We start from the raw sequence: 69,358 nt of genomic DNA on the forward strand, positions 1-69,358 counted from the left end.
TGGCAGAACTCCTCCTTGCTTGGGGAAGGTCAGTTTTTGTCCTATTCAGAACATCACTCATATTATCTACTTAACCCAAAGCCTACCCATTTAAATGTTCATATCATCCAAAAACACCTTCACAGACTCATTTAGAATAACTCTTGACCAGTTATCTAGGCAACATGGCCCATCCACATGGAAACATAAAATTAACCATCTCTCTTTCTTTCCTAATTATGTATATTTCCTTAACATCACCACCCTCCTCCGTATGTGTCATACTTATTCTACCCTCTCTTCATCCCCCAGTAACAACACTTTTCCCCTGCCAATGTTGTTGTTGTTCAGTTGATAAGTTGGGCCCAATTCTTTGTGACCCCATGGACTGCAGCATGTCAGACTTCTCTGTCCTTCTCTATCTCCTGGAGTTTGCTCAAATTCATGTCCATTGAGTCAGTGATGCCCTCCGATCATGTCATCGTACTTTATCCCCTTCTCCTTTGCCTTCAATCTTTCCCGGCATCAAGGTCTTTTCCAATGAGTCAGCTCTTGGCATCAGGTGGCCAAAGTACTGGAGCTCCAGCTTCAGCATCAGTTCTTCCATTGAATATTCAGGGTTGATTTTCTTTAGGATTGACTAGTTCAATCTCCTTACTGTCCAAGGGGCTCTCAAGGGTCTTCTTCAGCACCACAATTTCAATTCAGCCCCAAGTATCAATTCTTGGGCGTTCAGCCTTCTTTATGGTCCAATTCTCACATCCATACATGACTACTGGAAAGTCCTCCCAGTTGCCACCTCCTTAGTCTAATGATTCTAAACGGTGTTAAAGCAGAAGAGAAGGGAGCTGATTCAAATGTATTCTTTTTAATGGCTGAGTAATATTCCATTGTGTACATTTGAATCAGTTCTATTGAGATGGATGAAATAAATAAATACAATATTGAGATGGATGAAACTGGAGCCCATTATACAGAGTGAAGTAAGCCAAAAAGAAAAACACCAATACAGTATACTAATGCATATATATGGAATTTGAAAGATGGTAACGATAACCTTATATGCGAGACAGAATAAGAGACACAGATGCATAGAAGAGTCTTATGGACTCTGAGGGAGAAGGTGAGGGTGGGACGTTCTGGGAGAATAGCATTGAAACGTGTATATTATCATATGTGAAACAGCACACCATTCTAGGTTCGATGCATGAGACAAATGCTCAGGGCTGGGGCAATGGGATGACCCAGAGGGATGGGATGGGGAGGGAGGTGGGAGGGGGGTTCAGGATGGGGAACACATGTAAACCCATGGCTGATTCATGTCAATGTATGGCAAAAACCACTACAATATTGTAAAGTAATTAGCCCCCAAGTAAAATAAATAAATTTATTAAAAACAAAACAAAACTAAAACTAAAAAAAAAAAAAAAAAGAAGAGAAGGGAGCATGGCACAAACTTTAAAAGAATTACACAGCCTGAGGACATTACATAAAATGATTAGAACCAAATAGGCTCTAGAACCATTAGGTCCAAGATGGCAAATGAGTTAATTTCCACCAGACTTTATGACTCAATATACTCTCATTGTAACATATTAACAGGCTATGTGACACACCCACTAGCACCATGACAGTTCTGAGGCCAACCATCAAAGACCAAAAAGTGGGCAGTGGCCCAATTCCTGGAAATCTCTGCTCCTTCCTCAAAATAGTTGGAATAATCCTTCCACTCATTAGTCTGTGAAATTACCCAGCCCATAAAAACTAACCACATCATATTTCAAGGCTGCTCTTGCCTTCTGTGATGGTCCACACTCTGTCTATGGAGTTTGTGTTTCTTTCTAAATAATCCACTTCTTACCGATCACTTTGCCTCTCACTGAACTCTTTCTGCAGTTAGACACCAAGAACCTGAGCTTCACTGAGTCCTGAAACCAGGCGTGTGATCTCAGTTAAAAGACCATAGGTTCAGGTCCCATCTGAGTTGCACCGTTTCAGTGTTGCCTGTCAGAATCACTAGAAGCAAGCAAAGAATAGAATGGCTCAGCCTGTCAGAATCACTAGAAGCAAGCAAAGAATAGAATGGCGCAAACTTGTAGAAGTAAGATAAGCTTGAGTATATACGTTTTACTGAATTCCACAGATGGTTTTGTTACACACCCAAGTTTGAGAACTGCACAAGAATTTTGACTCTAGGCAAAAGCATACACTGCCCTCAAGTGCTTTTTCTTTACTCCCTTCATTTGAGAAATTATATTTCCATGAACCCATGGGTATTAGTTTGCTAGGCTATCCTAAAAAATTCCACAGGCTGGGTGTCTTAAAAATGGAAATTAATTTTCTCCATAGTTCTGGAGGCCAGATGTCCAAGATCAAGGTGTCTGCAGAGTTGATTTCTCCTGAGGCCTCTCTTGTTGGCTCGTGGATGGCTGCTTTCTTGTGTGTCCTTACATGGTCTCACCTCTGTGTTTGTATCTCTATTTCTCTGTGTGCCCAAATGTCTTCTTTTTATAAAGACACTATTCAGATTGGACTAGAGTCCACCCTAATGACCTCATTTTAACTTAATTACCTCATTAAAAGCCCTATCTCCCAATACAGCCACATTCTCAGATAGTGGGGTTAGAGTTTTAAAATATGAGTTGGGGGTGGGGCCCAATTTTGTGCATAACACCATCCCAACTCCAAAAGTAATTGTGTCTTTCATGAATTCCTTTACTTTAAATATGTATGATGCAATTTTAAATTTGCTTATACTTTACCTCAAAACTGTTTTCCAAGTGAGTTATATTTTTATGCATTTATCTGTAACTTCTGTACAGTGTAAGCTTTTTGAGGGTGGTGACCTTGTATTCAGCATAATCTAATAAATGAAAGATTCTCAATACTGGACTCACTCTTGAAATACTTGGTGAACTTTAAAAAGTCTTTAAACTTGAGTTTTACTTCCAGAAATTACCAGGAATAGACATTGGTTGCAAAGAGTCATATATGACCAAGTGACTAAGCCACACACACACAGACATTGGTGCAGGTATGTTTTAGAAGCTCTCCAGATGATCCTAGTGTGTTCTCAACCAGGAGTGAAGGCCACTGTTACAGTGGAAAGTGGTAGCAGGGAAGGATTTTTGTCTGTTTTGTATCATGGTATATCCCAGGGCAGTGCCAGACACTTGGTAAGTGGTACATAAATCTCTGATGGAAAAGATGAATCTGGTTTTCATCATCTTTTAGCTGTATGAGCTCTGTGAAAGCTCTTTTATTTCTCTAAATCTGTTTCCCATCTTTAGAAAATGGGGATAATAATAACCATGGTTTTGGAGAATAAATTAAATGACAAGGTAAGTTATTTGGCCCAGAATAGTTGCTTGTCAACCAATGGTTAACTTTCTTCTCTTGAAAAGTCCATGTTCTCACCTTGTTTCTGACACTGACAGGAGTGCTATGGACACAAGAAAAAAGTGCATGTGAAATATATATGGACTGAGAGAAAGACACATGGAAAACTAAACAATAGCTACAGTATTGAGCAATTTAAACAGGGTCTAAAAAGTCATGATGTTTCATTTTAGTTGTCCCACTCTGGGCAGAGATAAGACAGTAAGTGTTAATCGCAGGATGTGTTGCAGTTATTTATGCTTACTACTAAGTCACTTCAGTTGTGTACAGCTCTTGGTAACCCCAGGTACTGTAGCCTGCCAGGCTCCTCTGTAAATGGGATTCTCAAGGCAAGAATAATGGAATGGGTTACTATGCCCTTCTCTAGGGCATCTTCCTGACCCAGGGATTGAATCCAAGTCTCTTTCGTTTCCTGCCTTAGCAGGTGGGTTTTTTACCACTGGCACCACCATACTGTATTATTTCTGCTGAATGGAAAAATAGAGCAGTTATAGTTATAATTTATGTGTATTTCCTCTCATTATAATTAATCCATAGTAATTAGGAAACTGGAATGTGATCAAATGAACTCGTCTGGTCTGAAACCTTACTTGCAATAACATGTTTGATTTTCACTGAATCCCAGTGATCTTTGAGGTCATTGTGTAGTGGGAAGGCTGATGGAGGAGAGAAGAAAGGAGTGAGGGGAGAGAGAAACACTTTTTTATCTGGTGGACATGGATTTTTTTAATTGAGATATGGTTGATTTACAAATTTATGTAAGTTTCAGGAATACAACACAATGGTTTATAATTTTTAAAGGTTATATTCCATTTAAAGTTATTATAAAATATTGGCTATACTCCCTGTGCTGTACAATATATCCTTGCATCATTTATTTTACACATAGGTAGTTTGCACTTCTTAAATTGTCCCTTCAGTGGTCTATGGTGTGTATATGTGTGTGCATGTGCATGCATGTTCACACACACACAACATACACACACATGCTTTGGTAACATGCTCTTCCCTGTTCACCAAGTTAAATTAGACCTGGTCCAGTAATCAGGACTTTGTGAGCCAGCAAAGGATGCCTTCTTTTCTAAATTGTTGCTAATTGTTCAAAGTCTACTTTTCTTCCCTCTAAATAGAAAGCATGGGAAGCCTGATTGTTTTTTCTCCTCTCTTCTTCACATTTCTCAGGAAATCCACCTAAAGGGAACAAGTGAGGCTTGGCAAATCACTCTTGTAAATCTGCTTGAGCAAGTAAAAATAGCCTCTAGAAAACGGCTGTATTTCAAAGGCCTCACTTCAAAAGAAATCTGAGTGTTCTGTTAGTCAAGGAGGGCGTGTGAAGACAGGCAGAGTCCCTGTTAGGCTGGTCTGGTTCAGTAAGAGCTAAGAAGTGGAAGCAAATCACAGAGAAGAAAATATGTAAAGTTTACTTGTTGAAATTTTCTCATAGAAGTTAGCTCAGATGGAAAATGTGAGCTGGATTTTTGATACAGGAAAATCTGTGTACAGTGCCACTATACACATTAGGCCTTAAGCTTTAGCCCTGCTGTGAAATTCGTTTCAAGTTGTTAAAATTTAAGAACTCTTCCTGTGAGGAGAGTTTTTTTCCTGGATTATTTTGACATTTTATTTAAAATTTTCACTATAGATAGAAATGATTCTAGTTTGCTGGAAAATGGTCTCCCCCGCCTCAACCCAAACCCAAACACACACACACACACCTCTGATCTGTGTATACTTTCTCTTGACAGGAGAGCAAGTTGATGCTGAATTCCTCAAATGCAGCTTTCACACTGGACTCATTATAGGTGCAAAATGACATATCAAAAACGTTAGGTCTTGAACTCAGAAATACCTGGTTCTGAGGTTTATCAAATCTGAGAAAGGTAAGGTGATGCATGTGCCATGTATTATGGGAGCAACTGCAAGGAGATCCAACCAGTCCATCCTAAAGGAGATCAGCCCTGGGTGTTCATTGGAAGGACTGATGTTGAAGCTGAAACTCCAATACTTTGGCCACCTGATGAGAAGAGCTGACTCATTGGAAAAGACCCTGCTGCTGGGAAAGATTGAGGGCAGGAGAAGAAGGGGATCACAGAGGATGAGATGGTTGGATGGCATCACCGACTCAATGGACATGGGTTTGAATGGACTCTGGGAGTTGGTGATGGACAGGGAGGTCTGGCGTGCTGTGGTTCATGGGGTCACAAAGAGTCGGACACGACTTAGCAACTGAACTGAACTGAACTGATCCTATAATCAAATACAGTGTTTCTTCAGCAAAATGTGTTTATTCACTGTAAAGTGTGAATATTACAAATGTTCTCATGTTAACTCAGGTTGGGCTCACCACCAAGTGACTTGCACCAGACCTATTTTTTAAATCTAGCTTTTTCAGAGCTCTTGAGATTTGAAATCTTGTGTGAGGGATTGTGAACTCTGTTTTCCCATGTCCCTTCTCAGCTTTCACTTCTTTCAGCTGTGTTGCTCTTCGTCCATGTTCCCAAGCTGACAAGCCCAGAGATCATCATTGCTTCTGGCCTCTACTAGGGTCCTCTTTCCTGTATTCCACATGTTGTCCATTCCCACTGCTATCCTGCTTTTATTTATTTATTTTTGCCACACCATGCAGCATCTGGGATCCTAGTTCCCCGACTAAGGATTGAACTTGTGCCCCCTCTATTGGAAACACAGAGTCTTAACCACTGGATCACCAGGGAAGTCTCACCCTGTTCTTCAATACCCTTCTAACCTTGATCTTTGGAAACCTATGCTCAAAGTAGATCAATCTAAATTCACAGAGCCCTAGATGATTCTTTAAATTCTATAGTAACTAGCAGTCTTATTTCTTTCCCCATACTGGACTCCCTTTAATGTCCCAGATCTTGATTAGAGAGGGACACAAAAGTAAGGATAAAAGTCTGTGCACAGTCTCAGCACAACCTCTTGTTTACTCAGGCCATAACCTCTAGGGTCACCCAAACTTTCTTTTTTTTTTTCTTCCTCTAAACACTCCATAAGCACTTCCCAGCCTCCAAGCCACTGGTCATGAAGCCTCTTCCTGGAATTAAGCCTCCTCAGCAGTTTTTTTGTTTGTTTTTTTTTTTTGGCCAGTTTCCACTCACACTCTTTGATTCTACAGAAAATTGCTTTTACCTCTAACTGGGCCTCCATCACTTTGAACATTTTTCTATTGTAGCACATAAACAGTGCAATCCAATTATTTTAAGAACAGGCTTCTTTCCCACTGGCCTTCATAAAATCTGGGATTGGACCTTATTCATCTTTGTATTTACACTGGAGAAGAGAGTGCCAAATGCATTTGGGGAAAGGTGTGTTACACAAAATTAAGCAGGTCTTTTTTTTTTTAAGTGTAGGACTTATTGACTAACTCATACAAAGAGATTCTTTTCCCCATAGTTTTTTTTTTTTTTTCAATTCATTTTGCTGAAGTATAGTAAGTCCACTACAGATGAATGTGTTCCATTTAGAGAGCTCATCTGTAAGTTCAACGACTTCCCTGGTGGCTCAGAGGTTAAAGCATCTGCCTCCAATGCGGGAGACCTGGGTTCGATACCTGGGTCGGGAAGATCCCCTGGAGAAGAAAATGGCAACCCACTCCAGTATTCTAGCCTGCAGAATCCCATGGATGGAGGAGCCTGGTAGGCTACAATCCATGGGGTCACAAAGAGTCAGACACCACTGAGTGACTTCACATTGTAAGTTCAAAGTGTTTGTAAGTCCAACAAAGTTAGCTGAGGTAAATAACTAAAATAATCGGCTATGTAATACTGTATTCTAATAGGCTTACAATATTTTTCACACAAATAATACATAAAAAATAAACAAAAAGAAAACACGTTCTTTTAATCTTATGCTATAGTACCTTGAAAAGTACAGTAGTTCAGTACGACAGCTGGAATACAGTGAATGGGTAAGGGGCATCTAGTGAACAGGTAAGAGTTTACTGACTGGAGGCAGGAGAGGAGGTGGGAGATGGTAGAGCTGAAGGGTGGTTAGTAATAGGAGATGGAGGGCAAGCAGTGATTTCACTCATGCCTGACACTGATGGCACAGGTTCTGGGGCCCTGCTATATTTAATTCTACCTATCCTATTGAAAAAATGATCCAGTGATGTCTAGGTAGTAGCTCTTTTCTGTCATAGATGATGCAGTAACACTGAATTGCATTCTGAATGGCTGCTGCAACCTTTGTGTACTGTTCTACATTCAGGTTCTATGCTTCAAAAATTAACAACAATGAAAGATGGTGCTCAGTCGCTCAGTCGTTTGTCTTTGAGATCCCATGGACTGTAGCCCGCCCGATTCTCTAACCGTGGGATTTCCCAGGCAAGAATACTGCAGTGGGTTACCATTTCCTCCTCCATGGGATCTTCCCAACCCAGGGATTGAACCCATGTCTCTTGTCTCTCCTGCACTGGCAGGCGAATTCTTTAAACTAACAGTGCCTCCTCAAATAAAGAAAATCCCCTTGCCATTTCCTGCGTCATGCATCTCTTCGGTTCTTCAGCTACTACTTCTTGTCTCTCTTTGTCCTTTCTCTGGGCATGCTCACATCTTTGAAAGCTCTAAACCTGAAAGTTCATATATACGGACTGTAGGGAAAGAGCAAATCAGCTAAGATGGTACGGTCAGGCTTTCTTGCCCCACGGCCTCTTACTCTTAGCCCATGTTTTGTAAATGATTATGTAACAGCTGAGCTTGCTGATAGCACTGCGCATGCGCCTCATAAGGTACTTGTTTGATTACAGGCTACGTCGTGCAGTACGCCTATATAAGCACAACCTGAGGCTTTGCCGCGGCATTGAGGTTATGTTATGGGAGGTTGTGTTATGTCCATTGCTATGGCTGCAGCACCAGCCAGGAGAGAATAAACGTGTCTGCAGTTTCTACGGCTCCTTGAGTTTTCTTCTAGCCTCTTAGCTTGTGCCTTGTCTACCATGAATTCAGCGAACAGTCCGCACAGTGAGGAACAGCGAGACAGTTGGTGCTGTGAGCAGGATTTGCCAGATAGTGACTTACTCTATAGTTAATTTGCAATGTGTTAATTTTTGCTGTACAACAAAGTGATTCAGTTATATATATATATATGTGTGTGTATATATATATATACACACACATATATGTATTATTTTTCATATTCTTTTCCATTGTGGTTTATCATCACAGGGCATTGAATATAGTTACTGTGCTATAAAGTAGGCGTTGTTGTTTATCCACTCTATATACAATAGTTTGCATCTGCTAATCCCTAAATCCCAATCCATCCCTCCCCACCCCCATAGTTCTTATAATTTCCTGACCTTATTCCTATAGTAGGTTGAATGGTAACTCCCCAAAAGATATCCACATCCTAACCCCTGGAACCAGGGGATGTAATATTACATGGTAAAGGGGATTTTGCAGATATAGTTAGGGATTTTTTGAGGTGAGATCAGCCTAGTTTATGAGGGTGAGCTCTAGATTAATGACAAATTTCCTTTGAAGAGCTAGAAGAGGAAAAGACACAGAGAAGACAAGGCTGTGTGGAGACAGAGGCAGGGACTGGGGTGATGCAGTCACAAGTCATGAAATGCAAGGAGACACAAGGGGTTTGAAGAGGCAGGGAGGAGTCTTTGCCAGAACCTTTGGAGGGAGCATGTTCCGGCGACACCTGGATTTCAGATTTCAGGCCTTTAGAACTGTGAGAGAATAAATTTCTGTTGTTATAAGCTGCCCGGTGTGTGGTAATTTGTTACGGCAGCCCTAAGAAATAAATACACTCCCTTTTTCTCAGTTACCCCCACACTGGTTGTTGTTACATGTTCATTTTCGTTCAGCCTGCACTTATCTTATTTTCCACGCCAATCTAGGCGGACCCCACCCACTTCAGATCACTGTGTCTTTCTCTTTTTTTTTCTAATCCAGATCTTTATTTCCTGTGCTCCAGATCTGTGTATCCAACTTTCTTAGACTGGTTTTCCTATAGACACTGGCTCCTTAAATTGAACTCATGTCTCGTATCTCCTTTTCTTCTGCAAAACTGCTTCCCTTCCTGTACACTCAACTTCTCGCATGGCGCCAGTGTCAGGCGGGCACACTGGGGTCATTTCTGACCTTAACTCCCATATCTTGACAGTGTCCCAAGTCCTTGCTGAATACACTTTATTTAAACATTTTTATCTTTTCATCATTGTTATTTTACATATGGTCCTGTATTGTACTGTTCATTTTAAAAAATGTATTCATTTATTTTTGACTACACTGCGTCTTCATTGCTGCTCACTGTCTTTCTCTAGCTGTGGTGAGCCAGGGCTATTCTTCCTTGCAGTGTGTGGGCTTCTCATTGCTGTGGCTTCTCTTGTTGCGGAGCACGGGCTTCCATAGTTGCAGCCCATGGGCTTAGCCACCCTGAGGCATGTGGGATCTTCCCTTGTCCCCTGCATTGCCAGGAGGATTCCTAGCCCCTGGACCACTAAGGAGGTCCTGTACTATTCATTTTGCTTTTTTTTTTAAGTTAAAAATTTTTAAGTAAAATTAAAATTTACCATTTTAACCATGTTTAAGTGTATAGGTCAGTAGTGTTCAGTATATTAACATTGCTGTGCACAAATCTCTAGATCTTTCTATCTTTGATCTTGTGACGCTGAAACTACCCCTTTCCCTCCCCACAGCCCCTGGCAACTACCTACCTACTTCCTGTTTCTATGATTTGACCACTTTAGATACTTCATATAAGTAGAATTATATATTATGGTTAATATAATCATATCATGTAATCATATCTTTATTTGTCCTTTTGTGCTTTAATTTTTGAAAGGAATTTATTCTTTAAATTATAGAACAATTTCAGAAAAACTGCAATTATTGAGAAATGGGAAGAAATAGTTTAATTCCCCTTGTCCCATCATTGAAGACACTCACTTTTAACTTAGTGCATCTCATTCCAGTCATTTTGCTATGATTTTTTTCTCATTCTTTTGATCAGAATGTAAATAACTTTGTATATCTACAGATGAATGAATGGATCTCATTGCTTTTCAAAATTATTGGTGGTTTTTTTTTAAACATCCCTGAAGCATAATTTCTCATCTGTTATCAACAAAACCCTAAATTAATTTCAATATAATATTTGCTTTTTAGCTTCACTGTGACTTCAGACACAACCCAGACACTAAACTCATTTTCCCCCTTATGGTCCTTCCCAGTGGAGCCATCATCATTAAAATAGCGTGAGATGATGTATTGCCTTATGACAGCTACTCTAAGTTGCCCGAACTTGCTGAAGAAGAATCATATGCAATTGTCCTTGCAATGTCATCATTCACTTTAGATTTCACAGTTGATGTTAATGTGAGAAGAAAAAAAAATGACTCACATACTGCCTAGCCTACAGCTAATTGGTTTTGTAATGCAACTGAGGATCCCAAAGCCAAAGGAGTAAATGTTCTACCTTCTATGACAATGCTTTTTCTTATTGGGTATTTCATTGCAATTCTTAGATTCCAAAGTGTCAAAATTTTAAACTTGAATATTTTAAATGGAGATGATGTTAAATTGTTCCAAAAGAGTGGCATTTCTTCCTAACATTGACACCAGAGTCCACCCTGTTCATCTCAGGGTGAGTTTGCCTCCTCCACCTCAGCCAGGGGTCAATTCCCTCAGGTAGCCTGGCTCTTTTCATCCTCAGCTCTCCTGTTTCTCTGGATTGTGAAACTACTCTAGTCACTTGCATTATAAAAGCTAGTAGTCTCCTGTCTATCCTGATCAAAATGTGAGAAAAATCTCTTCTCCCCTTAGTTGTCCAGCAGCAAGATTAGAGTTTTTCAAATGTTTAAATTAAACGAAATTATACAAAAAGATTGGAAATCAGTGCATTTGTGGAGTGGAGTGTGTTGGCTCAAATGGATGTCTCCAGGTCACTGCAAACTAAGCACACTCAGTGCACCAGAGAGTTGCATACTGGATACTCATGAACTATCTACCCCTGCTGACACACGGGCACTCCCAGCCCAATCCAGAGCTCTTCCACTGCTCAAAGAGGTGTGGAATCCCATCAGCCTCTCCCACATCCCACTCACCAGGTTGGTTCTAACTTTGAGGTCATTGCATGGTTGCCTCGGCTGCTCTCAAGTCATTTGGCTGCTGGTACAACTCTTCCCTGAAAAGTCCATGTGCCATGGTCTGATTCATGCAATATTTCCTGAGGATGATGCTTGCCAAGATGCCCCACGACAAGGGCCCAGTGTTTCCCTACAAAAACAAGAAGCCTGGTCTTCCTTTGGGTAGACTGGGCCAGGCATCTTTTCAAGAAGTCATTTCTCTTAACTTTTAAACTTCATGAATTCACTGCAATCCTTTCCTCCAAGAGAAGAAGGTTAATGCTAACATGGTCAGGAAAAGTGTCCATGCTCACCATTCTGGCTGGATTTTATAATATCCATAAAAGCAAACTATCTTAATAAAATCAGTAGGTTCTTATTTCTGAGATTCAATGACACCAAAGGAAAAAATCTGGACACAGAGGAAATTGTTTACCTCTCCGGTTTCATTCCTAGGCCTCTAGCTTTTATCTCAAATCCCAGATCCTGTTGAACCCAGTTTTTCAGTAAACATTGGAATTTCTGGAAATCCTGCTCTTTTTGTTGAGCTATTTGATGGAGAAGCAAGCTCTGCACATGCCATCCTATCTCTAGATATTTCCAGGCCTGGATGAATCTGCAAATAGAGTATAAAGTCTGATTTTTTAGTGACAATAAGTGGAAATCCCAGTACTATCAGCAAAAGAGGGGCATGGAACACTGTGACAAGGCAATTCAAGGAGGCAGCATTTAAAATACCAGGCATGTCAGCAAGAGGGAAGTCTGTGACAGGTAGCAGGCCCCAGGCAGGCTTAGGGATCAAAGGCAAGACTCCCACCTTTTAAGGAAGGAAATATCTCATAAATAAAAGATAGGGTCTGAGCCTTTGGGGAGTGTTATAACATACAAGGACTGAGCCCAAGGAGTGGCACAGAGCTTATTGATCTCAATCAGGTTAAAAATGGAGCTTGGGTTTTAATAAATAAGCAGTGACTCAAGATAGAAACTAGTATGTGTTTCAAGACTAGACAAGGTTGAGCTGATGCTAAATCCCAGGTTTGTGGTAAAGAGCAGGGTTTTTCAACTTTTACTGTACATTCAATGATTGACCTGAGGATCTTCTGAAAAAATTCAGACTCTGATTCAGCCAATCTGGAAAGGGTTCTGATCATCTTTACTACTAGCAAGCTTTCAGATGACGGAGATGCTGCTGATCTGGACCACACTTTTTTTCCTTATTTTTTTTTGTTTTTGTTGACTTTTTAAAATATTTTTTGGCATACTTTTAGATTTGGAACAGAGACGTTCCAAAACATGCAGAGTATTCCCATATACTGTTCATCCCATTTCCTTAATGTCAGTATCTTACTTCATGGGATACATTTGTCAAAACTAAGAAATGAATGCTGGTGCAATACTAGTAACTAAACTTTAGACTTTATTCACATTTTTCTCCACTTTTTCCACTATCGTCCTTTCCTGTTCCAGGATGCAATTCAGGATCTTACATTGTATTCAATTGTCATGTCTCCTTAAGTTTTCTCCAGTCTGTGCCAGTTTCTCAGTTTTTCCTTGCTATTCAAGACCTTGATAGTCTTGAAGAGTATTTTGTAGAATATTCTTCAGTATCTCTTCACATGTCTGATGTTTCCTAATGATTAGATTTGGATTATGGTTCTGTAGGAAGAAGACCACGAGGGTAAAGGACATCGTATCAGGAGGCACATGACACCAGCAAGATTAAACACAAAGGGTGTTAAACCTGGTCACTTGATTAAAGTGATGCTCACCAGGTTCTTGGAATTACTATATCCCCCTTATCCGGACTCTGTTCTTTGGAAATGAGTCTAAGTATGGGCAATGGTTCTCAAATTTGACCTCTCATAGGAATCACTGGAAAGGCTCGTTAAACTACAGATAACTGGGCCCTTTCCCATTTCTGATTCAGCAAGCCTGAAGTGGGGCCCAGGAATTTGCATTTCTAACAAGTTCACGGGGGATGGTGATGATGCTGATTCAGGGACCACATTTACAGAACCACTGGTCTAGCTTGTTTGTCCATCATCGCTGAGTCATACACTGGTGTAGAATCACCTGGAGGAATTCTAAATTCATATTGCCAGGTCTGGGCCCTGGTAATTTGGATTGAGAAAATCTAGGGCGACACACATGAGTTGGTATTTTTACAAATGCAACTGAAGCTTGAGAACCACTGGGGTTCAGACTGCTTTACAGGTGAACGTGGAACTGTGGCCTCAGGGCAATGCTAAGGCAGCAGGTGGGGTTCAAGCAGCTCTGACTGTGGGAAGAGAAGGGCAGAAGAGCCTGGGAACCCAGCAGGATCTGAATCATAGGCCTTTTGCCTGCCTGGCTCTGACCTGTCTCTATTCATCCCCACAGGAAGACTCTCCAGTGTTTTGATTTGTCCAACTCATGTGATCGCTCAGAAGTGGACAGCACTCAGCCCAAAGTTAGCAATCTGCTAAAATTCTGACAAAGAATAGAGACAACACAGTTCTATTTTCTAAGGTCAAGTAACTTATTTTATTGTCTAAATCTTTTTAGACAGCATGGCCTTTTCCTCTGTCTCTGCATCTCAAATCTCTCTCTCTTTCCCTTATGAAGACATCTGTCATTGGATTTAGGGTACACCCCAAATCCAGGATGATCTCATCTTGAAATCCTTAGTTTAAGGTTTAGATTTATTGTTTAAATCTTAAATCCTTCCGTGTTCCTCAAAAGAAATCTTATGATTCTGAATATTTCAAAAGAAAACTGGTGGGAGAGGGGAAGAGGATAAAAAACTAGAGAAATAAGAAAAATGTTTTTCTTACTTGAACTTAAAAAAAATAATTTATATAATTTTATTATATAATTATACCATTATTGACTACTTTTATTTAGCCTTTTATTCTATTTCAAAATTACACACGTGCTCAGTCTCGCAGATACATCCAATACTTTTGTGACCCCACGGACTGTAGCCTTTTAGGCTCCCTTGTCCTTGGGATTCTCCAGGCGAGAATACTGGAGTGGGTTGCCATTTCCTTCTCCAGGGGATTTTCCCAACCCAGGGATCAAACCCATGTCTCCTGTATTGTGGGTGGCTTCTTTACCACTGAGCCACCAGGGAAGCCCCTATTTCAAAATTACCTAATAGTTATTATTATTTATATAAACTGACATTTCTCCTTGGTAAATATAACTTTCAGTTAACTGAAGAGTCAGTTAACCAGGTTAAGAGTCAGTTAACCTGAAGTTAACCAGGCAGGCAGGGAAAACAAAATCCAGTGAGATAGAGACAAATCCTAATAATTTTAAATGTCATTTTTTTATAATTAAATGAACTCCTTATTTTAAACATAAGACATCTAAGACCTTTAAAAATTAGTTTCTCCTTTTACTAGTGTCCTGGGCTGCCATAACAAATCCTCACAAGCTGGTGGCTTAAAATGACAGAAATTTATTCTCTTACAGTTTTGAAGACCAGAAGTATGAAGTTAAGGGATTGACAGCATCTGGAGGCCCCAAGGAAGACTTCACACCAGGCCTCTCCCCTAGCTTCCTGTGGCTCCTCCCGGTAGTGCTTGGCTCATGGCCGTCTTCCAATTTCTGCCTCAGTTGATCTTTCCCTTGTCTCTGGGTCTCAAATCTGTCTCTTCTTCCTTTATAAAGACATGTGTCCTTAGATTTAGGGCACCCCCAAAAATCCAGGATGATCTCACCTTGAAGTCCTTCGTATAAATGCATCTGCAAAGACCCTATTTTTAAACAAGTTCACATTCACAAGTTAGGGGTTAGGACTTAAGACACGTCTCTTTTTGGCAGGGTTGGGGGGAACTTAATTCAACTCACTACACTTCCCAACCCTACTAAAAAATATTCTTCAGTGTGTGAAGAATACTGGCATGGAAGGGGGCCATTTTGTTGCTTTCTTGGGTGTCCATGTGCTTTATTCCATTCAGTTCTGTCTGCCAGTCACTTTCATCTACTTTTCTGTGCAGTAGGGACATGAAGAAACACCTTTCTCCTTCTGTTGTCCTTGAGGAGTACACACTGGGTGGGTGGGTGGAGGGGTGACCAAAGAGGGCTGTGTTCCCGAGTTCCATTAACACCCTGATAAAGCCCAACTAATATGGAAAGAGAACCATACAACTCTTTAGATCACTACTTTCTGTTTGCCACAAAACCTAAACTTTTGTCACAGACTTTCCCTATTGTCAATACATTCTTCTTTGAAAATTATTAAAGATATTTTTCTTCTTATACAGTTTTAACCTAAGAATATTAGAAATGCATGAAAAATCTGAAGGCTCAACATCACTAAGGTCACAAAAGGGTGGGATATTCAGGATTATTTCTGCAGAAAGCTTTCAAATTTAACAAAACCTTAGTTACTTCAGGTTAGACTTGGGGAGGCAGACAGCAGGAGAGTTTTTTATACTGTTCTTTTTTCCTAATCAAAGAATTTTAAATACTTGCATCCTTCTGTCTCATACCATTCAAAGCAATTTTTAAAATATTTTATTTGTATTTACTGATAACCACCTCTGTCTCACATGACTTTTGTAAAATGCCAGAGCTTGAATTTTTATATTAAGTTTTCTATTGGCCTTATCTGTGGCATAGTTATAAAAATGTGTTTTCTTGATGAAAAAGCTGTGGAAGGCAAAATATTATCCAATATTCTTGTATCCCAAGCAATGAAAGCTCCAGTCAGTTCAGTTCAGTAGCTCAATTGCGACTGACTCTTTGCGACCCCATGGACTGCAGCACACCAGGCTTCCCTGTCCATCACCAACTCCCTGAGCTTGCTCAAACTCATGTCCATTGAATCGATGATGCCATTCAATCATCTCATCCTTTATCATTCCCTTATCCTCCTGCCTTCAATCTTTCCCAGCATCAGGGTCTTTTTAAGGAGTGAGTCTTCACATCAGATGGCCAAAATATTGGATTTTCAACTTCAGCATAAGTCCTTCCAATGAATATTCACTACTGATTTCCTTTAGGATTGACTGGTTGAATCTCCTTGGAGCCCAAGGGACTCTCAAGAGTCTTCTCCAACACCACAGTTCAAAAGCATCAGTGCTTCAGTGCTCAGCTTTCTTTATAGTCCAACCCTCGCATCTGTACATGACTACTGGAAAAACCATAGCCTTGACTAGACGGACTTTTGTTGGCAAGTAATGTCTCTGCTTTTTAATATGTTATCTAGATTGGTCATAACTTTCCTTCCAAGGAGTAAACGCTTTTAATTTCATGGCTGAAATTACCATCTGCAGTGATTTTGGAGCCCCCCAAAATAGTCTTTCACTCTTTCCATTGTTTCACTATCTATTTGCCATGAAGTGATAGGATCAGACGCCATGATCTTCATTTTTGAAAGTTGAGTTTTAAGCCAACCTTTTCACTCTCCTCTTTCACTTTCATCAAGAGGCTCTTTAGTTCTCCTTCGCTTTCTGCCATAAGGGTGGTGTCATCTGCATATCTGAGGTTATTGATATTTCTCCCGGCAATGTTGATTCCAGCTTGTGCTACATCCAGCCTGGCCTTTTGCAAGATGTACTCTGCATAAAAGTATACAATATACAGCCTTGACATATTCCTTTCCCAATTTGGAACCGGTCTGTTGTTCCACGTCTGGTACTAACTGTTCCTTCTTGATCTGCATACAGATGTCTCAGGAGGTACATACGATGGTCTGGTGTTCTCACCTCTTGAAGAATTTTCCACAGTTTGTTGTGATAAACACAGTCAAGGGCTTTGGCATAATCAATAAAGCATAAGTAGATGTTTTTCTGGAACTCTCTTGCTTTTTCGATGATCCAACTGATGTTGGCAATTTGATCTCTGGTTCCTCTGCCTTTTCTAAAACCAGTTTGAACATCTGGAAGTTCATGTTTCACATACTGCTGAAGCCTGGCTTGGAGAATTTTGAGCATTACTTTGCCAGTGTGTAAGATGAGTGCATTGTGCAGTTGTTTGAACATTCTTTGGCATTGCCTTTCTTTGGGATTGGAATGAAAACTGACCCTTTCCAGTCCTGTGGCCACTGCTGAATTTTCCAAATTTGCTGGCATCTTGAGTGCAGCACTTTCACAGCATCATCTATTAGGATTTGAAATAGCTCAGCTGGAATTCCATCATCTCCACTACCTTTGTTTGTAGTGATGCTTCCTAAGGCCCACTTGACTTAACATTCCAGGATGTCTGGCTCTAGGTGAGTGACCACACCATTGTGGTCATCTGGGTCATGAAGATCTTTTTTGTACAATTATGTGTATTCTTTCCTCCTCTTCTTAATATCTTCTGCTTCTGTTAGGTCTGTACCATTTCTGTCCTTCATTGCGCCCATATTTGCAAGATATGTTTCCTTGGTATCTCTAATTTTCTTGAAGAGATCTCTAGTCTTTCCCATTCTATTGTTTTCCTCTATTTCTTTGCATTGATCGCTGAGGAAGGCTTTCTTATCTCTCCTTGCTATTCTTTGGAACTCTGGATTCAAATGGGTATATCTTTCCTTTTCTCCTTTGCTTTTAGCTTCTCTTCTTTTCTCAGCTATTTGTAAGGCCTCCTTAGACTACCGTTTTGCTTTTCTGCATTTCTTTTTCTTGGGGATGGTCTTGATCACTGCCTCCTGTACAATGTCATGAACCTCTGTCCATAGTTATTTAGGCACTCTGTCTATCAGAGCTAATCCCTTGAATCTATTTGTCACTTCCACTGTATAATCATAAAGGATTTGATTTAGGTCATACCTGAATGGTCTATTGGTTTTCCCTACTTTCTTAAATTTAAGTCTGAATTTGGCATTAAGGAGTTCATGATCTGAGCCACAGTCAGCTCCTGGTCTTGTTTTTTCTGACTGTATAGAGCTTCTCCATCTTTGGCTGCAAAGAACATTATCAATCTAATTTCGGTATTGACCATCTGGTGATGTCCATGTGTAGAGTCTTCTTTTGTGTTGTTGGAAGAGAGTGTTTGCTATAACCAGTGCATTCTCTTGGCAAAACTCTATTAGCCTTTGCCCTGCTTCATTCTGTACTCCAAGGCCAAATTTTCCTGTTACTCCAGGTCTTTCTTGACTTCCTACTTTTGCAGTCCAGTCCCCTATAATGAAAAGGACAATCAAAAGACAAGAAGGGATGAGCAACAGGCTGAGGGTAATCATGCCAATAGAAATTCATGATCCTTTGCCCAGATCTCAAACTTCAGGCAGTTTTCAAACCCAGTAAACAGTGGCTGAAGAGGTTACCGAGTCCACAAGAGGAAGAATCTTAAAATGCCATGGGGAAAATATAGTGTGTTTACTTCCCCCATTTTCCTCAAAAAAGATATACTGTAATTGAGCTGAGAAAATACATTCTGGGAAAAGAGGGATATCCAAATATTTTAAGGGTAGTGGATCTGAATTATCATTGGTTCACAAAGTTCCAAAGCAGCATGTTAGAGAGGAGGTGTACTAGAGCCAGGTAATAATCAACATTCTGGCTCTCAGTGTATCCAGTAAGTCTGGGGACTCAACCAGTGATTACCTCCCCTGTCCTTGACTATATAATTGAGACTGATATAGGTGGCCATTGGAGTAACCTCCATCTTGAATTCTTCCCATTCCAACCAAATGAGCTATCGTAGTGAGAAGGCGATATGGAATCTTTTGAAACTGTACTACTACACTCCATTCTCCTCTCTATCCCAGCCCCTAGTCAATCCTGGTGAAGATGGTGAATATAACAATACTGCATTTGGAAGTGGTGATGATGAGGAATGGTAGAAATTAATGCTACTCTAAACAATATTAAGGATGCAGGGGACAGAGGTTCATACCATAGCTCCATTTAATTCACCAGTCTGGCCCCTATAGAAACCAAATGAATCAGAGAGTGACTGTAGGCCACAGCAAGCTCAAATAATAGCCCTGATTGTGGACGCTGTGCTGTGTGTTATTTCTGCAGGAGCAGATGAATATGGCCTCACGTACACAGTATGCACATGATTTGCACTTTTTTCTCTCCCAATCTGGAAAGATCAGAAACTGCTTGCATTTACATGAAACGGATGACTATATACATGTACTGGCCTGTTTGAGGCTTCATTACCTTCTATTCTCTGTTGTAGTATATATTTAGATAAGATCTGGGCTGTCTGGACATCCTACACAACATCGCATTGATCAGGAGGGTGAGCAAGAAGTGGCTCACATGCTGGAGGCATTGGTAAGACACAGGCATGGCAAAGCATGAGTGTTAAAGTGGGTGACGATTAGGGAACTTCTAGGGCTATAAAGTGTTTAGTGATTCAGGTGGGTCAAGGGAGGGCGAAGACATCTCTAAGACAAATTGCTGCATCTTACCTTTCTATCTGAAAGAAGGAAACCGACTCCACATCCAGAAATGTGTTCCAGCCCCTATACTGGGTGACAAGTGAATCTCTCTGCTCTGAGTGAGGCCTGAAGCAGGAAGTTAGGGCTGCAATACAAGCAGCTCTGCTCCTTCAGTCAGATGACCTGGCAAACCCTATGCTGTTGGAGGTGTTAGTGTTGGGAAAAGACCCAGCATAACACATAGGTAAAGCAGGGTGGGAGCTACACAGCACAGGCCTCTGACACTGGGGAACAAGGCCATGCCATCTGCAATGGGAACTTTCATGCTTTTTGCAAAGAGTTCTTGTTGTGTTACAGGGACTGAGTATAGACGGAATTCTTGATTAGAGGATACTAAGTAACCATGTGTCTGGAACTGTCCATTATGAGCTGGATTCTGTCAGACCCACAGAGTCATAAACTCAGGCAGGCCCAGCAGCAGTCCCAAGTAAAATCAAAGTTGTGCATCTGGGATCAAGGCTGGGTAAGACCAGGAGATGTGAGGTAGCCCAGACAATGTCCCCACTGCTTGAATATCAGCACGCACCCCCTCAGATCATTCCTAGGACTGTGGGTGGGTCTCCTGTGGTCAGTTGAAGGAGTAGAAGCCTGGACATGAGTTATGGAGAGGTCAGCTCAGTGTGTGGATGCAGGTTGAATGAGCAGTTGTTCAATTACATTCAGGGTGGTAGGACAGTGACTGAAGCCATGAAATTAAAAGATGCTTGCTCCTTGGATGAAAAGCTATGACAAACATAGATAGTGTATTAAAAAGCAGAGGCACTACTTTGTTGACAAAATCCATGTAGTCAAAACTATGGTTATTCTAGTAGTCACGGATGAGAGTTGGATTGTAAAGAAGACTGAATGCTGAAGAACTGACACTTTCAAATTGTGGGGCTGGAGAAGACTCTTGAGAGTCCCTTGCATAGAAACAAGATCACACTAGTCAACCCTAAATCAACCAGAATATTCATCAGAAAGACTTCATCATAGTTGCATAGTTCCTTTTCTTTCTGCCCCATTCTCTTGCTCAATATGTACATGACTTAAAATGATTGTTCTAGCCCTGACTAAACTGAACTTTTTGGTTCAAATGCCATCTATGGAGTCTCTCTGGTTTTTAGTATCAATAGATGGGGAAACAGTGGAAACAGTGGCAGACTTTATTTTGGGGGGCTCCAAAATCATTGCAGATGGTGACTGCAACCATGAAATTAAAAGACGCTTACTCTTTGAAAGTAAAGTTATGACCAACCCAGACAGCATATTGAAAAGGAGAGACATTACTTTGCCAACAAAGGTCCATCTAGTCAAGGCTATGGTTTCTCCAGTAGTCACGTATGGATGTGAGAGTTGGACTATAAAGAAAGCTGAGCGCAGAATAATTGATGCTTTTGAACTGTGGTGTTGGAGAAGACTCTTGAGAGTCCCTTGGCCTGCAAGGAGATTCAACCAGTCAATCCTAAAGGAGATCAGTCCTGAGTGTTCATTGAAAGGACTGATGCTGAAGCTGAAACTCCAGTACCTTGGCCACCTGATGCAAAGAGCTGATTCATTTGAAAAGACCCTCATGCTCGGCAAGATTGAAGGCTGGAGGAGAAGAAAACGACAGAGGATGAGATGGTTGGATGGCATCACCGACTCAGTGGACAAATTTGGGTAAACTCTGGGAGTTAGTGATTGACAGGGAGGCCTGGTGTGCTGCAGTCCATGGGGTCGCATAGAATCAGACACGACTGAACGACTGGACTGAACTGAACTGAACTGATCAAAAATGAAAATATTACAAGCTCACTAAACAGCTAATACATTGGCTTTTTTTTCTAGGTCATCCTTGACTAGAGAAAGAGAGAGAAAGACCTGGAGTTCAGGCATCCTATGACATAAGACACAGCTGCCTCAGTCTGCACTTGCCTCACTCATTGCTGTGTCTAGGGGTTCTTATGGAAGGAAACAGAAAGAATTTGTAATGTTAGTTTTGATCCTAAATTAGAGATGGAAAAATTACATCTAGTCCTGCTAAAATCTGTACCATGTTTCATTTTCATCTTGACTTCCTTACATTTGAGAGAGCTTTCCTGCTTTGGGTGGTTTGATGGTACAATGCCAAAGATTAGAGTACCTTATTTAATTATTTTTTTCCTGACTCTTCTGCACTATCAACCAGAATTGTATTGAAAACAGGTTCCAACATATTTCAGGGAACATACTTATTTATATGATGCTATTTTTCTTTAAAGTCAACTTAGGCAGAATGGTTGATCTGTTCCAGGGAACATGGAAATCCATTTCTTGTGAAAATTTTGAAGAATATATGAAAGAACTGGGTGAGCCATATTTACTTGCATATCACAGCCAGTAAAAGTGGGAGCTTTGACAGCACAGAACTTGCTCTGTGTGAACCTCTTCCTTCAGTTTTTCACATATAAACAATAAATATTGATTTAGCACCTAGATACAGTTCTGTGCAAAACTAGTTGAAATTGACATAATCCCTGCTTTCATGTAATTTACCATGGATTTGCATAGATAAATACATGTGTGCCTTATACTAAATAATAAATGATTTCAATAAATTATTCAAAACAAAAAAAATCACATTTAAAAATTAATTAATTTTTGATTGGTATATGTATACTCCAATATGAAATTGGAGTATAATTTTTAATTGGAGTATAAACTTTGTGTTAGTTTCTGCTGTACCACAGTGTGAATCAGTTACATGGACACACATATCCCCTCCCTCTTGAGCCTCCCTCCCACCTCCCCTAATCTACCCCTCTAGGTCATCGCAGAGCACTGAGGTAAACTTCCTTTGCTATACAGCAATTTCTGACTAGCTATCTATTTTACACATGGTAGTGTATATATTGGGCTTCCAGGTGGTGCTAGTGGTAAAGAACCTGATTGCCAATGCACGAAATGCAAGAGACGCATTTAACCCTTGGATCAGAAAGATCCCCTGGAGAAGGGCATGACAACCCTCTCCATTTTTGCTTGGAAAATCCCATGGACAGAGGAGCCTGGCAGGCTACAGTCCATCGAGTCGCAAAGAGTCAGATACGACTGAGAGAGTGTATATACATCAATGCTATTCTCTCAATTTGTCCCACCCTCTCCTTCCCCACCTGTGTCCACAAGTCTGTTCATTATTATTTTGAAAAATGATCATTTTGCAAACATTTTCTCTATGCTTTTTGAGGGTCAATCTTGTGTTCCAGCTTCTGTTGACTGCTGGCATTCCTTAGCATGTGGCCATGGCATGTCATTCTTTGCTCCTAGAGTCACATTTTCTCCTGGAGTCTAATATCCCTCTTCCTCTTCTTATAAGGAAAATTTCTTGGACATTTCATGTGGACATCTGTGACTACATTTGGGGTCCACCTGGACAGTCCAGGATACTCTCCCTATTTCAAGATCCTTAAATTAGCCATAACTGCAGAGTCCCTTCACCATATAAAGCAACATTCATAGGTTCCAGGGTCTGGGATGTGAATATCTCTGGGGACCATTTTCCAGCCTATCACATTTTGTCATCATGTTTCACAATATGAATTCCATGAACATGGACATGTTACAGTGTCTCCCCAATGTGCCTCCTCTTAGAAATTTAACTTACATATTGAAGTATATGTAATACTGTTTTTATAGAATATACTCTGACATGTACTACAAAAAGTTGTGAGTGCAGTCATGTTCACAACAGCACTATTTGTAATAACAAAAAATGGAAACAGCAACATGGCCATCAATAGGGCATAAATAACTAAATATCAGAATGTACATACTATAAAATGTTATGTAGCTATGACAAAAATTTATGCTTATATGTACTGACATGCAAACTCTTCAAAACATACAGATATAAGGGAAAATCAAGTTGAATAACAATTGTTATAATAAAACATTTGTATTTTTAAAAATTCTATGTATAGATGGTTGCATAACATTGTTTAGGTACTTACAGACACTTAATTGTACTTAAATCACACTTAAATGTACTGCCATTTAAAATGGTTAAAATGATACATTTTATGTTATATATATTTCACAACTGTAAAAATACTTGATAAAAACAAACTCTATACATGTGAACATAAAAAAACATAAGAGAATAAATAAAGATCTGGAAGAATTCATGCCAAAGAGTTTTGTCTCTATGTAAATGAGTGCATTTTTAAAATAAGGAGATGGTTCATATCTTTAAGCAAATTTTTCAAAAGGGTCCATGAAACAATAGGATTAATAGCTACTGGACCAGAAAACATGACAGCTGTTAGATCAAAACTGGAGATAGATTTTTTTTTCTGTAAAAAATACCCTATTTTAACATATAATGGTGGTGCTACTAGCTTAGAAGTTTGAATTCATGCAGAGTCAAGTCTGTTTAACTCTAAAACCTCCTAATTAGCGTATACAGAGAGAGTCTTTGGAGACAACAGCAGATTTAATCCCTGTGTCCTTTTTTTTTTTTTAATAAATTTATTTATTTTAGTTGGGGGCTAATTACTTTACAATATTGTAGTGGTTTTTGCCATACATTGACATGAATCAGCCATGGGTTTACATGTGTTCCCCATCCTGAACCCTCCACCCACCTCCCTCCCCATCCCATCCCTCTGGGTCATCCCATTGCCCCAGTCCTGAGCATTTGTCTCATGCATTGAACCTGGAATGGTGTTCTGTTTCACATATGATAATATACATGTTTCAGTGCTATTCTCCCAGAACATCCCACCTTCACCTTCTCCCTCAGAGTCCATAAAACTGTTCTATTATCTGGTTTCCAGGAATAGGAAGAGCCAGCAGGAAACTTGGCTGTCTGGCAAAGCCCACCGTGACCATCATGACAAAGGAAGATCTGATCACTATAAAAACCAAAAGCATCTTTAAAAATAATGAAATCTCCTTTAAACTGGGAGAAGAATTTGAGGAAATCACACCAGGTGGCCATAAAACCAAGGTGAGGCCTCCAACACTCTTTCAGATAAATTTAATTACGAATGTTAATTTTGAAATCTTCCCAGGTAAGTAAGCAATTATGGTGAACATATCTAAAGTGTGTTATATACACTTTTGGTGTAAGCCTTGGTCTGAGGAACTCAAATTTTAATATACATACAAATCTCAGGGCATGTTGGTAAAAAATGCCAACTTCCAGGTTCCATTGACAGAGGCTGTGGTATCTGGGACCAGAACTGAAAATGGTATTTTTAACAATTCTTATGCAAATATTGAACAGAAAGCACTTTCAGAATCATTTTTAGACCTCAGAAACAAAAGTTCTGCCTTTCCATTTTGTAACAGTTTTCCATACATGGATTTACAATGAATAAAAAACTTATATTAGTTGGCATGTATGTGTGTGCATGCTCAGTTATGTCTGACTCTATGCAACTCTGTGGACTGTAGCCCACCAGGCTCCTCTGTTCATGGGATTCTCCAGGCAAGAATACTGGACTGGATTGCCATTTCCTTCTTCAGGGGATCTTCCCGACCCATAGAGCAAATCCATCAAATCCAAGTCTCTTGTGTCTTTTGCATTGGCAGGCAGATTCTTTACCACTGTGCCAAATGAGAAGCCCATTAGCAGGTATAGATGAGGTTTTATCACAGTAACAAATTATCCACAAGCTCTCAGTGCTTTCATAATTGGAGTTCTAACTCATAGTACATATTCAGTGTTGTGGTGGAGTTGGAGAAGTTTCTTTGGGGAGGAGGAGGCTGGAGATGGGGGCATAGAGTATCTGTCCCTCTTAATTTCTCCAGGGACCAGGCTAAAGGAGATTCAACTAACCTGTAGCTGGACCATCTGAAGTCTGTGATCTCAGTCAACAAAATAGGGAAAGAGACACTAGGCTTTTTATTGTCTACCCCTGGAATTGACACACACTTCCACTCATGGGCTCCAACTTGAATATACAGTTTACCTATATTACAAAATTTATTTATATTTTATGTTTATTGTCTGTTCCCCCACACTAGGATGTAAGCTCTTCCAAGAAAGGATGTCTTGTCTGTTCTGTTTCACAGAACCTAGTGATGTTACATAATATTAATATTTGCTCAATAAATATTTATCATTTGAATGAAAGCACTCAATAGAAGATTGTTAAACAATATGAAGAGTGAAGTCCTAATAAAAGGAACTGAATACCACATTATCAGATTGCTGTTAAATAATATGAGACTTCACATTCCTGTATAATATCAAATGGAAGAAGAATTTTGGCCAAAAATGTTTAATAAAGATGTCTATACTAAATTAAAAAAAAAAAAACTACTAGAACAAAAAGACTGGAAAGTATAGAAGTGCAGAAAGGAAATTTGGTAACTATCGTTATCTCTATCACAGGACAGACTAAATAATTTTGGTAGAAAATCCAGGTCAGTGGATGCATAAACTCTGAGATGTAAGCTTTTCCAGTAGCCATGTATGGCTGTGATAGTCGGACCGTAAAGAAAGCTGGGCGTCGAAGAATGGATGCTTTTGAACTATTGTCTTGGAGAAGATTCTTGAGAGTGTCTTGGACAGCAAGGAGATCAAATCAGTCAATCCTAAAGGAAATCAGTCCTGAATATTCACTGGAAGGACTGATACTGAAGCCGAAGCACTAATAGTTTGGCCACCTGATGCAAAGAACTGACTCATTGGAAAAGACCCTGATGCTGGGAAAAACTGAAGGCAGGAGGAGAAGGGGACAACAGAGGATGAGATGGTTGGATGGCATCACCGACTCAATGAACATGAGTTTGAGCAAGCTCTGGGAGTTAGTGATGGACAGGGAAGGCTGGCATGCTGCAGGCTATCCATGGGGTCGCAAAGAGTCAGACACAAGTGAGTAACTGAACTGAACTGCAATAGAGTTTAAACAGAGTTATCTCTAAACTTTGAGGAGCAGGCTGCAAACTCTGGCTCAGGATTGTGTGGGTGTAAATCCCACCTTTGCTACCAATCAATCAACCATATGACTATGAGCAAGTCACAGACTCATGCTGACTTAGTCATTTCATTTGCAAAAGGGGATAATTATAGAGTGTGTGTGTACTCAGTCATGCCCAACTCTTTGTGACCTAATGGACTATAGCCCTCTAGATTCCTCTGTCCATGGGATTTTCTCATCAAGAATACTGGAGTGGGTTGTCATTTCCTTCTCTAGGGGATCTTCCGAACTCAGGAATAGAACCCTCACCTCCTGTGCCTCCTGCATTGGCAGGTGGATTCTTTATCACTGAGCCACTTGGGAAGCCCAATAATTATAGTACTTATGTCGTAAGGTTGTTGTGAGAATTACATGAATTAATAAGTTAATACTCTTGAAGAATGCCTCACACACAATAAAGTGCTAGCTACTGTTGTTGTTACGATTATCATTTCTATTTATTATTTATTTTACTATTATTATTATTATTGCTTTACTCTCTATTACCATTTTATTATAAAGCATACAGCTCAGGAACAACCAAAGGGAAGAAATGCATAAGACAAGGTATGTGGGAAATGGTTTGAAGTTTCCATACCCCTCCAGGTACACAACCTTCCCAGCACATTAATATGTTCATCAGGGCTTCCCTGGTGGATCAGTGGTAAAGAATCCACCTGCCATTGTAGGAAACACGAGTTCAGTCCTTGGTCCAAGAAGATCCCACATGCTGAGGAGCAACTAAGCCTGTGTTCCACAATTATTGCACCCATGCTCTAGAGCCTGGCAACCACAACTACTGAGCCCACACACTCTAGAGCTTGTGTTCCACAACAAGAGAAGCCACCACAGTGAGAAGCCCTCACATCGCAACTAGAGAGTGAACTCTGCCCGTTGCAACTAGAGAAAAGCCTGAGCAAAGCAGTGAAGACCCAGCACAGCCAAAAATAATAAGTAAATAAATAAACTTATTAAAAAAATAATATGTTCATCAACAGGAAGCTCTCCAAATCCCATCATTTTTCACTGTAATACATGCCACACCATTTTATATTTCCACAACACTATAATTATTTTTATATTGTTGGAGTAAGAAGAGGAAATGGGATCTTACATTGGGAGTTTGAATTAGCTTCACATATGTTTTTAAAGTTGAAACTCACTCGTGACTCTTTACACAAAAAGTTAATACTTGGCCTGTACAATAAAATATATTTTGTAAAAACTTTACATACTCCCCAAGGTAATATTTAATTTTTACTCTTTTAAAATCTTTCCCCCTGGAAGAATCAGCCAACAAATTTACTGTTGATGAAGTTTCAAAATAAATGGAATTGTAAACACCATTCTAAAACTACCTGAGAATATCACAACAGCTGAAGAGAATTTGGTTCCTGATAAAATTTTAGAGTTCATATGTCACAGTCTGAGCTGATTTGGTCTTGTCTGTTTTTCAGAGTACGGTAATCTTAGATGATGACTCCTTGATTCAGGTTCAGGATTGGGATGGCAAAGAGATCACCATAAGGAGGAAGCTGGTGGATGAGAAAATGGTAGTGGTGAGTGAGCTGTTTCTCATTTTTTCCATCTAACATCTATATATAGGCTTCCCAGATGTGGGTAAAGAATCCACTTGCAATGCAAGAGATGCAGGACATGCAGGTTCGGTCCCTGGGTCGAGAAGATTGCCTGGACGAGAGCATGGGAACCCACTCCAGTATTCTTGCCTGGAGAATTCCAAGGACAGAGGACCCTGATGGACTACAGTCCATAGGGTCTCAAAGAGTTGGACATGACTGAAGCGATTGAGTATGCACACAATAACTGTATATAAAATCACTCAGCTTGTTCTAAAACAATAGGAGTGAATGTAATTTTTCTTTTTCCTCTTGCTTTATAAGAATGGGAGTGGGGGATATTGGCAAATAAATATATGATCATAAAGATTAGAAAATGTGCAAGGATTGAGAAACTAAAAACCTAGAGAAAATTTAAAAAATTGTCTTGTCTAATTTTTGGATTGGTGTGGAAGCCAAAACAAGCATGTATTTGTGCAAGAAAGATTTCAGCAGGGATTGAGAGTTGTTGCTGACCCTTTGCTCCAGACCAGGGTGAATTTCTCCGAGTTTTCCAGATCAACAGCAAGCGAAAGCATGAAAAGGAAATTTAAACTAGAGAGGCAAGGCTTAAGTGCTGTCTGTTTGATGTCTAGCTCAATTGACACAAGTAAAAACTAACACTTAATGGCTATCATGTCCCCATGTTTTCATGTATTATTTAACCAATCGTCACAATACTCCTGCGAAATAAGATTATTTAATCCATTTAACCAGTGGGGAAATTGAGAATCAGACACTGACTTATCTGAGGATATTTGGCTGTGAAAATGTGGTGGTGTTGGGGTTAAAATCCAGATTGGCTTAATTCCAACATCTACATTTTTTTAGTCTATCCTGCTCCTCTCAGGGTGGCTTCTCCAGTCATCTTTCTCATTTGTGCAGAATGGAGGGAAACATGTCCCTGATTCTCCTCTTCTCAAACCCTACCTCCACTAAAATGAATAAAATGGTAGTTCTGGACACAGTATAAAATAGTTCTTTCTAAGGAAATATAAAAAAAAATCTATCCTCATTTCTTAATGTAAGGATATTTTTTTCAACAATGGAGTACATTCTCTTATAAAGTAGGAAGTGGAAGACTAAGTATAATTGATTTTATTGCTTTCTATAAAGACCTTAATCACTAAACAGATAGGTTTTATAGTTCATTAGAAAAAATATTAGATTCAGAATCTGAAGACATGGATTTCCATCTCTGTGTTCAGTTCTTATGTGACCTTGGAAAAGTCATTTGTCTTCTCCAAGATTCAGTTTTCTTGCCCTCAAAATGTAGAGAAAAATTTTTTGGATAGAATTAAATACCATCATGTGTATATCAGTGCTCTGAAAATCATGAAACACTGTATTGATGTATATTATTATTTGAAAAATATAGAGTATCTACAAAAATGCTTCAATGTAGGCATTTAAAAATGTTTTGATAAAGATTTCAAGTTCATTTAAATATACTTTTTCTGTATATATACCTGTATATGTATATACACATATATTTACACATTGTGTCATATATATCATATGTAATATGTGATTTATATATGTATGTATATATACATATATATACTCTTACTTTAAGTAGAATATTACTTTATCACAGGTGAAATATTTTGTTTTATTAGTGCCAAATCTTATATATGTATACATGGCAAAATCACTCAGTAATTAGTTTTGATTTATACTTGTCTATAGATTTTCCAGATTTTTAAGGAATGTATGTATGCTTAGCAATTAGTTTGCCTTTTTCTATGTGTCAGTTTCACCAGCAATACTGAAATATCTTATCCTTTGTCTTCAAGGAAAGTGTGGTGAACAATGTTACCTGCAGACGAACATATGAGAGAGTACAAACAAACCCAGTCTCAAGCTCTTAGGCACTCTCAAACTGTGATCCAAACTGCCAAGGCTGTTTAAATAAAAATATTATGAGAGCTAACATGAGAGAACCTTTGCAAAAATACCAACAGCTTTGGATGCCATGCTGAATACGCCTGTACCATAGAGTACTTTTCATACTGTTCATGGGGTTCTCAAGGCAAGAATACTCAAGGGGTTTGCCATTCCCTTCTCCAGTGGACCATGTTTTGTCATGACCTGTCCATCTTGGGTGGCCCTACATGGCATAGTTCATAGTTTCATTGAGTTAGACAGGGCTGAGGTCCATGTGATCAGTTTGATTAGTTTTCTGTAATTGTGGTTTTCATTCTGTCCTGCTCTCTGATGGATAAGGATAAGAGGCTTATGGAAGCTTCCTGATGGGAGAGACTGACTGTGAGGGAAACTGGGTCTTGTTCTGATGGGCTGGGCCATGCTCAGGAAATCTTTAATCCAATTTTCTGTTGATGGGTGGGGCTGTGTTCCCTCCCTGTTGTTTGACCTGAGACCAAACTATGGTGGAGGTAATGAGGAAAATGGTGACCTCCTTCAAAAGGTCCCATGCACACACTGCTGCATTCAGTGCCCCCGACCCTGCAGCAAGCCACTGCCAACCCACATCTCCAGTGGGGACTCTTGGATACTCACAGGCAAGTCTGGGTCAGTCTCTTGTTGGGTGACTGCTCCTTTCTCCTGGGTCCTGGTGAGCACAAGGTTTTGTTTGAAAGAAAAAAAAGTTTTGTTTAAAGAAAGCTGAGTGCCAAAGAATTGATGCTTTTGAACTGTGGTGTTGGAGAGGACTCTTGAGAATACCTTGGACTGCAAGGAAATCAAACCAGTCCATCCTAAAGGAAATCAATCCTGAATATTCATTGGAAGGACTGATGCTGAAGCTGAAACTCCAACACTTTGGCCACCTGATTTGAAGAACTGACTCCCTGGAAAAGACCCTGATGCTGGGAAAGATTGAAGGCAGGAGGAAAAGGGGACAACAGAGGATGAGATGGTTGGATGGCATCACCAACTTGATGGACATGAGTTTGAGCAAGCTCTGGGAGTTGGTGATGGACAGGGAAGTCTGGCGTGCTGCAGTCCATGGAGTTGCAAAGAGTCGGACATGCCTGAGGGACTGAACTAAACTGATAGAGTACTTTGGCATTGGCTGCTATGAGAAAGTGGAATGATACATCCTGTTTAAGTTAGAGTTGCTATAATATATTTGGGGAGACGGATTCATGTTAACTTTTCTCTTGTGGACATATTGTGTCCATCTTTTAATTTCAATATGAACATGAACTGCACAATATTGGGAAAATAATACAAATTTTAAATAAACTAATCAGGACAGAGAATAACTCACAGGTTATAGCTCAGCTGTATGTGAGAGGGAAATAAATAGGTTTGGAAGGAGAGCAATAACTGACCATCTAAGTTATCACTGAAAACCAACACAAAGGAAAATACATTCTGTTTTATTTGCATCAAATGTGGACTCATCTCTTTATCTTGTAGATCAGATCAGCAAACAGATCCAGACTGGCAAACTGTACATATCAATATCACCCCAGTGGTTTCAGGAAGAATTGGAAACTGGAATCCATGTTTCCTAATTATTTACCCCACAGTCATAACAAAGGGAATATAGGTAGAAACAGGTTCACAGTATATAGCATGAATCAAATATAACACTACATCAAACTAAGGAACACACAAGCCTTTCTTCATCTTAAAACATGTGATGGGTTGCTACAACATTGTCTAAGTGAGAACACGGAGTTTGACCATTTGAACTCATGCCATGTCATTGCTTATTTGTCTGCATTGGTCTACAAGGGGTCTTGGCGCTCCAGAGAAGTGAGAGGGGTGCTTGCTTTGGGCATATTGGAACAATGCAGAAGACAATGGAAGGCATAGAAGAACATCCTCTGGACTTCTTGGAGTCGACAGAGGAAAGAGTCTAGGCATAGGCCGAAGGAGCAATTTATCTGGGGCCTGGTGTAGGCTGTGGATGTGGGCAGCTCTGTGGCAGAGCCTAGGTAACAGCTTGCTGCATCGAGACAGGAAAGACCCTTTTCCCCCATTGGAAATGAACCCAGCTCCGCTCTGACACCACAGGGGTCAGTGGCTGAGGGACCTTCCCTAACAGTGCTTCTGTCTTTGGTATGAGGGGTTCTTGTCTGCACTGGTAGGGGGTAGTCTTGTGGGCAGTAGGAGCCAGTGCAGGAAGCCTTGTGGTAAAGGGATAGGTATGTTTCCAGCAGAACACAGGACACCCTGATGACTTCTGGGCATTTGAATATTGATTTTAATATGATTTTGTCAACAATCTGATCAAGTCTAGAGACTTCAGAGTATTCCAAAACGTACAGTCACAAATACAACTGTAGCAAGTAAAAGTTTTCCAAGAGGGGGCGTGAACAGCTTACCTTCTTCTCACCCACTCTGGCTGATGGATGTGGAATATCCCTCAGGTATCCATTTAAAATTGGCAATCCATCTAAAACCAAATCCATCAAGACTACCACTGCTTTAAAGTGATGCTGTAATTCAGGATTCACCGTACATTCAATACGTACCAGGTGCCGTGTGAGAACTGGTGATGGAAGGAGAGCTAAGTTGTGTTCACTGTCCTGGACTGACTTGAAAGAGAAGGGATCTGTTGGAAAGTACCACATCAACATGCTAATCTCAGGGAATCTATAAATACAGACAAGACCCAACATATAACAGTTCCAAGCATGATTTTTCACCTTTGCCCTGGTGCAAATGAGATACGTATTCAGTAGAAACTGTACTTCGAATTTTGAATTTTGATCTGTTTCCCCAGTCTGGTGGTGGTGGTTTAGTTGCTAAGCTGTGTCTGACTCTTGCGATCCCATAGACTATAGCTTGCCAGGCTCCTCTGTCCATGGAATCTTCCAGGCAAGAATACTGGAGTAGGTTGCATTTCCTATTCCAGTATTCTTGCCATATATTTCCTAAAAATATATACATACAATTATAAAATGATAAAATATATAAAAATTATGTATAATTATACAATGGGCAATGGCACCCCACTCCAGTACTCTTGCCTGGAAAATCCCATGGATGGAGGAGCCTGGTAGGCTGCAGTCCATGGGGTCGCTAAGAGTCAGACACGACTGAGCAACTTCACTTTCACTTTTCACTTTCATGAATTGGAGAAGGAAATGGCAACCCACTCCAGTGTTCTTGTCTGAAGAATCCCAGGGATGGCGGAGCCTGCTGGGCTGCCATCTATAGGGTCGCACAGAGTCAGACACGACTGAGGTGACTTAGCATACAATGGGCTTTGTGTTAGATGCTTTTGCCGCTTTGTAGGCTAATATAAGTGTTCTGAGCACATTTAAGGTAGGCTAGGCTAAGCTATGATGTTTGGTAGGGTAGATGTATCCAATGCATTTTTGACATGATGGTTTTGACTTACGATGAGTTTATCAGCATGTAACCCCACTGTGAGTCAAGGAAGATCTGTAGCAGATTTTAAAACAAATGTTTCCACCTGGAAAGGAAGATCTAATACCACTTTCTTGGTGAATAACTAGCTCAGGAGGAAAGAACATTAACAATAAGGGTGGCAGAAGCAGCAAGGATGAGGACAGCAGTCCTGGCGGCAGGAGAACAGGGGGACCCTGTGTCCTCCTTCCTATCTGTCCTAGGGACACAGCCTTCTGGGCTGCAGCCTCGGTGTGGACTGCACCAACACAGTTCAAGTCAGTGATCGTTATTCAGGATACATGGAGGTATTTCTAGAAAGACATGACCTGACCTGTATTTCCTAAGCTGGGAAAGTTTTTGACTTCCCTGGTGGTCTAGTAGCTAAGGCTCCCTGGTTCCAATTCAGGGAGTTCAATCCCTGGTCGGGGAACTATTAATAGATCCCACATGCCCAACGCTGCGACTACTGCAATGAAGGTTGAAGATTCCATGTGCTTCAACTAAGATCTGGAACAGCCAAAAAATAAATATTAAAAATGTTTAAAGCATTTTCATTGTTTTTTAAAAATTATATTCTTTGATTCAGATTTGGCCAAAATATTACAAGAATAGAAATCAGAAAACCACTGACTACAGAAAGGAAGGATATTTGGGTTTTATTAAACAGTGGAATTAACAATGCTGAGCATTTTCTATCTGGTAAACACATTTGGAAAAATGATGTTCCATTTGAGTAATTCAGTTGACAATTTGAGATGGAAAATAATAATATTAATATAAGACTGTTTTTTGAGTAGTTATTAAGGCCAGATACTGTATTTACCACTTTTTCTTCTGTGAAGTTTTAACAAAAGTATAAACTAAAATCTAGGAAGGTTAATTTTTTTGCCTGAAGTTCCTCAGCTCATCAATACCATGGACAAAGTTCATAGCAAGGTCTCTGTGATTCCAAGTCTATATTCTTTAACCATGATGCCAGAATGCCTCTCCCAGAAATCAAGATTAGAGTTTCTTTAGAGTCTTTCTCTGTAATAATAAGATAAATAAATGCATAGTTAAACCATTAATCTGAACCTGTAAAGCCTGAGAAACCTGCCCTACCTAAACTCTCATGCCCTCAACTGTTCAGAAAGATCACCTTTTGTAGCTGAATACTTAAGAAGCAAAAGCAGCCCAACCATGACTAATCTATCCTTGTGTGAGACAGATTTGTCAGGAAATCCTTGCTCAGTGTACCAAACAAAAGGGATAAAATCTAAGATTCAGGGACTGGAGGAACTAAGAGAAACAGAAGGTTAAGTAAGTTTTAGCTTAGCATTTGTAGATGAGAAGTATGTTTAAGAATCAGTGGAAAAATACAGTTGTATGCTATGAATCTGGGAAATTTTTACCTTGACACAGATTCCCTGGTGGCTCAGACGGTAAAGAGTCTACCTGCAATGAAGGAGATCCAGGTTCGATCCTGGGGTCAGGAAGATCTCCTGGAGAAGGAAATGGCAACCCACTCCAGTATTCTTGCCTGGAGAATCCCATGGACAGAAGAGCCTGGCAGGCTATAGCCCTTAGGGTCACAAAGAGTCAGACATGACTGAGCGACTTCACTTTCACTTTCTTTCAGTATGGAGAAGTCACAGAATGATGCTGTCAGCATGAGACAGGGCTCTGCAGCTCATAAAATAGAATTTCTCATTCAAGAGGTGGAGAACTGAGGTGCCCTTGAGGATGAAAGTGCAAGGTCTTGTCTGTGATTGTCCCAGATCTGACTGCTCTCTGGTGTCTAGAGTGGATTTGTTCTTGGCAATTGCTAGAGACCATTTGGAATACTATAGACAAAATGAAAGGAATACTAAAGCCACTAGTCCAAACCTACTTTGAGCAGAATTGTTGATGAGCTTTGACATTTAATAAAATGAATATACTGAATCCAGTCTAGCACCAGATACATACATCACTCTAGCTGACAGAAAGAGACTCATTTAAGCCTTATGGCAAAGAATTATACCTGCCTTATTTTGTGATCTGAGCACTTCTTCGCATACACTGCAAAACTTATTGATCTGATTTTGGTCACAGGCAGTTTTCAACATCTTTTTTTTCCAGTTAATTGACAGTTTTGCCAAATAAATTGTATGCAGAGCCTTAATGTATTAAACAGATCAAGTCAGAACTCTCCTGTATGTGCAGGAGGTCCCAAAATCCTATGCATGATTCCATCGGCTTTTCCCATGTCCTAGCAAGGTTCTAGAGCAGGAGTCTCCAATACCCAGCAGAGGACTCGTACTGGTCTCAGCCTTTTAGGAACAAGGATGTACAACAGGAGGTGAGCAGGGGGCAAGAGAGCAAAGTTTCCCCTGCCTCTCCTCATTGTTCCCCATTGCTCGCACTGGTATTAGCACCTGAACTATCCTTTCCCATCCCTGCACCCTACCTCCGCTGCCCATCTGTGGAAAACTTGTCTTCCATGAAACCGGTCCCTGGTGCCAAAGATGTTGGGGACCGGTGCTCTATAGGACACCTTTTACTCACTTCCCATCTGCTGAGAGCCACCTTCATGAGAGACTGGTGGGGCTGAGACCCAGACTTCTGAGGAGGAGACTCCATATGAGTGGGGCTGGTTTCTCTGCTGGGATGCTCTGGTTCTGAGAGAGTTGGAAAACTGTGCTGAAATCAAATGCAGCTACTGCAACCTACTGCTGCTGGCAGTCTGAAGTATATCTGAGTCATGCTGGAAGGAACAAAAATATGATATTTGAGTAAAGCTAGGAGGGAGTTCCCAGGTGGCTCCCAGGGAGTTCCTAGGGTAAAGATTCCACCTGCCAATTTAGGAGATGTAAGAGATCTAGCTTCAGTCCCCGGGTTGGGAAGAGCCCCTGGAAGAGCACGTAGAAACCCACTCCAGTGTTCTTGCCAGGATAATCCCATAGACAGAGGAGCCTGGTGGGCTACGGTCCATAGAGTCGCAAAGAGTCAGACATGACTGAAGCAACGTGGCACATGAGGGAGTTAGGGAATGAGCCTGTCATTTAAGCAGATCAATCAGGAAGTTGAAACAATAATCTAGGTATGTTGATGATGTGACTTGCAATAGAGATGGCAGTGGGGAGAGCAAGAGGACATAGAATTTGGAATACAGTTCTAAATTAGAGTTAACAGAATTTACATATGGATTGAATTTGAAAGAAAGGGAGTGCTAAGCATGATTTAATATGTTTTGGTCTTAGATTTTAGAGAGATGTATGTTATTAAGTAACATTGCCTCTAAGCTATGCCATATAATGTCTGATTTCATAAATTCACTGGAAAACTAAACAGGACATGAAAACGAGCTAAACTGATTGCCCAAAGTGGCTAATTTATTTACTCAGAAAACACTAGAGACTTGCTTCCTGGCCATGATCCAGTAGTAGGGGTCAAATTTACTTCCCACCTGAAACAACAGAAAAACACACCCATTCTATGAAACGCTGGTTTGTAAGACATAGGACTTCAGAAAAATTAGAACAGGAATCCCTGAGAGAAGGGAAACAAATGAGATAAGCTCATTCACTAACCCGGTCTCTTCATATACTCAGGGGATACCAGTACCAGCCTAGCAGTGTGCCTTCTACTCTGAAGTCTGAGTCCCAGCATATGGGAGGCTTCCTCCAAGCTATTCAAGTCCAAAACCCCATTCCTCTTCCTTTGCTCCTGCAACCTGTAGTGTTAGTAGCTGAATTCTGGTGCTTATTCGCCCTCTATTATCTCTGTGACATTTTTAGTTCTCTAATACCAGCTTCAATGATTTCTTATATTAAAATCTCTTTGCTGTGTGGTTTCTACTTGTTCTGACTGGTATAGACTGCCTACTATGTATTAAGACATGTACTAGGTCACTGACGTTAAATAATACCCAAGATTATGGAGATACTAATGACACATCCAGGAGTCCCAGGCTATCACATTTTAAAGGCTTTGCCCTCAATCACTAAGTAACATTGCAGTCAGATAAAAGGCTTTGAAAGAAAAGTACAGCTTTCAGCTTTATTTCTGAGATTATGCTTAAAGCCAGGATTATTTCTAATTGTGTGTTACGTTTTACTTTAAAAGATATTGAAGGCTAGCAAAGGATAGAGAAGGAATGGAAGAATAATTTAATCTCCAGAATTCTATTACTATGATTTCAGTGCCTATAGTAAAGTATGGCCTTCCCTGGTGGCTCAGATGATAAAGAATTTGCCTGCAACATGGGAGACCTCGGTTCGATCCCTGGTTTGGAAAGATCCCCTGGAAGAGAGCATGGCAACCCACTCCAGTTTTCTTGCCTGGAGAATCCCCATGGACAGAGGAGCCTGGCAGGCTACAGTCCATGGGGTCGCAAAGAGTCAGACACAACTGAGTGACTAAGCACATACATAATAAAGTATTGGGACTTTCTGTTTATTTTTTTGGTAATAGTGACCCGTGAATACCAAGCACAAATTTATCACATGTGAAACATAGGAATGCAAGATGTAACATCTTGTGTTTGGCAATTTTTATTTTGTCTACTCCCTTGAGGAGAGTCTAAAATGTCTTTCAAAATCATAAAGTCCTGGAAAGCCCGCAGTTTGCAATAGAACAGTTCAGGTCAGCATAGTTTTCAATCTAGATTCCAGCTCTTTTGTTCTCTTGTAGTACTTCACCTCATTTTTCGTTTGTTTGTTTGTTTTTTTCCCTAGAGAGTTACCATCTCCTGCACAGATGTAGGCATTCAGAGTGGCAGTGTGTTGTACTGATGGGTATGAACATCTCAAGTCTCTATTGTCAGCACCCACCTCTATTCCCGCTACTCCATTAAGGATGGGCAAAGAGGAAAAGCTATCTCTTCTCTTGCATTAGGACCTCAGATACATGTTCCTAAAGAATTCTAATCTCCTAAAGCTGACAATATGCTTTACTGAGGTGAGCATCTATACTCATTAGTATATGCATGGGTGTGTGCTAAGTGGCTTCAGTTGTGTCTGATTCTTGGTGACCCCATGGACTGTAGCCCGCCAGGCTCCTCTGTCCATGAGATTCTCCAGGCAAGAAGACCGGAGTAGGTTGCCATGCCCTCACTCACACTGTATTGCAAGTGCAGATGAGATGAAAAGAAAATTTGATCTAGCCATGATATACTGAGGAGGATTTGGACTTACCTTTGCACCATAAATGGCTAGAATGCTGGACAAAGTATATGAAGCAGGTATTTTTAGATATTGAATTTACAGGAAATATAGGGCCATGATGTTTCAGAGAAGGGAAACACTTGAGGGGAACCCTCACCATTGTCCCAGCTTTCTGCCTGGGGACACTGCTCCAGTGGGAGTGCACAGAGGCTAATCGCAAGAAGACAGTAGGCTCGCTGAGTTGAGAAGACAGAGATCAAAAGGTAGAGAGTTTGAGTCAGCTGGAAGATGCGGGGCAGGGCTCTGGTGAGGACAGATTTACAGAAAAAAGAGCTCTAGAAATCTATTAAAGGTCTTCCTCCATCTTGGCAAAATCCTCAGCTGCTTATACTAGAATAAAACTTCAGAGACCATAGAAAGAATGACCAAAGGGCCGTAAACTGAACAACTCACAGTGCTCATAAAGGGCAGGGAGTTGTTTAAGCTCTGGCCAGTCAGAGTGGAGTCCTTTGACATTCAATTACAGCATTCAGAAAGACCCCAGAACAGTCATTTTTTGGTACTAGCACTAAACTATTCCTAGAGTACGAATGAGGTTAGACCACCTTTGTTATTGTCGTTCAGTCACTCAGTCATGGACTTGTTATGACCCCATGAATGGCAGCATGCCTGGCTTCCTTGTCCTTCACTGTCTCCTGGAGTTTATTCAAACTCATGACCATTGAGTCAGTGATGCCATCCAACCATCTCATCCTCTGTCATTCTCTTATCCTCTTGCCCTCAATCTTTCCCAGCATCAGGGTCTTTTCCAGTGAGTCAGCTCTTTGCATCAGGTGCCCAAAGTACTGGAGCTTCAGTTTCAGCATCAGTCCTTCCCTTGAATACTCAGGGTTGATTTCATTTAGGATTGACTAGTTTGATCTCCTTGCTGTCCAAGGGACTCTTAAGAGTCTTCTCCAGCACCACCTTAAGAAACATTATAAAAAAAAAAAAGCCTTGGAAGGATTAAACTAATCTGCCAGTAACTTAAGCTCCTGTGAGAATAAAGACCAATACTCTTTCAAGGAAGACAGCATTCAGATACTCACCAATGTTACATTCACTATGTCCAGGCATCCAAACAAAATAATTAAAACACAACCAAAAAAAAAAGGGATAGAAAATAAGATATATAATGAGGGGGAAAATCTATCAATATAACAGACCCAGAGATGATGCAACTAGCAGACAGAGACTTTAAAACTTCTTTAAAATATATCAGTACAGGCATACCTTGGAGATGTTGTGGGTGTGCTTCCAGACCACCACAATAAAGAAAATATCTCAATAAAGTGAGTCATATATTTTTTTTTGTTTCCAAAAGTATATAAAAGTTAAATTTACACTATATGGTAGTTTACAAAGTGTACAATAGCACTATATCTGAGAAAACAACCTATATACCTTAATTTAAAAATTAATGCTATTGAAAAAAAGGCTCTGATCTGATAAATTTTCTTACTGCAGGGTTGCCATAGAGCTTTAATTTGTAAAAGAAAGGAAAAAAATACAGTATCTGCAAAAAGCAACAAACTCAAGCACAATAAAATGGGGATATACCTATAAGCTGAAATGCCTGAGGATTTAACGAAAACCTGAGCATAATGAGATAAATGGAAAATAAAGCTTCAGGCAACGAGAAGTACAATGTTTCCTTTAGGCCTGACTGGTTGGATCTCCCTGAAGTCTAAGGGACTCTCAAGAGTCTTCTCCAACACCACCGTTCAAAAGCATCAATTCTTTGGCATTCAGCCTTCTTATGGTCCAGCTCTCACATCCATACATGACTACTGGAAAAACCATAGCTTTGACTATACGGACCTTTGTTGACAAAGTGATGTCTCTACTTTTTAATGCACTGTCTAGGTTTTTCATAACTTTCCTTCTAAGGAGAAAGCATCTTTTAATTCCATGGCTGCAGTCACCATCTGCAGTTATTTTGGAGCCCAAGAAAATAAAATCTGTCACTGCTTCCACTTTTTCCCCTTCTATTTGCCATGAAGTTATGTGACCAGATGCCATGATCTTCATTTTGTTTTTTGTTTTTTTTTTTGATGTTGACCTTCAAGCCAGCTTGAAGAATCATTCCAGGATGGAATCACAGCTGTGAGTCTAAAGAAGCCTACATCTCTGAAGATAGGATGGATGTGTGCCTCAGTCCTGAAAGAGGTATAGGACATATCTTTTATTTTTGTTTTCTTTCTCTTTTTAATAATTCTTTACTATTTTCCGGTTGATATTTTTAAATCAACATAACAGCATCTCAACTCTCACTAAAAATGTAAGTAAAAGGTTTTTTTTAAAGTTCATCCCTACTTCCTGAATATATTTCTTTTGCTGGATGTTATTTGTGCTGAATGTTCAGAATGGGCCTTCAGTCCCTCTCTTTGAATCGCTAAGTCTTTTCACAACGCCAGCAGGTTTTCGCCCTTGTCGATGATGTTTGTAGTTGGTTTGCTTTGGACAGTCCATTGGTGATCAGTAAATCATTACGCCTTCTTCCAAAAGTGAATGAGGGCAATCAGCACTAGGGTTTAAAAATCAGAATTAGCTTCAGCTACAAATGAATACTTTTTATTTTAATCAATCCTAGAATTGACTGTGGAGTGGTACCAAAAAACCCTCTGATTTATGCAAATCCCTTATTTGAAAAAACTACTTGAAAATATACAGTGGTCTTTTATGTTTATTTTCCATACAAAGGCTTCCTCTGAAATCTTAAAGTGCATATTTTTTTAAGTTTGTAAAATCAATTTACACATGACCATGAATTATTTAAAGCAAAGTTGTTTTCCTTGATGAATAAACTCTAAGAGGAAGGGAATTTTTTTTGGTTATTGTTATTTTTGATTTATTGTTGTATTCCAAGCACCTAGAATGATGCTGAATATACTTAGAAGTGCTGGTACATGGTAAATGAAGGTTGAATGAATCAGTAAATGAATTGGGCTCTTTTACACATGAAACGGGGCTTCCCTGGTGGCTCAGATGTTAAAGAATTTGCCTGCAATGTGGGCTGGGAGACCCAGGTTCGATCCCTGGGTTGGGAAGATCCTCTGGAGAAGGGGATGGAAACCCACTCCAGTATTCTTGCCTGGAGAAGTCCATGGACAGAGGAACCTGAAGGGCTACAGTCCATGGGGCCTCAAAGAGTCAGACAAGACTGAGTGACTAACACTTTCACTTCAACGTGAAATAGCATTTCCTGTGGTTTTCCTCAAGGTGGTGCTATGTACAGCATAAAAGGTAACTTAAGACAGGGGTCCCCAACTTCTGAGATCTAAGACCTGCTGATTTAAGGTGGAGCTGATATAATAATAACAGAAATAAAGTGCACAATAAATGTAATGTTCTTGAATCGTTCCAAAACCATTAATGCACCCCCAACCCCAGTCCATGGATAAATTGTCTTCCACGAAACTAGTCCCTGGTGCCACAAAGATTGGGGACAGCTGACTTAAGCAATATTATTATTTTTTTCTAACATCGCCTTGATAGCTGATCGATTTTCTTTACGTATTTTTTTTAAAACTTTTCATCTTTTCAAACTCTCAATCTTTTAGATTTATTTTCTTTACTGGAAGAGGCTTTACAAGATTATCAGAGGTGTTGGCTTTCTTGTCTTTTTATCCCACCATTTATCTCTACCTAACTCCAGTACTCTTGCCTGGAAAATCCCATGGACAGAAGAGCCTGGTAGGCTGCAGTCCATGGGGTTGCGAAGAGTCGGACCTGACTGAGCGACTTCACTTTCACTTTTCACTTTCATGCATTGGAGAAGGAAATGGCAACCCACTCCAGTGTTCTTGCCTGGAGAATTCCAGGGACGGGAGAGCCTGGTGGGCTGCCGTCTATGGGGTCGCACAGAGTCGGACACGACTGAAGCGACTTAGCAGCAGCAGCAACTGTACAAGCATATCTTCCTTTGAACGATTCTTGAGAGATATTACATATGCTGCTTCATTTCTTCCTACTATGTCTATTATTTATCATAGAAGGATTTATCTGAAAGACTTTGATACATTCAATGCTAAGTTTTCTATTTTTTAGTCCCTTGTTTTTTCTAGCTATTTGTTGTCCATATGTTTTTCTGGTTCAACTTTAAGCTAACTATTCTTTTTAAAAGTAATAGTTTTATTGAGATGTAATTGACTTAGAGTAGCTGCACATATTCAATTATGCAATTTGCTATGTTTTGAAAGGTGCATACACCTGTGACACCATCACCAGTCAAGAGAATGAGCATATCCAGTTCTCTCACGTTTCCTTGCTTTCCTTAATAATCCCTCCCCATTCTCTCCCTCTCTTCTCACCTCACCATCAGAAGGCAACTACTAACCTGCTTTCTGTCACTTTAATTTAGTTTTTATTTTCTAGAGTTTTAAGTAAATGGAATCATGCACTATTTACTCTTCGTTGTTATGGCTTCTTTCATCACAAAAATGTGTATCAATCATTTATTTCTTTTTATTATTGCATAGTATTTCATTGGGCTTCCCTGGTGGCTCAGATGGTAAAGAGTCTGCCTGCAATGCAGGAGACCCAGGTTCAATCCCTGGGTCAGGAAGATCCCCTGGAGTAGGGAATGGCAACCCATTCCAGTATTCTTGCCTGGAAAATTCCATGGGCAGAGGAGTCTGGTGGGCTACACACAGTCCATGGAGTCACGGACATACAACAACTGGTTTAGTCATTCATTTTTAATGTACTCTGGGGTTCTTCTGAGCTTTTGACTATTATAAAAAAAAAGCTGCTATAAACATTCATGACATAGACTTTTGCATGGAGTGCAAATGAAAAGAACCATGGTAAATGAGTGCTTACCTTTTAAAGAAGCTGTCAAACTCTTTTCCAAAGTGGATGTACTATTTAACATTCTTATCAGTAGAATGAGAGTTTCAGTGTCTTCACATCCTTGTCAACACTTGGTATTGTCTGTCTTTTTTATTTCGCTATTCCCATATATGTATAATGATGATTGATCACTTTTCAACATCAATTTCCTACTTTTAGATACATGTTTAGTTTTTGTGAATTCCATAAAATCTTATATAGACTGACATTAATTGTTAGACATCAAAGAGAAAATGTATGAATGAAGAAAAATACGCCTGTTTAGATATGGAAGGAGTGTGGTTAGTTGTTAAAAAGATTGACTAGATTTGACTAGATCTATGTATTATTAGCATTGAATATAGGAGAGACTAGTATAGCCTAGGAGGAATAACTTGAGAGATGTCACGAAACCATTTTCTCATTCTCCTTCTACCTCTTTGATATCTCTTTTCATAGGGAGTCCTCAAATGACACCATTTATTTTCTTTGGCTCTTTAAAGTTTTTCTGTCCTCAAGAGCCCCCTTTTAAAACCAAGTGTCACTGAGAAAATGGCTCCTTCAAGGCCACTCTCTCCTATCACAGGATGAGTTCACCTCTTAGCCAGTCTTATGGAGATGAAATGCAGAAGCACCAGAAGGGGACTGATTTGTCCAGGGGCTGCAGGCTACCGATCTAACTCCCACTTGCAGAGGAATCTCTCTCCTCTTTGCTCTCTACAAAGCTGTAAAGGTTTCACCTTATTCATGTGTGAAAATACCACAAATGAGCTCATGGAAGCACAAAAAGGCACTAGGCCCACTCCACCTCTTTGTATGAATATACATTGGCTTAGCAAAAATATTGTGACTTCTTTCACAGTATTCATGCAAAATGTATATTCCAGTCACACATTAATGCAGATATAAAACGTTTCAATTAAACATAACAAATGTAACCTAATATTAGTAAGCTGCATCAACATGGAGAATATACTAATTTATCTTTCTTCTCTCCTCCTCTCACTCTCCTTTCTCAATGCTTGGCATGTGGTGTGAATGTGTCTGGGATGGAGAGCAGATGGGTAACATCAAAACTAAAATCACTTAAAATGCACTGCATAATGTTTTGAAGTCAACAACATGAGGACCGATAGTCTGATAGAGTATAGCAATGGCTGCCATGCCATCTGCTTCACCTTTATCAAGTTATCAAAAATTTCTGTGTCTTCATCTGTAAAAATGGGTTCATGATTAGGCCCAAATCCTGGAACTCATGAGAGGAGTAAATGATTTATTCTACATAAAGGTCTTAGAACATCTCTGGGTACATAGTAAATACTAGGTAAGTATTAGCTGTAATAAAGGAGATAGAATTCCAAATATATTGCTTCTCAAACCCATTATACAGAGTGAAGTAAGTCAGAAAGAGAAACACAAATACAGTATAATAACACATATATATGGAATTTAGAACGATGATAACGATGACCCTATATGCAAGATAGCAAAAGAGACACAGATGTAAAGAACAGACTTTTGGACTATGTGGGAGAAGGCAAGGGTGGTATGATATGAGAGAATAACATTGAAACATGTCATTACCATACGTAAAATAGGTGACCAGTGCCAGTTCAATGCATGAATCAGGGCATTTAAAGCTGGTGCTTTGGGACAACCCCAGAGGGATGGGGTGGGGAGGGAGGCGGCTGAGGGGTTCAGAATGGCGGGACATATGTGCACCCGTGGCTGATTCATGTCAATGTATGGCAAAAGCCACCACAACATTGTAAAGTAATTAGCCTCCAATTAAAATTAATAAGTTTAAAAAAACTGAAGAAAATACAAGATAAAGGAATAGATAAATGGATATTCCAGACTCAAACCATTGATGAAATCAAAACCCTTTCTGTCTCAAAATTAATTTTAATCAGTATTAGTGGTTAATTTTGAGACAGGAAAGATTTTAATAACATCAATAGTGTTCCCATTTTTTACTCTATTGATCCACAGTTCCATTAGCATTTATAGCCTATTTCTTAAGAGCATTCTTCTGCCTATGTACTGTGACTTTATTATTGAACTAGATTTATGCCATTAGCCTTTTGCAATGTTACCTCAGTTAGATACCTCACTTTCTTCTCAACCTCTAAGGCAAGTAATTCCTTCAACATAGACCTTTGTTAATTAGGGCACAGATACGCTAGAACTCTTCCAAAATATAAACATTTATAAATCTATTATCTAAATTGATGTTTACTGCTCTGGGGTGTCTGTTAGAAATCAGAACCTCTGTAGTGGATGAGGGCATGGATCAGGGCCTAGGACCTGCATTTTCAAAAGAGTTGGCAATATAGATAGATATGTATAAGCGTGGTGTTAAGTGAAATAACTTTTATTAATTAGGATTATGAATTTTTCTTGCTTTCACAGAATTTTAGCTTTGGAAGAGGGCTTGAAAATTCTCTAGCCCTTTTTAATGTTTTTAATCTAGAGATGGCATCAAAAGATATCTGACTCTTTGCAACCCTTTGGACCATAGCCCACCAGGCTTCTCTGTCCATGGAATTTTTCAGACAAGAATAGTGGAGTGAGTTGCTATTTCCTTCTCTAGGGGATTTTCCTGACCCAGGGATTGAACCCACATCTCCTGTGTCTTCTGCATAGCAGGTAGATTCTTTACCCACTGAACCACTGGGGAAGCCAGAAGTCAGGCTAAAGCAGCTGGATTCCCAACACTCTCTATAATATATCATATTCTGTCTGCCATTTTAATGTAATTTTGAGGTCATTTTCATTATTGTTAAATCAATGTATTTTGGGGAAAATTAATATTTTTATTTTATTACTTTTCACTCTTTTGGGGATAGGAATAACACTGTTCAGTAAAAAGCAGAGTCAATTAAATATATTGACCATAGGGAAGAAACTGAATTAAAATTCATGTATTTGTATTCCTTTTTTGGATGAACAAATATGTATAGGAATGCATAATAATCACTACAATTTTCATCATCATAATCATTATCACCAATTCTTGGTTAAACTACTAAATTGAATTAATTAATTAATCTCAATCTTTGAAAACCTTAACAGGTATCTAAGATCCATGAGAAATACAATTCTGGTCTAATTTCAAAAGAATATCAAACAAACTAGTTGAGTCAAAGGACATTGCAAAACAGCTTTAGCCTGGTACCATAAACGCAATTTCCTAGTCCAGACAATTACTTAAAATTCATCAAAAATCTGAGACTATACGCTAGTTAGAAGGACTAACTCTGCAAGAAAGGCAGGTGTGGAGTCAAGCCACTATGGAGAACGATATGGAGATTCCTTAAAAACTAAAAATAGATCTATCATCATATGATCCAGCTCTCCCATTAACCCCACTGTTAGGCCTATATCTGGAGAAAACCGTAATTTGAAAAGATACATGTACCTGAATGTTCCCTGAAGCACTATTTACAATAAAAAAGAGATGAATATCCATTGAAAGATGAATGGATAAAGAAGATGTGGTGTATTTATACAATGGAATATTACTCAGCCAAAAAAAAAAAAGAACGAAATAATGCCATTTGCAGCAATATGGCTAGACCTAGAGATTATCTTACTAAGTGAACTGTCAGACAAAAACAATTATTTTATGATATCACTTACACGTGGAATCTTAAAAAAAAAGATACAAATGAACTTATTTACAATTCAGAAAGAGACTCACAGTCATAGTTATCTTTTTGCTAATAGGCGTTTGGACAGGAGTGAGGTGTCACTGAGGTTTTGATTTGCATTTCCCTGATAACTAGTGATGCTGAGCATATGTTTGTGTGCCTGTTGGTCATCTGTATGTCTTCTTTGGAGAAACGTCTATTCAGATCCTCTGTCCCCTTTTAATTGTTTAACTGTTTTACTTGTTTGCTTGTTTTTTTGATGATGACTTGTATGCATTCTTTGTATATTTTTTATATAAACTCCTTATTGGATAGATTGTTTACAAATATCTTGTCCCACTGAGCAGACTGCCGTTTCATTTGGCTGATAGTTTCCTTCACTATGCAAAAGCTTTTTAGTTGGGTATAATCCCACTTGTTTATTTTTGCTTTTGGTTCCCTTGCCTGTGTGTGTTAGTCACTCATTCGTGTCTCACTCTGTGATCCCATGGACTCCTCTGTCCATGGAATTCTCCAGACAAGATAATTGAAGTGGGTTGCCATTCCCTTGCCTGTGGAGACATCCAAAAAATGTTGCTAATACTGATGTCGAAGAGTATACTGCCTATGTTTTCTCCTAGAAGATTTATGGCTTCCAATCTTTCATTTAAGTCTTTAATCCATATTGAGTTTATTTTTGTTTGTAATGTGAGAAAGTAGTCCAGTTTGATTCTTTTTTTTTTTTTAATAAATTTATTTATTTTAGTTGGGGGCTAATTACTTTACAATATTGTAGTGGTTTTTGCCATACATTGACATGAATCAACCATGGGTTCCAGTTTGATTCTTTTGCATCGCAACTGTCCAGTTTTCCCAAAACTATTTATTGAAGAGACTATTCCCTATTATATATTCTTACATCCTCTGTTGTAGATTAATTGTCCATATAAGTGTGAGTTCATTTCTGGGCTCTCCTATTCTGTTCCATTGATCTATGTATCTGTTTTTGTGTCAGTGTCACACTGTTTAGATTACTGTTTCTTTATAGTATAGTCTGAAATCAGGGAATGTGATACCTCCAACTTTGCTCTTCTTTCTTAAGATCATTTTGGATATTTGAGTCTTTTGCAGCTCCCTATAAATTTTAGAATTCTTTGTTCTAGTCTCTGAAAAATGCCATTGGTATTTTGATCGGAATTGCATTAAGCCTGCAGATTGCCTTGCAGAATATGGTCATTTTAATATATGAATTCTTCCAGTTCATGGTCACATTATACCTTTCCATCTGTTTGTGTTGTCTTCAATTAGTGTCATCAGTGTCTTATAGTTTTCTGAGTACAGGTCTTTTACCTCCTTAGCAAGACTTATTTCCAAGTATTTTGTTCTTTTTGATGCAGTTGTAAATGAGATTTCTTTCTTAATTTCTCTTTCTGATATATTATTAGTGTATAAAATACAACCAGTTTATGTGTATTAATTTTATCCTGCAACTTTACTGAATTCATTGATTATTTCTAGTAATTTTTCTATGGTGTCTTTATGTTAGTCTATGTATAGAGTTGTGTCATTAGCAAACAGTGACAATTTTATTTCTTCTTTTCCAACTGGGATGTTTTAGGGTTTTTTTTTTTTCCCATCTAATTGCTGTGGCTAGGACTTCCAATACTCTGTTGAATCAAAGTGATGAAAGTCGGCATCCTTACCTTGTTCCTGATCTTAGAGGAAATGCTTACAACTTTTCCCCATTGAGTTTAATGTTGGCTGTGGGTATGTCATATAAGGTTTTTATTATGTTGAGGTATGTTCCCTCTATGCTCTCTATCTGGTCAGTTTTTGTCATAAATGGATGTTGAATTCTGCCAGAAGCTTTTCTGCATCTATTGAAATGATCATATTTCTTCCTTCAATTTATTAATGTGGTGTATCACATTGATAATTTTGAGGATGTTGAAAGATCCTTGCATCCTTGGAATAAATCCTCCTTAATTCTGGCAATGTATCATTGGATTTGGTTTGCTGATATTTTGCTGAGAATTTTTGTATCTGCATTCATCAGTGATATCAGCCTGTAATTTTCTTTCTCTCTCTTTCTTTTATTTATTTATTTTTTTTGTGGCATCTTTGTCTGGTACTGATATCAGGGTGATGCTGGCCTCTTAGAATGAGTTCAGAAGCTTTCCTTTTGCTGAAATTTTTTGGAATAGTTTGAAAAGGATAGGTGTTAACTCTTCAAATGTTTGGTAGAATTCATTTATGAAACTATCTGTCCCTGATTTTTGTGGGAGTTTTCCAACTATGGATTTAGTTTCATAACTGGTAATTGGTCTGTAGGTATTTTCTATTTCTTGTTGGCTCAGTCTTGAAAAATTGTACATTTCTAGGAATGTGTCCATTTCTTCTAGGTTATCCATTTTATTGAGATATGGTTGTTTATAGCAGCCTCTTATGATCCTTTGTATTTCCATGGTGTCAGTTGTAACTTCTTTTTCATTTCTGGTTTTATTTATTTGGCTCTATCTTACTTATATTTTTCTGATTCTTTTTTTGGTGAATTTGAATGGTGCATCTTTTCAAAGAACTAGCTCTTAATTTCATTGATATGATAGTCTATATTTTAGTCTATTTCATTTATCTCTGCTCTGATCTTTATGATTTCTTTCCTTCTACTAACTTTGGGTTTTGTTTTCTTCTTTTTCCAGCTCCTTTAGGTGTATGGTTAAGTTCCTCATCTGAGATTTTTTCCTTGTTTCCCAAGGTAGGCTTGTGTCATTATAAACATACCTTTAAGAACTGTTTTTGCTGCTCTTGAATGAGGAATATAGAGTGTAAAGAGAATATATAGTAAATATAATAGAATTTATAGAATATAAATTTATTCTATAAATTTATAGAATATAAAGTAAAGTGTAGAGAACTTCCAGAGAGCTACCAGGGCTCTTTCTGAAACTTCTGGTGCTCAAATATTGATTCCTCCTTGACATCACTAATATCCAATGGGTTTCTCTACACAATTGCTTATTCAGGAGATTAGTTTTCTCTTTCTGATTTCAAACCCAAATATCATGAAATTCAAAAGTTCACATTTAAAATAAAAGTATTCTTAATTTAAATAGAAACCTTAAAGCTGATAATAAGGTAGTATGTGAGCATTGTTTTATACCAACTCTAAGACTAGGGGCTAATTGTTTATTGAAATCCTGCATTAAGAGAACTTTTAACTAGTGACTTTGGAAAATTTAGCAGATAGACCTGGTTTAGATAGAGGTGTTGTTTTCAGGAGAAGTTGAATACTTCCTATTTCAATGTCAAAAATATAGTTTACTGTGTTCCCCGTCGATTTGTGGGGGGGATCTTGGGAAGAGATGACTTGCTGATTATAATCCTCTTTGCATGCTCCACGTTATCTTTCAAGCATATTTATTTCTCTTATAAGCCATAGATTGGTAATTTCAACTTAGCATCTTTTTATAGTTTAATTACAACCTCCTTGTTTTTGGAAAATACTTTATATTCATTCTGAATTGAAGAGTCTAGAGAGCTAGACACTGGAGAATTAACTGTGTTTAGCTACTGAAAGTCAAATTCCTATGAGTCCAAATCTACTAAAGACTGAGCTTGAAGTCTGTGCATCATAGACTTTTTAGAGAGTCTATTTCATGATGCTTGAACATGCATCATAAAGTGATTGTAAAACTTGTATATATTTAATCTATCACAAAGAGAAATGACAGTGTGTATAGTGTTGGTTAGCATCATTATCATCAACAAGAACAGTCTTTATCCTCAAGGTAAAGACTTAGAAAGGGTTGTCACCACAAGGCAATGGCATCCTCTGGCCTAATCAGCATTGGGACTACAAGTCCTTTAAGAGTTCAGAGAAGAGAGGGGAATAAACTCAGGGTGGGAGCATTTGGGAACACTTCCACAGAGGGGTGGGTTGTAAATGAGAGAAGGATCTGGACAAGGTAATCTGGGCAAAGGCAGTGATGTAACCTCGTGGAAGCATGAATGAATCATCAGTAATGACTGATGAGAAAAATGAAAAAGAAATAATTGAATGACAAGTTTTACAAACATGAGAGACAGGAAGACATACTCAGATCTAGCCTCCTAGCTTTAGGGAGGTAAGATCTTATACCATTTTGCTCATTAAACAGCTGATGCTAAAATAGCTCTAGAGGTTAAATGAGGTAACTAAATCTTTAGTCCAGTGATTTTTTCAAACTTTAAAAAGATTTTTAAACACGTAGTTTTCTGGATTCAAATCTTAGTGAGTCTGACTTAGTAGGTGGGGGTGGAACCTAGGTTCTCCATCTTTCACAAGATCCTCAGATGGTCCCCAAATGCAGGATTTGGGAGATTGTGCTTTGATATAAGAGGCAATCAGGGAATATCCTGTGCTATACTCTTTTCTGAAAACTAATCCGGATAAACTTTCATCAACTCTGGGTAGATGGACAAATATTTGGCTTGTTCCATCACTACTATTCTTTCCCATTTTCCTAGTTTTCAAAAATTACTTCACAGGAAGAAAGTGAAGGCCTGACACCACTGCCCCCAAATTTGAAACTGCCTGCTTATATCTGGATCCAGGTTCCTCAATGCAAGACTCATAATAAGAATCCCACAGAAGATCTAGGACTGATGGAGAGACCAGAATACTAAGTCAAAACCCCTGAGCTTGAGTTCTGGTTTGCCACTTAACTGCCTATTGGTGCTTGGTTAAGCTTGGTCATTTTAACCCACATTTCAAATGATCATTTATATAATAAGACCAGTAAGATTTTGACTGATTATGTTACACAATTCTCTAAAACTATGAAGACCAACACAGATTTTTAAAAATTATAATGAGGATTCAATTCAACATAATTTATTTAATCACAATTAAATATCCACAATAAGTAAACCCCTGTAGCAGTTATAGTATAGTAGGAGTCTCAGCCTTGCTCTCAAGAAGGTGAAAATCCCATCCATTCCTATCATCATTTGGTCCCTGACACTGATTAGACAGTGGGGCCACCAAAAAGCAGTGACCTGACTGTCATCTCCACCAAGTCTAAGGCATGAAACAATTAACAGGAGGGTTGAAAGGAATTGTAAATATTTTATTCCTTTTGCTATCTCTTTTTTCTCTTCCTCTGTAGTCTGAGAAGACCTGGGGACTTGTGTATCTATTTCTTGGGGTTGAGAAATACTACCTTTTGGGAAAATTTTTAAAAGGTGATATTGGGGACTAAGGAAGGAAAAATAGAATTGCTGTATATTTCATTTGGGATTAGGCTCTTCTGGAAAATTAAAGAGTCATTTTGAAGTTTCTGCATTTCATAGTTTATCTCATTAAGACTGAAGTTATGGCGATGGTGGTGGATGGGAAGAATGCATTTTGCCTCCATTTAATATACTTGTTTGGCTCCTAAGTGGAGCGATAGGCAGTAATATTCAAAGTTGGGTTCAAAGCAGAAAAAAAAAAAATCCTATCTCAAACAAGCATACAAACCATGTGCAATAGTATTCCACAGAAGGGAGACTGTGGTCAGCCGTGTGGGAGCAGGAGATAAGACAGAGTTTTTGAAAGAAGCAAATGAGAGCAAATGATGATACAACAGTAAAAGGTGTGGAATATGAAAAGCTATAGGACTACAGATCAAAAAACCTCTCTGTGCAACCCTAGTCAAATCCCTGGAAACCTGGTGCTCCCCTTTAGTCCCATCCTAGTGCACCCCCACTTTATTTTTCTTTTGGACAACTGCACTAGGCTTCAAATTGGTCTCTAGTCACAATTGCCAGTCACCCTTTAAACTAAGCCACTCTGAAGCTAGAATTACCTCATTAAAACTTGAATCTGATTTCCCAACCAACTCCCCTACTGGAAGACTCAACGATGCTCATGTTGCCAACAAACACCTGGGCCTGACCTCCAGGTCCACCCCCTCAGATGGCCCAGCCCCAAACACAGACATTGTATGCTCTCATCCTTACCCTCCCACACACTTTTGGGTACCAAAATATGTACTTTTTTTTTTAAATTGCCACGTTTCACTTCTCCTTGTCTATCTAGCAAACTTGTACTATCCCACAGTATTCAGCTCCAGTGACACTTTTTCAGGGAAATCTTTTTTGTCCTTCTCTACTAATTATGAATTAAGTGCTTCTAGATTGCAGGGGGACTTTTTTCTTTCCAAGACTTTTCTGAAATTTCCAGGTCAAATGGATGAGCTACCCTGCCCTATTACTGGCAGGGCTATGCTTCAAAAAAAAAAAATTATCTTCTTGGTCTTCCTGGTGGTAGAAAGCAGAGTTAATGTCATTCTCTGGGTTATTCTCTTTTCATGAACATTTACACAGTAAAAATTACAAGAAGGTTCACATTTTACCTGAGGCAAAAGCTCACCCTTTTTTGTGCTTTCAAGTTCTGAAAAGATCTCTTGCTGGATGGAAATCTGCCTCAACAGACTTTAATTCAACCTGAGTAAATCAAAACAGACATTTTGAGTTGTTACCATCACTCCCTTGAAAAATTTTCCAAAAGCATCTTTTCATCATTTTTAAACTGGTAAAAAAAATTGCCTCCATGTATTCACCGAGTGTCTTATGGAGCAAATAGCTTTAATAGTCAATCCCATGAGGGTTTCATTAAACCAGGAAAAAGTAAGTATTGGAACCAGATCAGATCCAGTCTCAGTGATAACTCCTGGCATAATGTTTTGATTCTGTAGGACTTTCTCCTTTAACTCTTTAATCTCATTTTAAGTCACATAAACTCTTTACTGTAGTCCTAGGTGTGGATGCCGATAAGTGAATAAGACCCAGGTAGGCACTTTTTTCATTGATGTCATTTTATTTACAATTATTAGTTATTTAATCCACCCATAGAAAAGTTCCTATCCTACCCACCTTCTCCCACCCCAAACAGGTTCATTATTGGATTAGATCATGTTTAGGGCCTAAACCTCACACAGCCTGGCAGATGAACAAGTAGAAAAGTGATGACCCTTGTTTTCTGAACTGGAAGCACAAGCATTACTTAGCTAAAGGGAGTTCCCTTGTATTTCTGAAACAAATGAGGGAGGAGCTGGAGAAGGACTCTGATACAAATGATTAGATCAAAGGCAGTCTGTCCCACATCAGGTGGTTTTCTGCCTGCTGTGCACCTTGTCAGGCATAAATTAAGAAATGCTGTGGTCATCGGGAGCTATCCCTTCTCAAGAGCATCTCTTAAGCAGTAAGTTTAAGAAGGACCTTCGTCTTTCATCTTAGCCTCTTGGTCTTTTAAAAATCTTTTTGTGGTAATTCAATAAAATGGCAACTCAGTCATCCCTTTGTAATTACACAAGGAAAGGTTTGTGACTAATTATTTCATTTATTCAAACAGCAGAAGGGTAATTCACCAGGAAGGCACTATTAGGCAATGGTTCTCAAACTTGATGAGCATCCACCCCCAGCAGGGATGTTGCTTGCTATGGTATGAGGACCCCACACTCAACTCTAAGCCTTCAGATCTCTGGAGGGATGAGGTCACAAAGGCTACTTTTAAAAAGTTCCCCAAGCTGGTTTTTGTTGTTGTTGTTGTTGTTGTTTAGTTGCTCAATCATGTCTGACTCTTTGTGACCCCATGAACTATAGCATGCCAGGCTTCCCTGTCCTCCACTCTCTCCTAGAATTTGCTCAAACTCATGTCCATTGAGTCAGTGATGCCATCCAACTGTCTCATTCTCTGTCATCCCCTTCTCCTGCCTTCAGTCTTTCCCAGCCTCAGGGTCTTTTCTAATGAATCAACTCTTCGCATCAGGTGGCCAGAGTATTGGAGCTTCACCATCAGTCCTTCCAATGAATATTCAGGATTGACTTCCTTTAGGAATGACTGGTTTGATCTCCTTGCAGTCCAAGGGACTCTCAAGAGTCTTTTCTAATACCACAGCTCAAAGGATCACTTAGCTAGTGGTCTCTTGCAGGACTTCTCAAAGTCATTCTCCTCTGGGAAGACTAAAAAATATAGATTTGATGTCAAACTCCAAGGAATTCTGATTGCTCCAAGAGGTCTAGAAATAGGTATTTCAATAAGTCCCCAAAGTGCTCCTGAAGCACATGGCCAGGCTTTAAGAAATGCTACTCCACTCAAGATGGACTTCCCCAGTGGCTCAGTAGTAAAGAAACTGCTTGCCAATGCAGGAGAGGCAGGTTCGATCCCTGAGTTAGGAAGATCCCCTGGAGAAGGAATAGCAACCCACTCCAGTATTCTTGTCTGGAAAATCCCATGGACAGAGGAGCCTGGTGGGCTACAGTCCATGGGGTCACAAAAGAACTGGACACGACTTAGCGACTAAACAGCAACAACTTCACTCAAGGTTTAGCAAAAAGGAAGCAGGAGGGCAAAAATTTGAGAGGCTTAGCTGTTGTCTGTCCGAGGTCAGTTCCAAAAACCTAAATGCTGTATCAACCTGTACCTGGACAACCTCAGTGCTAGAGAGAGAGAGCGAGGGTGGAGAGGGTGCCTGTCAGGGACAGGGCAGAATTCAGGGTTTATTTTGCTCAGGATGAAGATGGGAGAATTCCAGTTAGAAAACATGGGCTAAATAGATGCTCATTCCTTCCTGCTGATAGAGTTTAACAGCTCTTCTCTAGCTTCCTTGCCTTCAAGGTCCCCCTGGCTTGTCCGTCTCCCTTTTCCCAATTGGATTCCAGCCCCAGTTCCTTCGTGATGCTAGAATGAATTTTATAAGAGGTAAATGGTGTTTCTCAGTGGCTTAAAAGTCTTCAAATCTCTGTAGCTTAAAAGTCTTCTCAGTAGTTTTCCTATACCAAATCCACAGTCTTCTGCAGAGAATCTAATGCTATTTGTCACGTAGCCTCTTGGTACATTTCCACCCTCACCTGCCATCTCACTTCTTGTAGGGTGAAGAAATGTCTTTGCCTGCAACATCCTTTTTGTGGACTCTTCAACTTTCAACCTTAAGTTAAAACATGAGTCAACCTGTCGAAGCTTCTATGACTGTTCCAAATAGAACTAGTATTTCCTCAGAATCTTGTACACACTTGTACTGGAGGACCTATAACCTATATTGCATTTATTTATTTTAAAGTACAGTCTTCCCAATAGACTTAATGATGTTTTAATGTTATTATCGTTAATATCGATAAAAGTAAAAGTAATAATAGTAGCTGGGCAGTAGATAGGCATTAAAATAAAATACACATGTGAAGAAATATACACCAAAAAAATGACCTTAAAAGCCCAGTCAGGGGAGGAAGGGTGGGAACTGTGCATGGTTATTATAACCCGTTTAAGCTCCGGTAACTCATTATACCCCTCCCAGTGCTTGATGCCACTTCATCTTTTCCTGGAGTCTCACCCTAGCTGTCCCCAAGAAGCAGGAGCTATATCTTGTCCTCATTTGGAGACAGCGCTGTCACACCCTCCAATCTGCCAGCCCAGTCTGCTGAGCCTCAGTGCCTAGATTCTGGGAATTGGGCTTCCTTCGTATTCCCAGTGCCTGTTTTGCAGACCACCGTAATGAACTTGCTGCCTTACCGCAGCGGCTGGGCCCGGTTGTTGTTAATTAGCCTTCGGTGGAGGCCCAAGTAGTACCCTTCCATTATGATCCTGCTACATGCCTGGGAGCCCCACTTGACAGTGTCTGCTTGCCTAGGTGTCTGAAAGTTCTAACACAGTAAAAATACCCACAGCTGGCATATCAGCTTTTTTTGGAGATACCAACTGGCTAAATCGATGATTAGTCTGTTTTCAATCCCATAGTCCATCTAGTTTTCACAGGGGCTAGACAGGTAGGTAACTGAATAGAGATATGGGAACCCCAATCCCTGCATTGTTGCTGACACTAGAATCCACAGTCCTTCTAGGAACGCGGTGTTATTTATGTCTTACTGTCTTGGTTGCTATGGGAGCCGGGGCAGAGATCCCAAGAGACAATATCGTGAAGAAAATCTGAAGAGATCTTTCAATGTGTTCAGTACATGTAGTGAGTATTATAACTGCTAGCATGATGTATATTGGACAGTAATTTAGGGAAAATAAAATAGCACTAGGAAAATAAAATTTCAGTAGAAAGAGAGCATGCAGAGAAAATGAAAAGAACTCTATTTTCATGCTGGTTAAGTTGGTATCTGTGTGAATTAGGACAAGCCAAACAACATATTGAGGATCTATTTTCTCATCTGTAAAACAAAGAGAATTCACAGAGTTCAGTGATGGCAATATAATTCTATGATTTTTCTAATTATTTTTTGGTGTTATTGTAAAATTGCCGTAATTAAAAGAAACTAGGAGAAAAGTTAAGAATAGTAAAAAAATTTAAGAATAATATACTTTATAGTCCATAAAGGATAAAAGCACATTTTTGTAAAAATTAAATTAAAACACCAAAAAGTATTCTATATATGACATGTAAAATTATCATATGCTTTCTTTTATGTATTTAGATTTTTTCATTTACAGTTCCAAATCACATTATTAGACAAGTATCCACCAATTAGAAGAAATAATGTATTTTTAAGAAGATCTGTTCACTAAGGTTTTATATTCAAGATATTTTCTCATCTATGAAATTAGTGAGGTTGCACTTTGGACTGCTCTTCTGTGATTTTTTAAAAATAGAATGTTATTTTTGAATAAAGACAAAACATGATCAGAACTTTAAAAAAAACCATGAATATTGGGAACTGAGAATGTGTCATTGACTTGATTTAAAATAGTCCATGGTCTGTAGTCCTGAGGAACTCAGAAGTATGTCAAAGGACAAGGGGGAAAAAGTCATCTAGAAAAAATTGAGGACAATGTCCCTGGGTGTGATTTGGAAGGAAGTGAGCATGACATTTACAGAATTTGGCAAGATAACTATGGGAAAGAGCAAGAGCTAGAAGAGCTGCTTCCAAGTTTTAGGGCAGTTGGGAATCAAAACCCTGAAGAAATCTGGATGAAGGGAAATTCCACTTTGGCATCCCTGGGAATCCTTAAGTGGACAGTCTTGCCTGTCCATATTATTGAAAGGATGCTAGTCCTTTCCCTTGTCTAAAGCACGAAAGAGAAGAAAACACATCTTATAATAAAACTCAGACACATTATGGCAAAATTAAAAAAAAAATTAAAGGCGTATTTCATACTAGATGCTTTCCCTAGGCCAGAACTCCTTTCTTTGATGACTTAAGAAATAAATAATTAGGAACATTCTAAGGGACATAAATATACGTCAAGGAATATCTAGGAGCAACAACACACATATTAAAAATATAAGCTTCAATGATTTTTTGAAAAAGCACAGGCTTCAATGCATAAATAAATTTACAACTTCCTAAAGCTTAAACCAAAACATGAAATGATTTCTCCAGGGGAAAAAAAGGAGATAAAAGAAAGCCTTGATAGAAAACCAAGAAATAAGTCCATGTACAATTAATTTATGACAAAGGGAGCAAGACTCCACAATGTTGGAAAGACAGTCTCTTTGACAAATTGTGCTGGGAAAACTGGACAGCTACATTTTAAAAAATGAGATTAAATCATTCTTTTACTCTACACACAAAAATAAGCTGAAACTGGATTCAAGACCTAAATGTGAGATCAAACACTATAAAACTCCTAGAGGAAAACAGAGGCAGATTTTCTGACACAAATCGCAGAAATACCTTTTTTGATCTGCCAGAATAATGGAAATAAAAACAAAAATAAAAAAATAAGACTTACTTAAACTCACAAGCTTTTGCACAGCAAAGGAAACCCATACAAAACAAAAAGACAACCCACAGAGTGGGAGAAAATATTTGGAAATGATGTGACGGATTTTGTTGTTTTTCAGTGCTAAGTCATGTCCAACTCTTTGCGACCCCATAGGCTGCGACACACCAAGCTTCCCTGTCCATCACCATCTCCTAGAGTTTGCTCAAACTCATGTCCATTGAGTCGGTCGTGCCATCCAACCATCTCATCCTCTGTTGTCCCCTTCTCCTCCTGCCCTCAATCTTTCCCAGCATCAGAGTCTTTTCCAACGAGTTGGTTCTTTGCATCAGGTGATCAAGGATTGGAGTTTCAGCTTCAGCATCAGTCCTTCCAATGAATATTCAGGACTGATTTCCTTTAGGCTTGACTGGTTTGATCTCCTTGCTGTCCAAGGGATTCTCAAGAGTCTTATCTAGCACCACAGTTCAAAAGCATCAATTCTTTGGTGCTCAGCCTTCTTTATGATCCAACTCTTACGTCCGTACATGACTACTGGAAAAACCAAGGCTTTGACTACAGGGCCGTTTGTTGGCAAAGTAATGTCTCTGCTTTTTAATATGCTGTCTAGGTTTGTCACAGCTTTTCTTCCAAGGAGTAAGAGTCTTTTAATTTCATGACCGCAGTGATTTTGGAGCCCAAGAAAATAAAGTCTGTCACTGTTTCCATTGTTTCCCCATCTATTTGCCATGAAGTGATGGGACTGGATGCCATGATCTTAGTTTTTTGAATGTTGAGTTTTAAGCCAGATTTTTCATTGTCCTTATCAAGAGACTCTTTAGTTTCTCTTCACTTTCTGCCATAAGGGTGGTATCATCTGCTTATCTGAGGCTGTTGATATTTCTACTGGCAATCTTGATTCCAGCTTGCGCTTCATCCAGCCTGGCATTTTGCATGATTCATATAAGTTAAATAAGCAGGGTGACAATATACAGCCTTGACATACTCCTTTCCTAATTTTAGACCAGTCCAGATAAGGGATTAGTGCTCAACATTTGCAAACAGCACATGATGCTTAGTAGCATCATAACAAACTACCCATTCAAAAAATGGGCAGAACACCTAAATTGACGTTTCTCCATAGAAGACATATAGATGGCCAATAGGCACATGAAAAAACGTTCAACATCACTAATTACTACAGAAAGGAAAACCAAAACTACAGTGAGATATCACCTCACACCTGCCAGAATGGCTATCATCAAAAAATCCACAAGCAATAAATGATGGAGACAACGTGGAGAGAAGGGAACTCTCCTAAACTGTTGGTGGGAATGTAAATCAGTACGACCACTATGGAGAACAGTATGGAGGTTTCTTAAAAAAGCTAAAAATAGAGTACCGTATGACCCTGCATCCCACTCCTGGGCATACATTTGGAGAAGAAAACGATCCAAAAAGATACATACAGCCAAATGCTCACTGCAGCACTGTTTACAATAGCCAAGACATGGAAGCAACCTAAATGTCCATCTACAAAGGAATGGATAAAGAAGATGTGGCACATATATACAATGGAATATTACTCACCCATTGAAAAGAAGAAAATAATGCCATTTGCAGCACCATGGATGAACCTAGAGAGTGTCATACTGAGTGAAGTAAGTCAGACAGAGAAGGAGAAATATCATCTTCATCCTGTATATGTGGACTCTAAAAAGGCATGATACACATGAACTTACTTACAAAATGGAAACAGACTCACAGACTTCAAGAATGAACTTAGGGTTGCCAGGAGGAAGAATGGAGGGAAGGAATAGTTAGGGAGTTTGGGATGTACATGTACATACTACTGTATTTAAAATGGATAACCAACAAGGACCCACTGTATAGCACCTGGAACTCTGCTCAATGTCATGTGGCCACCTAGATGGGAGGGGAGTTTGGGGGAGAATGAATACATATATGTGTATGGCTGAGTCCCTTCACTGTTCACCTGAAACTATCACAACATTGTTTGCTAATCAACTATACCCCAATACAAAATTAAAAGTTTTTAAAAAAGAAATCCTTGACAAAAAATTAATTTGTCAAAGTAATTCATGATTCTTCACATACGTACTAATGATTAAAACATTTAGAAATAATCAAGGGGTTAATTTTATTTGTGTTAGATGAAACTGCTGCTCCATGGAGTTTTTATTTACCAATATCTGACCCCAGAAGCAGTTTTTAACAGAGTAGCTCAAAGAAGATTTCCAGCATTTGTACTCATTAATATGCCTTTGAAGAATGACTGATGCCTTTATGGAGGCAAAACAATTATTCTTGGTAGAATCCTTGTTCTGTGAGATACTAATGATCAGGAGGCAGCTTCATGGTGTATGCAAGGGCGGGTAATGACAGGGCATAGGGTCCCAAAAGTGCACCCTTGAGCATGGGGATCAAACTTTGAGAAACACAATCTATAGTTTCCTGAATTTTAAATTAGATTTTATGTTAGATTTTTCTCTCTATTTCCATTTAAAGGGACTCTGTTTTGAAGCATATTTGATTATTATACATTTATTGCAGATTTACACTTAATTTGATGAGGCTACCTAGTTCCTTGACTGATAAACTCACTTGTGCAACAGTCTTTAATCTGTGTAGGGCAATCTTTCATATTTATACATGAAAGGGAATAAGCATTTCAAGAGGATTAGAATCACAGTAAGTCTTTTTATCCTAGAAAATTACATTACAAACTTGCTTCCTATACTTACTAACAGATTACCTCCATTGGGAACTATAAACGCAAATGCTCAACCCCACAAAAGGTACAAAAGAAAAAAACGTACTTCATGAAGTCTTGATTGGCCTTAAGAGACTGCTGTTGCTGTTGCTGCTGCTGCTAGGTCGCTTCAGTCGTGTCCGACTCTGTGCGACCCCATAGAAGGCAGCCCACCGGGCTCCCCCGTCCCTGGGATTCTCCAGGCAGGAAGAACACTGGAGTGGGTTGCCATTTCCTTCTCCAATGCAGGAAAATGAAAAGTGAAAGTGAAGTAGCTCAGTCGTGTCCGACTCTTCGCGACCCCACGGACAGCAGCCTACCAGGCTCCTCCGTCCATGGGATTTTCCACGCAAGAGGACTGGAGTGGGGTGCCATCGCCTTCTCTGCTTAAGAGATTGCTGCTGCTGCTGCTGCTGCTGCTAAGTCGCTTCAGTCATGTCCGACTCTGTGCGACCCCATAGACGGCAGCCCACCAGGCTCCCTCGTCCCTGGGATTCTCCAGGCAAGAAGAACACTGGAGAGGGTTGCCATTTCCTTCTCCAATGCAGGAAAGTGAAAAGTCAAAATGAAGTCGCTCAGTCGTGTCCGACTCTTAGCGACCCCATGGACTGCAGCCTACCAGGCGCCTCCATCCATGGGATTTTCCAGGCAAGAGTACTGGAGTGGGGTGCCATTGCCTTCTCTGGCTTAAGAGACTAGTTATGGCCAAAGTACAGTCATTGTGCTTTTCTTGTTTCATTATTTGGAAAGCAGTTGAAAAGACACGATTAAAGGATGGGCACTCCACGACTCTCTGACTGGAACTTGAAAAGGTCCCACCATCTCCCCTAAACCTTCTCAAGAGATGTTGCTTCAATGTCTTACACTTTTTTTTTTTTTTTAAAGCAGAAGACTGTACATAATATTACTTATTTCTTCACCCAATTCACTTGCATTTCCTAAGTCAGGCCCTCAATGATCATGGCCTCATACTCAAGTTTCTGTTGTCAACTCGTCTTGTGCCCATGTTGACTATTTAAAATGATAAGTTCCATTGAAAGCAAGCCCCGTTTTTTGCCAGTTTCATTGAGAAGAATTAGGTAATATCATTCACTGTTGGTAGAAGTTGAAAGGGCATAACATTTTTGGGGGGCAACTCTACAGTATGCATCAATATTTAAAATGTGTGTAACCACTGACCCTTCAAATCTGTCTCTAGGCATTTATTCTATGGAAATATTACACAAATAGACAAAGATGCATAGGTACAACAATGTTTACTAAAGTTTTTTAACAATGAAAAGTGGAAGTATTTGCTAAAATATGGTGCATATGTAAATGGAATACTTGGAAGCAATTTTTTTAAATGAGATATAGTTATATTCCTTGACATGAAGAGATGACTATGATATATTACTGAGTGAAGACGAAAGCACCCAATGTCTTTACTAAAAATTCATACTCAGATTCCATGTGTTTGTATATGGCTAGACTGAAAGAATACTCATTGAATCACTAAAAGGAATGATCTACAGAGTAGAACAATTCCTTTCTCCTCTATATCTATATTGTTTGAATTTTTACATGAAGCCTATGTTATTTTTTTTTAAATATCAAGCTATTTCCATTTAAGGAGGAAAATTTACCCCAGTGAGAGGAAAGGATTAACATGGTATCATGATAATGGAATCATGTTCTTGAGGACAAAAACTTTCTTGTTCTGAATCACGGATATCAAGAAAACTCTTTTTTGAATGTCATGATTCCTATGGTCTCATGACTGAACTTTCACTCTTGAATCATTGTTTGGAGAAAGCTCAACGTTTCGAGAGTTCTAAACCAAAGATGACTGAGAGTAAGACTATTTTTCATTACAGAATGTTTTCTAATTCTTCTTAGCCCAGGACTCATATCTCAAGAATGTGGTTTGTCTTCTGGTGCTTTATTATTATTATTATTATTATTACTACTCCTGTCAGTACTAACTGTCACACGTTGTTAGGTGTATGCGAGGCAACATGTATAAGTATATGCTAGGAAACATAAAGTATCTGACATTTAAGATTGCTAGTTTAAACAACACTATCAAATATAGCTTCTCAATTTTACAGATGAGAAAGCTGAGTGTCATAGAAATTAACGAGCTTACCAAAGGTCACAAGATAGTGAATAGTAGAAACAGAATTTCGACATGTCTTAACTCCAGAGCTCGTGATTCTTTCTTTTATATAACACTGCTCATAAGGCAACCAGAAAAGTATCACAAATATATTAGTGTTCATTGCATAAAAAAATTCAGCATAATGACAAAATTTTAAAGAATAGCTGTATCTTTACAACATAAAAATCATTATCAAGAATCTGGAGGAAGGGGTAATAATACCCAGATTTGGAGAATCTTGGCAAACCACTGAATAATACAGGAATGCACATTTCACCCAGTGAGAGAGGATTTTCGTCAAGAGGGAAGTTAACACCCACATGGCAAACACAGTTTGCAGATGCCTGACATTTGTGATTTCTTACTGGATCAGAGTTCACTGGAGGGAAGTCTCACAGCAAAAGTGCCCCACAGAAGGAGTACTCAGTGTTTCCTCGTAATCAAAATCGTTCTTGGATGGGCTGCTCCTGTTTTGTCTCTCTATCAGCATCTAGTCACGGTCAGTCCCTATTGTGCCATCTGCTGCTCTCTGATATTTTCATTCTAGTACATGATCCTCATTTTGTCTGCAACCTCAGGGTACCCATGTGTTCATCCAAAGCATACTCTCTCACTATCCCTTCCTCTCTTCTCCTTTGATTTTTTTCTTCTTTTTCTATTCCTCCTCCCTGACCTCTTTTTCCTTCTTCTCTCTCTTAAATTTTATTTTTTCCCAAGTGCCTATTATGAACCCAAAACTATGTCAACTATCAGCCAGAAACACCCTGGATGCACATCCCTTCACAGTCCTCACCTGCCTTCCCTGCTTGTTTTATTCATTCTTGTGCCACAGTATCAAACACAAAGACTGGTACTTATTAAAATTTTAATGAATACATAGCTGAATATCTTCTTTGCCTTTAGCTCTATATATCTAATTTAAAACAATATGTGTACAATTTTAAAAGCCTATAGAAGGTAACTGGGATGAGAGATGGGGGGAAGCAAGGATATGAATAGAAGTTTGAAAAAGATAGGGTGCGTTCATTGTTTGTGGATTGAGAAGAGTTCTTACAAGTAACAGTTAACATGCTGCTAAACTTCAGGAGACCAGACTAGTTCTTCTCCTCTATGGTTTATCCCCAACATCTGAAATTTTCCCCTTGTCACAATTTTGGGGAGTTTGTCAGGATTGTTTTAAAAGATGTAAACACTTTTAGTAATGTTATGATATTATCTGTCATATATACCTTAATATGAAAACCCATCCGATTGATTTCCTCTTAATTCAACAATGAACTCTACAGCAGGGATTCCCAACCCTCTGTCAGGAACTGGGCCACATAGCAGGAGGCGAGTGGCAGATGAGAGCAAATGAAGCTTCATCTGTATTTACAGCCGCTCCCCACTGCTTGCATTACTGCATTCCCACCCAAGCTCCACCACCTGTCAGAGCAGCGGTGGCACTAGATTCTCACAGGAGCGCGAACCCTACTGTGAACTGCACATGCAAGGGATCTAGGTTGCATGCTCCTTAGTTGCAGGAAAATAAGCACAGGCTCCCGCTGATTCTGCATTATGGTGGGTTGTATATTATTATATTATATATGTAAATATTATATTATTCATTGTATATATCACAATGCAATAATAATAGAAATAAAGTGCACAGTAAATGTTATGCACTTAAATCATCCTGAAGCCATTTCCCCAACCCTGCCCCTGGTCTATGATTGTCTTCCGTGAGACTGGTCCCTGGTGCCAAAAATTTTGGAGACTGCAGATCTACAGAACCACCAAGTCATACAGAGTAAAATCCCTACCCCTAAAGGGCTCATAGCTAGAAGAGAGAAAACTTGACTGTGTTCATGTGTGTTTCTGTCTGTCTCTCTGGACATTATCTTGATGATGTTTTCTGGTTCATTTGCACATTTCTTCCTGATTTTTCTAGTTAATATTTTCACTTTTGCCTATGGTCAGTTCTCCATAATGGTGCTTGCTTTATTACACAGAGAAAATGTAGGGCACACTCTATGTTCAGAAAGTGCTTTGCCAGCTCTTTAGTTGATTCCTACTTGTGCCTACTACACGATGGATGAAGAATCCCTTTTATGATTAAGAGGGAAAGTGAAGAAGTTATGCAACATGTTTGAAGCCACAACACAAGTCTGTAATTAGCCACTACCTCTTTAACTGACTCATAGCCTACTGGCTTACTCACTCTCTTCAAAATCATCACCATTTTGAAGTCAAAGAGTCAACAGTCAGTCACTGGGAACATATGTTCAGTGAATGGTTCACAAACTAATACAGGTTACCTTTATGTTGCTTCTCAATCCTAGGATATGTAAAACAATTCTCATATTAAATGGTCCAAGCAGTGTTTGGGGAGAGAAAATAAAGTGAAATATGACTGATTTTTTTTGCCAAAATTTCATCTTAAGACTCTGACAAACTGTAAAACACTGGTAATGATATTGCATTAACACAATAACTTTGCTTCAATAAAAGGAGAGCCTTGGCATGAACTCTTCTTTAACCTACCACCTGCATGCTGTGAAAACACTCCCTCTCATCATGACTTTGTCTCTGCTCCTTATTATCCAGTGATTAGGTATGTTTCCGCTTCAACTTATAAACTGTCAGAAAAAAAAAAATACCCTGGTTTCCTCCAAAAGAAATAAGCAGAGGCAAAGGTCAGAGGGATGCATTCCATGGAAACTGTCCATCATAGAGCAAAGTGCAAAGCAGCTGACCTGAATTAAAAAGTGCCTGTCCCCCCACCACACACACACAGCCCACCAACAGCACTGAGAGTCTGCGACCACATCTCCCATCTCCACATTTCCAAAGCAAAGTGAGACTCTGGTTGTTGAACACCCCTTTTCACAACTCTAGGGGAAGAGGCTGGCTTTACATGTGTGTATCAATGCTGTATTTGAATATTTGTGAACAAAACCATAGTTCCCCCTTGTTGGAATTCCTTTTCTAAACAGTCAGATTTTCTCCCATGTGCCTTGTCGATGGGAACCAGGCTCCTCCAGAAGGAAGGAGCTTCCTGTACCATTTCTCAGCTTGTGCTGTGCTGTGCTTAGTCTCTCAGCTGTGCTGACTCTTTGCGACCCCATAGACTGTAGTCCGCCAGGCACCTCTGTCCATGGGGATTCTCCAGGCAAGAATACTGGAGTGGGTTGTCATGCCCTTCTCCAGGGGATCTTCCCAACCCAGGAATCAAACCCAGGTCTCCCACATTGCAAGCAGATTCTTTACCGTCTGAGCCACCAGGGAAGCTGGTGGCTCAATATATCCCACTGCTTTCCCACCATCTTGTTGCCATTCTTTTGCTCAGTCTCTCGCCATCTCTTAACTCTTGCTTTGTAAATGAATTTATATATGCTTACTCTCCCCTTTAAAATCCACCCTTCCCAGTGCCATTATATCTTTGTAAAACACAGATTTGAGCCCATGGCTTTGTTGGTTTAAAACTCATACACAAGCATTAAGGATGATTATGTGCCCTAAATCCATACCTCATTCCTTGTGTTAATCAATGTATTAATCCAGAAAATATTTGGTGAATGAGGTACTAAAAAGTTTAAGTCATGGATAGGATATGGTTTAGGTTGGAGAAGGGAGGTAAGGAATGAGGGGAAACTGGGTTTGGAATGAAGGTATTGCTTATCTTTTATACTGTATATGCTAACAAAAGATGCTAAAAGCATTTTAAAAATTTAGGAGATCAGCAAGAGCTTCTTGTGCAAAAAAATTTCATATTAAGATGATTGACAAAGCAAAACATCTAAAAACACTTTATGTTGTATTTTATTTTGGTCCCACGCTGGTAACTAGAATGGGAAGTTGAACCATTAAGGAGAGGAAAAAGTCACGTGTTATTTATTGTTATACTTCCTCATTGCATCTAGGCTAATGTCTTGGACACAGTAGGTTTGCAAAAAAGATTTTGTGAAAACTATTTGCTAGTTTGAGCTTCATACATTGAAACTAGGTTTGAAAATGTAAATCGTATCATTTCTACTAGTTTTCATGGAAGGCTGATCACGAAAATTTAGTTAAATCTAAATTTTCTTCATTAATACAAAGGGAAAATATTCTTTTCTTTCCTTCATTCTTTTCAATGAATTTTTAAATTTCATTTTGGAGTATGGTTTATTTACAATGTTGTGCTAGTTTCAGGTGTAAAACAAGGTGAGTCAGTTATACATATACATATATCTATTCTTTTTCATGTTTTTTCCCATAAATGCTATTGTAGAATATTGTGTAGAGTTCTTTGTGCTATACAATAGGTCCTTGTTAGAGAATATTCTTTAAAAAGTGTTGACTCTAAGGTTGCATAGCATTAAATCTTTTTTTAGTGTGACTCTCCTTATCATAAACCACTTTACTCACATAGCAGGCCATTGGATGCTGTTCAATTCGGTCCAGTTCAGTTGCTCAGTCGTGTCCGACTCTTTGCGACCCCATGAATTGCAGCACACCAGGCCTCTCTGTCCATCACCAACTCCCAGATTCTAACCAAACCCGTGTCCATCGAGTTGGTGATGCCATCCAACCATCTCATCCTCTGTCATCCCCTTCTCCTCCTGCCCCCAATCCTGCCCAGCACTAGGGTCTTTTCCAATGAGTCAACTCTTCGCATGAGGTGGCCAAGGTATTGGAGTTTCAGCTTCAACATCAGCCCTTCCAATGAACACCCAGGATTGATCGCTTTTAGGATGGATTGATTGGATCTCCTTGCAGTCCAAAGGACTCTCAAGAGTCTTCTCCAACACCACAGTTCAAAAGCATCAATTCTGCGGTGCTCAGCTTTCTTCACCGTCCAACTCTCACATCCATACATGACCACTGGAAAAACCATAGCCTTGACTAGACGGACTTTTGTTGGCAAAGTAATGTCTCTGCTTTTAAATATGCTATCTAGGTTGGCCATAACCTACCTTCCAAGGAGTAAGCGTCTTTTAATTTCATGGCTGCAATCACCATCAGCAGAGATTTTGGAGCCCCCCAAAATAAAGTCTGACACTGTTTCTACTGTTTCCCCATTTATTTCCCATGAAGTGATGGGACCAAATGCCATGATCTTAGTTTTCTGAACGTTGAGCTTTAAGCCAACTTTTTCACTCTCCTCTTTTACTTTTATCAAGAGGCTCTTTAGTTCTTCTTCACTTTCTGCCATAGGGTGGTGTCATCCGCATATCTGAGGCTACTGATATTTCTTCCGGCAATCTTGATTCCAGCTTGTGTTTCTTCCAGCCCAGCGTTTCTCATGATGTACTCTGCATATAAGTTAAAAAAGCAGGGTGACAATATACAGCCTTGACGTACTCCTTTTCCTATTTGGAACCAGTCTGTTGTTCCATGTCCAGTTCTAACCATTGCTTCCGACCTGCATACAGGTTTCTCAAGAGACAGGTCAGATGGTCTGGTATTCCCATCTCTTTCAGAATTTTCCACAGT

The 69,358-nt window shown here is 39.4% G+C and overlaps 1 protein-coding gene and 1 long non-coding RNA gene across 14 annotated transcripts; one reads left to right on the forward strand and one right to left on the reverse strand.

Annotated features, from left to right (window-relative positions):
* Positions 1-15,960: 15,960 nt before the first annotated feature.
* Positions 15,961-20,163, reverse strand: LOC145508948 (uncharacterized). Its single transcript, XR_014055709.1, has 2 exons — positions 19,809-20,163; positions 15,961-18,565 (listed from the first exon to the last, which is right to left on the reverse strand). It is a non-coding gene; the product is annotated as an uncharacterized LOC145508948 (long non-coding RNA).
* FABP12 (fatty acid binding protein 12) lies at positions 18,899-56,421 on the forward strand. Of its 13 annotated transcripts, XM_081496718.1 has the most exons (8): positions 20,242-20,301; positions 21,648-21,791; positions 22,061-22,147; positions 24,611-24,783; positions 28,201-28,302; positions 40,929-41,024; positions 50,020-50,075; positions 56,216-56,421. In XM_081496718.1, the coding sequence occupies exons 3-7, from the start codon at positions 22,075-22,077 to the stop codon at positions 50,026-50,028; spliced, it is 453 nt and encodes a 150-aa protein (XP_081352844.1). In that variant the 5' UTR covers positions 20,242-20,301; positions 21,648-21,791; positions 22,061-22,074; the 3' UTR covers positions 50,029-50,075; positions 56,216-56,421. The 13 variants fall into 13 exon arrangements, 11 of the variants coding, with proteins under 11 accessions (XP_081352852.1, XP_081352844.1, XP_081352845.1 ...); XM_081496719.1 differs by lacking the exon at positions 21,648-21,791; XM_081496720.1 differs by lacking the exons at positions 21,648-21,791; positions 56,216-56,421 and adding an exon at positions 51,827-52,634.
* The last annotated feature ends 12,937 nt before the right edge of the window (positions 56,422-69,358 follow it).

The sequence above is a fragment of the Giraffa tippelskirchi genome, chromosome 6, assembly GCF_054371585.1.
Source record: "Giraffa tippelskirchi isolate mGirTip1 chromosome 6, T2T-mGirTip1v1.2.pri, whole genome shotgun sequence".
NCBI lineage: Eukaryota > Metazoa > Chordata > Mammalia > Artiodactyla > Giraffidae > Giraffa > Giraffa tippelskirchi.

Coding starts and splice junctions, on each gene's coding strand:
- FABP12 (XM_081496717.1), top strand. CDS start 21,449: ATGGCATCACCGACTCAGTGGACAAATTTGG. Junction 24,784..28,200: donor CAGGTGGCCATAAAACCAAG/GTGAGGCCTCCA, acceptor TCTGTTTTTCAG/AGTACGGTAATCTTAGATGA. Junction 28,303..30,155: donor TGGATGAGAAAATGGTAGTG/GTGAGTGAGCTG, acceptor TTTGTCTTCAAG/GAAAGTGTGGTGAACAATGT.